The sequence below is a fragment of the Triticum aestivum genome, chromosome 2A (assembly GCF_018294505.1).
Source record: "Triticum aestivum cultivar Chinese Spring chromosome 2A, IWGSC CS RefSeq v2.1, whole genome shotgun sequence".
Taxonomy (NCBI): Eukaryota; Viridiplantae; Streptophyta; class Magnoliopsida; order Poales; family Poaceae; genus Triticum; species Triticum aestivum.
Genome location: NC_057797.1, coordinates 514,066,821 through 514,138,909, shown reverse-complemented (window position 1 = coordinate 514,138,909; position 72,089 = coordinate 514,066,821). Strand labels below are relative to the sequence as shown.

The 72,089-nt window shown below is 44.2% G+C and overlaps 1 protein-coding gene across 1 annotated transcript; it reads right to left on the bottom strand.

Annotated features, from left to right (window-relative positions):
- Positions 1-39,665: 39,665 nt before the first annotated feature.
- LOC123189165 (photosystem I subunit O) lies at positions 39,666-40,771 on the bottom strand. The gene is made up of 4 exons (XM_044601511.1): positions 40,527-40,771; positions 40,362-40,446; positions 40,092-40,271; positions 39,666-39,977 (listed from the first exon to the last, which is right to left on the bottom strand). The coding sequence occupies exons 1-4, from the start codon at positions 40,600-40,602 to the stop codon at positions 39,881-39,883; spliced, it is 438 nt and encodes a 145-aa protein (XP_044457446.1). The 5' UTR covers positions 40,603-40,771; the 3' UTR covers positions 39,666-39,880.
- Positions 40,772-72,089: the final 31,318 nt, after the last annotated feature.

Here is a 72,089-nt window from a genome sequence, read left to right as displayed (position 1 = left end):
TCCTCATGTGGGTGTAATTGCCGTGAAGCATAGGCAATTACCTGACGATCTTGCATGAGTATGCAACCTAGTCCTTGTCGCGAGGCGTCGCAATAGATAATAAAGTCCTTGGAGAAATCTGGTGGTACCAGTACGGGAGCAGATGTCAGGCGTCTTTTCAGTTCCTGAAAACTGAACTCGCACTGTGGAGTCCACTCGAACTTTTATCTTTCTTGAGGAGTTCAGTTAGAGGTTTAGCAACCTTGGAGAAATTCTCGACGAAGCGGCGGCAATAGCTCGCTAAGCCAAGGAAGCTCCGAACTTGCTTAACCGTCTCAGGTGGAGTCCAATCAAGGACGGCTTGAACTCGCTCGGGATTGACAGCAATACCCTTGCCAGAGATTACATGGCCTAGATAGGTCACTTCTGGCAACCAAAATTCACACTTGGAGAATTTGGCGTAAAGGCGATGCTCTCGAAGTTTCATCAACACCAGCCTTAGATGTTCGGCATGTTCCTCTTCATTCTTGGAGTAGATGAGTATGTCATCGAGGTATACTACGACAAATTTGTCCAAGTACTCCATGAAAACCGAGTTCATTAACCGAGAGAAGGTAGCTGGGGCATTGGTTAAACCGAAGGACATGACGGTGTACTCGTATTGGCCATAACGAGTAACAAAGGCCGTTTTGGGAATGTCCCCGTTTCTGATTTTGATTTGATGGTAGCCCAACCTCAAATCCATCTTGGAAAAAACTGAGGATCCAGCGAGCTGATCATACAGATCATTGATCCTGGGAAGAGGGTATTTGTTCTTGATGGTGACCAGGTTGACAGGGCGGTAGTCCACAACCATTCGATCCGTTCCATCCTTCTTCTTGACGAAGAGGACGGGACAAGCCCAAGGAGAGGAACTAGGACGGATGAAACCCTTTTTCAAGGACTCATCGAGTTGGTTCTTAAGCTCGGCTAGTTCTAAGGGTGCCATCTTGTAGGGTCTTCTAGAAATTGGAACGGTTCCTGGAACAAGGTCTATCACAAACTCAACATCTCTGTCAGGTGGAACACCTGGCAGTTCTTCTGGAAAGACATCCGGAAAGTCTCGGACTACCGGAACATCCTCAAGGTCTGGAAGGGGGTTGGCATTTAAGGAGTAAAGCTGGCGCTTGGCCACTCGAGTTAAGACATTGACTGTCTTGCCCGATGGGTGAGTAAGTTGAACGGTTCTAGTGGCACAATCAATCTTAGCGTAATGGGCTGACATCCAGTCCATACCCAAGATGATGTTTATGTCCGAGGACTTGAGAGCTATTAAGGATGCAAGGAAGACAAGTCTATCAACAAGAATTTCGTTCCCATGGCTTACTCTAGAGGTTTGCCATTTGGAACCCGGAGTTTGAATTACCATGGAAGTGGGCATGTCACAGAATGTCGTGTTATGCAATCGAGCATAGTTCTCGGATATGAATGAATGAGATGCTCCAGTATCGAAAAGAACAGATGCCGGATGGCAGTTAACGAGGAGCGTACCAAGGACGACGTTGGGATCCTCATGAGCCTCCTCGGCTGAAACATAGTTGACATGGCCACGTGCAGTGGTGGCCGGCTTGGCGTAGAATGTTTTTCCCGCGGGCTTACCACGGCCAACAGACTTCCCAGTTTGATTGGGGTTGTTGTTCAGGGGACACTCTCGGCTATAGTGACCCGGCTCTCCACACTTAAAGCATGTCACCACATTGGGGCGTGGAGCAGCATTAGCAGCGGGGCCTCCATAGGGCTTGGGCGGTGCAAATTGCTGGTTGGGACGTGGCGCCTCAAAGGATGGCCTCGGAATGAACCTGGGTGGCAGTGCCGTGCTTGGAATCCACACCCGGCGCTTCTGAGTTCCAGAGCCGGATGAAGAGCCAAAATCACGGGAGTGCTTGCGTGAAGCGTCATAATCAGTCTGGCCTGTCTCAGCACTGATGGCTTTGTTGACCAACTTCTGAAAGGAGGTGCACTCGTGCAGACGAAGATCGCGGCGGAGCTCAGGGCTAAGTCCCTTGCGGAACCTTGCTTGCTTCTTAGCGTCAGTAGACACCTCTTCGGGAGCATAGCGTGCCAGATTTCCGAATTCACGACTATAAGCATCCACAGTCAGTCTTCCCTGGGTGAAGTTGCAGAACTCCTCCCTCTTGCGATCCATGAGACCTTCCGGAATGTGATGCTCGCGGAAAGCCTCACTGAATTCAGCCCAAGTAGTGATTTGGCCGACCGGGCGCATAGCTTCGAAGTTTTCCCACCAAAAGCTAGCAGGGCCTTCGAGATGATAGGCAGCATAGGTAACCTTGTCGGCTTCGGCTACGTTGGCAGAACGTAGCTTGTGAGTGATGCTGCGAAGCCAGTCATCCGCGTCGAGGGGTTCGACGGAATGGTTAAACTTTGGTGGGTACAGCTTGATAAAGTCATTGATTGACACCAAGTCATTTCGTGGGTGACGTGCAGTGTTCTGCTCAATCCGCTCCAGCAGGCGGTTAGTCTCACGCTTGTTTCTTTCCGCCTCCAGCATCACTTCGGCCAGAGAAGGCGGGTGAGGCAGATTTTCACCCCTAGCTGCACTGGCTTCCCCCTGCTCCGAGGCAGCAGGGTTGCTGCGGGTGTTGACCATCCTAGGAGAAAACAAGACAATGGTTTAGATAAGGATGGCTCAAACTTAGCAAGGAAGTGCAGTATGTAATGGATAACTCGGAATGCAGAGATGTTCATCCGTATGTCATGGTAATATAAAACTGCCATATATATACCAACGGTCATACACATCATACATAGTTTAGTACAAGCCCAGGCTACAGTACAACTATGATGAAAGACGTTACATCTCATCGGAGGCATTCCAAGCTCCTATACATTATTTGTCTACACCTCCGGAATTGATTACACACAAAGTCATATTCCACAAATCACGCAGGACAGTGGAGATACAACTACTACAATACTAGTGGTACCACTACTAACTCAGACAGCTCCGTAGTAGTTCTCATAGAAGTCACCTCCATAGCCTGGAAGTTCAACGTGACCATCCGGGAACAGACGGTCCTGAGGAGCCTGTGGACCATAGAGGCTAGGATGAGGTCTTGGACCAACAAACGGTGGCCTGCGGGGACCACGGGGTGGGGTGATGCCTCCCACATCACGCCAATCCACCATGTCTGGCAGGGCTGATCTCACAGGATACAGATCCCTTGTATCCATATATCCAGCTTGCACCGCAGGTGCAAACCGAGTCAATGTGGCCCAATGATCAGCACGGGTATTGAAAAGCTCCAGCCTCAAGGCCCGATTCTCTCGGTCCTTATCTTCGAGCAACTCGGCAGTGGTACGAGTTAATGAGTCCTCCTGAGTGGAGTCAGCATAGATAGCCTGAAGATACCCTTGCGCTCCCGGAAGTGAAGCTGGCATGTAACGGAAGTCGGTGTTCCGAAGCAGGCCAGTCCGGACTCGCAAGATGGTCATCATGGAATAGGCAGCATCCTGCACAGCCATCTCAACAGTAACCCCAAGTCCATAGGAACAGTGAAGGGGCTCGGTAGATCCAGGATAAGAAGGAAATATCCTGACGGTGCAGAGATATTGGCTTTGATTAAAGTCGCGGAACTGCTCTTCGACGGTGTATTCGGGATACCAACGGTAGCCCGTCTCGATCATTACCCGGACTAACATAGCAGTATGACCGGGCACGTCGAGGCACCGGGTCAGGCGAACCACTTGGTTTTGAACACGGTTGGCCATCTGAAAGCACAACCACAATGTAAAGACATCAGAATTTCTAGGGAAAATCGGACAGCATAACAGCTGTAAATGCTCAGAAAAAGATTTGAGACATCCACAACAGTTCGCAATACCACTCAACAACATCATATCAAGGTTCTGATCCAATTAGCAACATACTAAGAATAGTAGAAACTGAACTGGGACTGGTAACAACAATCCTATAAGCTACTACGGATTAGTAACACGTGAACCTGATAGAAGAAGAGAGCCTAGTCCTTAACCCATGTTGAATGAGAAGAGAATGACTCAGATCAGAGGCATAGGGTAAAGGAGTAAAAGAGCCTTACGTTCCCTCCCACAATCAATTCCCCTACATATAACTAAAGCATTTCTAGACTTGACATCGACCAGTTTGGCTCAACGAACCTACAGGCAGTCCGGCTCTGATGCCAACATTGTCAGGACCCCGATTCCAAGTCACATCGATCTAGCCGGTAACACCTCATATCACTTTGCGGCCTCACGCACGGTATCCCACGGGTGTCGCCTTACCATGGCCGGGACCGTTTGCGCCTTTTGGCTCACGTATATGATAGTGTCCCTAGTATCCATATGATAGAGAACCCGGGCCGACATGGCTAGTCGTGAACCCAAAGCGGCACAGACCTATGGAGACAGGCATACATGAATCACATCGAACATGTCGGTCATCAGCGAGTGATTCCGGGCTGTAGCACTGGGCTAACAGGACTCCGGGGAACCCGGGCTGTAGCAGGCTAGGCAGGACTCCGGAAGTCACTGCGTGACATTCCCCGAAGGGACAGACATAGGAACGAAGTGAAACACATGCCGGCCAGTCAAGTGTCCTGAACAGTAGTGCTGGGCTAGCAGGACTCCGGTGAACCGGGCTGTAGCGGACTACTATGGCTCGAGGAACACTAGACTACATTTCCCCATAAGAAAGGCTGCCAAGGATAAACAACTAGATTGTCGGATCCCACTCATACCAAGCATTTCAATCATACACACAATATGCCCGATATGAGTACATACAACATGGCATCACAACAAAACTCTACAACTCAAGTACTTTATTTAAAGGCTCCAGAGAGCCATACATAACATGTTCATACAGATAGGGGTCACATGACCCGACACTCAAGTCATACAAACATACAAGCACATGCGGAAGCAACTAGTCTGAGTACAGACTCTAGAAAGAAGGAAGGCTTCTCGAAGCCTGTCTATCTACATAAGGCCCTCCATGGCCAGGATCACCACCTGGGTGGCTAGTCACTCGTCGACGTCAAGGTCTACGTAGAACCCATCGGAGTGGGCGGTGTCGTCTGAAAACAGTAATTAAGCAAACATGAGTACAAAGGTACTCAGCAAGTCTTACATCAGATCCTACTATACATGCTTATCCTCAAGAAGGTGGTGGGGTTAATGCAGCAAGCCAGCTTTGACTCTTGGCTAAGCTATCCTACGGAACTCCACCAGTAAAATAGTTTTCGCACACGAGTCCACTACTCACCATCACAATACTCCACCGGGGATCCTCCCTTGTCATCCTACGAGAGGGCCATCCTCGGTACTCACGCTTATCTTGAGTCTTTTATTAGTATCCATTGACTTGTCTATGAACTGTATAGGCAACCAAGTAGTCCTTTACCGCGGACGCGGCTATTCGAATAGTTTTATACCCTACAGGGGTGTACTTCTTCATACACGCTTTCACCACTTACCGGCACTTACACGACATGTACTCGGCAACCTTCAAGCGGAAGCCCAGCGAGGGTGTCAGCCACGGCCTACCTAAACACTTAAGTCTCTAGTCCAGGTTTATCGCCTATCCAGGTTCCATCCGCAGGGAGTCCGGCCGAGGTTTCCACATACGGCCCCGAACGATGTGAACAGGGTTCCCGAGACACCAAACGGGTGACTCGGTACACCGTGCCATGGTGTATCTACCGCAACATAGCCCACCCCTAGGGTCAGCGCTACGCACGGCCGCCAACACATAACCTACAAACACCAGAAACTATTTGCAACTCCTGGACAGAGTACTAGGGTGGTTAAGAAGCCGAGAGGGTCCATTTGTTTCGGGCCCAATGTACGGTAGTAACTGCATCTTAAATCACACATACAGATCTCAGTTCTTAGGGACGGCCTCAATGAAACAACCCACCATGTACTCCTACATGGCCTCTCATCGATACCTTTACCAAAACATGTTCAACACCTCCCTCACATTACCGACATAAGCATTTCACTCTAGCCCATCACCCAGATGAACCAGACCTGACACAACTCTAAGCATAGCAGGCATAGCAAGGTAGGAATCACATACATGGCTCAATCAACTCCTACACATGCTAGTGGGTTTCATCTAGTTACTGTGACAATGACAGGTCATGCAGAGGATAAGGGTTCAACTACCATAGCACACAGCAGTTTGAATCGCGTTGTCTTAATGCAGTAAACAAGAGCAGAAGCGAGAACATGGGTTTGTATCGGAATGATCAATGGTTGCTTGCCTGATGGAGTGGTAGTGGGATACTGCCCTTCGGTTGGATACTCGTGAATATCCTCGGAGGCAGAACCTACCACGAAGAACACATCGGAACACAATCAACACATGACGATATGCAACAATATGATGCATGCTATGACATGGCAATATGGATGTGTCTTGGCCTAATGCAAGTTATAATAGAAAGGAATGAACTCATTTGAATCTAAGATTCAAATATTAGCTCATTTAAACATGGCCTTAATAGTGCATTTCCTTAAACAGCAAGGTAAACTTGTTTTGTCATGCATGAAACCATTACAGATGGATAGATTGAATTTTTCTGATCATTTTTCATATATAAATCTTTGCATTTGGAGCTATGGTTGATTTTCTATGATTTTTAGAAGTTTTAACTATTTTCTGGAATTTCCTGAATAAAGTTAAATCCAGAAAATGCATTACTGCATCAGCATTGCGTCAAGCTGACCTTAGCAGGTCAAAGGCGCCAGCCCAGGTCAAACCTGACTGGTGGGACCCTTCTGTCAGCCTCTCAGCTAATTAACAGGGTTAGATTAACACTAATTAGCTGTCAGTGGGGCGTGGGCCCACATGTCAGTGACTAATTCAATTAAAATTAATTAAGACTAATCCTAAATTAGTTAGCAGACCGGCCCCACCTGTCATAGACTCAGGGGGGGTCTACCTGGGCCCACCCAGGGGACAAACTGGGTCAAACTCGCCGGCGTTGAGCCGCCGGCGAGGCCGAGACGGCAGAGGGCTTCGGATTTGGTCCTCCGGTGACCAAATCGACGGCAGATACGTGCTACGCGTAGCTGGGGCTCGTGCGCATCTAGTGGGGCAAGTGGGAGGAGCTGGGGTGGGGCGAGCTCGCCGGAATCGAGCTCGTGGCGGCGGCCGGAGTTCGGACGGGGTGGGTTTCGATGCTACGGTGCACGGGAGGAAGAACTGGTGGTGGCTACGGGCTCCTGGTGCTGCACTGAGCACAACGGCGAGCTTGGCTTCGAGCCATTGTGGCTCTGGCCACGACGGCGCCATGGCCGACGACGGGGAGCTCTCGGGTGTGGTGGAAACGGCGGCTACAGAGGCCAAACGAGCACGGGAGCTAGGGGGAAAGGAAGAGGAGCTCACAGCGGAGTCGGAGAGGGGGTCAGCGAGCTCGAGGAGGTCCTAGCGACGGCGAATCGAACGACGGCGTCCGGTGGCCGTGGACGGGGAAGAAGAGCACCACGTCGTCTTGGGGTCGTCCGAGCTTGCGTGAGTCGACGGAGAGGTTCAAGGCGACGAGGCGGAGCGATTGAGCTCGTCGGAGGGGCGAGGGAGGGGCTCTGGTGGCAACTACGGCGATCGGCAGCGAGGGACGCGCTCGGCCGTCGCGGGAGAGAGTGAGGGAGACGAGGGGGGAAGTGCGAGAGGATGAGAGGGGACGTGGGGGTCGCGTGGCACCTCTAGGCGTCTCCGGGCGTCGGCGGAAGCAGGAGGTGGCCAGCGCGTGGCCGGCGCGCGGCGAGCACGCGCCCCTGCCTCCTGGCGCGAGGAGGACGATGACTGGCGAAGCCAGTAGGCTGGGCCGAGCCAGGTGGGCTGGCCAGCTCAGGTAAGGCCCAGGTGGGCTTCCCTCTCCCTTTTTTTTAATTTGTTTCTGTTTTTCTAATTAACTGCAACTGTTGGGCTTTATTTAAAATACTAAAACGTTTCCAAAAATCCTGAAAATAATTGTGGGCTCTGTTTAGATTATTTCCAACAGCAAACATTTATTTCCAGAATTATTTGGGCATTTAAATTATTTTATGGCATTTAAATGCCCAAATTCAAACACTTATGATTTAATTCAATGACCTTCTGTTGACCTAGAAAAATGTGCACCAATTTTGCCAGAGGTTTTAACCCAAGACAAAGAGGGTGAACTTTTTAGAAGGGCATTTCAGGTTCATTGAAAATAATTTTAGTAAACCCTAGTTGTTTCCAGGGGGGTGTTGGGGGTTTCTGCCTTCCCCATTTCAAACTTGAAAGAAATTTAAACATGATGCACACTCTAATGCTTGAACTAGCTAGGGTGTGACACTTGCGCGTGAACTATACCATGTCCAATGCTTCGTCTATTATTGTTTGGAAAGAAATTGCTATTATTACATGACCCGAAAAATACATTTTGTGCCACATCAGTAGATGCACGGACATCACAACAGGCATGCTGACTGGATAAACATTTGAACCTAGCTATTATGAAGGAAATTTTGTATTGACAACAGTTTTAGATAGCAGGAGACGCCTAGCCTGCTCTGCCTCTGCTAGCTTATTTCTGGCTTCTTCCATCTCTTCTTTGTCTTGGGTGAAGAGAGCATCTGATTGCTCTTTTCGCTTCTTTAGGAACTCAGCTACATTCTCAAGGGTTGCTGCATGCTTTCTTTCAGCCTTTACTAATGCCACGAGGACAGGAACAGCTGACGACTCCACCTGGCTTGTGTGCAATCCAGCATCATCTGGGAATTGGCACCTCATGTCTAATCCAGCATCATTAGGGAACTGGCACCTTGTGTGTAATCCAGCCTCATTTTGGAAACATGATCTCGAGGTTGACCATACTTCCCTCCTCGCAGGAACTGCATCCTGACATGAAGTTACTTCTTTTTTAGATCAATACTCAAAGCAACCCAGATCCATTTAGTAGAAGCCAGATAAACAGAACTCGGAGAAGTGAATTCAAAAGGAAAAAAACAGACTACAAGGTGAGAACACCCACTTCCTACATCAAGCTAAAAACGAAAGCATTAGGACGATTAAGACTCTTCTTATTACACATCGAAGAACACCATGCTTAAGAGAAACAGAAACTACAACATATACACATCAAAGAACACGAGGCTACACGAAAGTAATTGAAAGGGTGTTACTTACCAAAGCTCGTTTTACAGGTTCGGTGTAGCTCTCTTTAACTTGCCATGCTCCTTGAAGATGTCCTGAATATCCCGTGTTTGGTCTTCATTGCTCCTCTACATGTTCGCACTCGTGGTTTTAAAATCTCAACATGGCAAGAAAAATATAGTACTAGTAATATTCGCGCGTCTTGTGGGCAACATTAAAGCACTCGTCTGCCATGTTAGAGCATCTCCAACAGAATCGCAACGCGCGGCGCTTTAAAAATCTCAACATGCTATCTCTACTCTCTTCTCTACTGTTATATTTATTTTATATTTTATATTTAATATTTATCTCTACTTCCTTTACTGTCTACTTTTTCTCTATACTTTTTTCTTGCAATATAGGCCATCTGATTTATATCTGACAGATAGGAAGGAAACAAATGGGAATTTTGCGAAAAGATACCCATACCCCTCTCCAGATTTGCAAATAAGGCCTTCCCTCATTCATCCTTTTCTCCCACAAGATAAAGTACTCATACAAATGCATCTTGATGCGTGCAACGCATGGGCATCTTGCTAGTTCTAAAAACCTTTCCATCATTTGCCACACTACTGGTTGCAGATGAAAAACCTACCCAAGCACAACGTGATACAGGAGCGACGCACAATTACAAGCTGATATTCTGTTGGACAATGGAGGCTATAACCAATTACTTTTACAGGAAGAATAGCACCCAGGAAATTTGAAGGGTAGGTATGAAAAAATTGGAACTGCACATGTACTGCTAAGTGATTCAATACACACATTACCAATCGAGGAGGAGAACGATGGTCGCGGCGGCCTCTGTGAGTCATGGTCGGCAACGAGAGTCAGTTCATTGTCCACGACGGTGGTACTTCTGCGCTTGGCGTCGGCTTCCGGGAAGCAGATCCGAGACCGTGGAAGACGATGCCGGGGAAGAGGCTCCGTGTACGACGACGACGGTGGACCGGCTCCAGTGCGGCGTACGAGGTCGTCGATGAGGCAGATGCGCTGCGATGGACGAGTGCGCCGATGTAAAGGGGAGGAGCACGAAGGCTGCGGTGCCGTGGAGAAGTCTATTTTGCGGTGGGGATAGAAAATGGGGAGTATTCAGGTGTACTACTCTGGGTGCCGGGGTGGGGTTGGCTGGGTAGGGTGAACCTGAAGTTACGAAAACAGCCCCCTACCAAGCGTCATCCGTAGGCCTGTTCCGAAGGCTATGATGGTAACTTCCCACTGCTCGAATCAGGGTCGCGGGAGATTTTCCCGCTGACCTCAAAATTTTGTGACACTGAACTCCCCGTGTGGCGTGTTGAGTGATTCGGCTAAGCAACTAGCGAGTAGTAGTAGTAAACTCTACATATTAGGTTTGACCGAAGTCAAACTTCCTAAAGTTTGACCAAGTTTATAGAAAAATATAAACATTTACCATAACAAATATGTATGATGTGAAAGTACATTCAATAATGAATCTAATGGTATTTATTTGTTATTGTATATGTTAATATTTTTTGTTATAAGCTTTCTGAGAGTTTACAAAACTTGACTTTGACCAATGCTAATACGCGGACTTAAATAAAAACGGAGGGAGTACACATTTGTTTTCTTAGTTTGTAGTGAACTAATCATTTGTTGAAATTGTGAAATAAATATATTAGGCTATTGACTTCGAATGTAATGGTCTATACAATTCAATAGTTACAATCATTGTCGAATCCCAAGATGTATACAAGGTCTATAGTACTTCACAACATTCTCAAACTCACATAATCCCAGTCAAATGAGAATCTAAATGCATTTCATAGTTATTACTTTGTAGGATGCAACAAAAACAACCATAACTCTACATCAGCCATTATAGAAGCAACATTTTGACATATCCCAATGTGTGAATGAAACATGCAGAGAGAGCTTTTGAAGATGGAGCAGATAGGGCGGGAAAGATTGTATGTATGTGGACGAGACAGTAGGAGACAAACCTAATGAGACAGAGAGAGAGAGATAGAGAGAAAGAGAGAGGAAGAAGTTAGGTCTGTGAGAAAGATGGATACATGTAATATACATGAGATGCGTGTGCATCTGGATTCTGTATACGTGGAAGGAGAAGAGACAACATGTTTGATGAGAGAGCTGGAAAAACATGGACGAGAGGGGAAGGATCTCGTGGGTTGAGGGATTGACAATTTTGTGCGGGGGAGAGAGGGATTGGTAATTTTGTGCAAGAGAGAGGGTGGGGGCAGGAGTCAGTCAGCCGTCGTCACATCACCCTGCTTCCAAATGACCCCGCATTCTCTAGAGCGGTGTGGTCGCCGTCTTCGATCTGCTCGATGCCCTATTTGAAGATTGAGGTGTTGTGCATGTTGGGGTGCAAAGAAGCACAAGCGAGAGTGGTCGCCGTATAACCTTGGATGGGATGAATTGTGTGCTCGGGGGAGTGTGTGTGTGTGTGTGTTGTGCTGCGTGTGTCTGTGTGTGTGTGTCAGATATTGAGAGAAAACAAACCTACAGAGAGAAATGGGTATTCATGAAGATATTGTGTGGGCCTTGAGGTGGGCAGGGGCCGGGTGAGGGTGTCAAAATGTGCGCGTTGATGCATGTGTTGCATGCGACCGTGCGAGGGACGGACGAATCGAGAGAGATGGTTGTTGTGCTACGGATTCTCCTCTCTCTATCTCTCTCTCTCCCTCTCTCTCTCACACACACACACAAGTAAGGCCCTGTTTGGTTCCAAATAAGTCACCAACTTATAAGTCGAAAAGTGCAAAAAGTGACTTATTTTGCCAAGCGGACCCAACTTATAAGTCACCCCAACTTATAAGTCATAAGTTGCTCCACCCCGACTTAAAACTTACAAGTGACCCCTTTTTACGTGGGTCCCATCACCTTTACATTAAAAAACAAGGTGGGAAGGTGTGGTCAGCTGACTTATAAGTCAGATGACAACCAAACAGGCGTGACTTATAAGTCACTGATTTTAAGTCACCTGACTTATAAGTCAGGTGACTTATTGGAACCAAACAGGCGCTAAACTAGAAGACCGTTCTCTCATGTATACACAACGTATCAGCATCTGTCTATGTCTCACTCATGCATGATCATTTGCACATTCACACCTCTCTATGTATGTATCACACACACACACCGTCTCCACATTACCCTTCCGCCACAACACACATATGGACACATACACACGTTCTCTCTCAGTCACACACACACAAAATCAGTATTTAAAAAAACTAGGGCGCACCTAAAACGTCCAAATCCAAATAAACACAAACTAGAGATAAATTCAAATATATGGAAATATTGCAGCGTCAAGAACTTTCACAGGAAAAAAAAGTTGAGTAATATTCGAGGATTGTTTTCACACACAAAAAGGTTCGGTGGATGTCCTTCGAGCGCGACATGGTGACGCACCATTCGATCGACCGCGCGGCCGCGGTTCACGCGCTTGCATAGGATTACGTATCGTGGTTGTGGTACTAACTAATAAAAGCGCTGCCTAAGTCTAATGTTTACGTGTACTAGTACGGTTTTCTTTTAAGTTTGACCAACCTAATATATATAAAAATAAAGTAAGCTCCCACACGTGCACTCATCAATATGCCGCCGTCGTTGCGCATGCCGGCGCCCACCTGCTCCGGCCAACAATTTATCGCCCATCACCGCTGTGTCGCCGCCATCCCTATGCCATGAAGCCGAAGGCTCGCCCGCTCACGTCGTCTGCAGTCCCTCCTCGTGATGCTGCCGCGCTGCCAAGCACGCGAGAAGCTGGTGGAGCCGCGTCTATGCACGCAGCGTACGAAGAGGAGGGCAAGCGCGTGCTCCAGCACGCTGGCGAGGAGGAACTACCGTGTCATTGTCGTCTCCGGCCGCGCGGAGGAGGCGCGCATGGTGGCTGTCGCGGCGGAAGCCGGTCGCGCGTGCGTCGAGCCTGCAAACCGGGTGCGGACGCGGAATCTACCTTCGATACCTTGAATGCCATGTGGATCATGCAATCTGAAGGAGCAATTTGGGTCAGTCGACTCATGTGAGCCGTTTGATGCAACATGGATGGGTAGAAGGGCTTCTTCCACCTCTTCTGCCGTCTTCTTCCTTCGCTCCGTCGAACTTCTTTCACAAATCGACTGACCCAAATTATACTACTAGTACGAGCGTATTAAGTACAGTAGGAACACGAAGATACGAGCAGTAGTACCAACTGCAAGAAGAACAGTAGTAAGACATAGTACTAGTACTACTGTACATAATAAAGAGTTCAAATAACGAGAAAGAACATAAACATAGTTCTGCTGGGGCCTCAACACAACACACCCTTGAAAATAAACTAAGCAACTAGTCCGCTTGACACTGCAGTAGAACCAGCATGAGCGACGGCACTGCCACCTACTCGGAGTCCGAGTCCACGTCCTCGACTTCGTCCTCGTCCCTCTTCCTCTTCCTCTTCGCCGACGCTTCTTTGCTTGAACCGGACACTGGGCTCTGCTTCTTCATCCAACCCTTGTAGATATTTAAACAAAGGTAGGCATCCATTGCTGCGTACAGGATGTGATCTTCATCTAATGTCTTCGACTCCCATGCATGATGAAACTCGTGATGAGGTTTCTTCAGTTTAGCGTACGAAGGATCAATCATGGCTGCTGCCAGGGTCAGCATTGAAGGTTGAGAGGAGGACACCAGGCTTGCCTTCTGGAGATCGAAGGGCTGGCCTACAACGAGACCTATCCGACGCAGGACATCCCTGTCGTTCTTAAAGCCTACAGTAACGAATTTCACTCTTTTGTCCTTGAGGAAGTTCTTAAAATCCTGGCACTCAACGTCGGCATGGCATATGTGGTAGACCAAGCAAACGTTATGTACGCAAACCTGGATCACGGCGGGCTTCTTCCTCTCTTCGTCCTTTAGATCCTTCTCTCGTCCCAGGACTGTGGTGTACTCAACATCTAGCCCAGCGACCCACTCATCCGTTGAACTGTTGAACATGCGTAGGAAGCGAGCAAGCCATGCTTTCACCGTCTCGGATCCACGTGTGTAGATGACGATGAACTGATCGCCGGTGATGGCTCTAACCTGGTACTCAGCGGCGACCATGGAGATTTGGGAGGCCATGGATTTTGGAGGAGGGTTAGGAGAAGTTGAACTGTTGTACCCCGCAAAAAAAACTGGGAGCGAACTAATGTGAAAGGACGGGACGACTGGGAGCGAACTGTTGTAAGGTAGAAGACGGGGACGAGTAGGGCGTGCGAACGGCGTGGGGTTGCTGGCTTGCCCGGTGGATAAACGGCTGCAAGCCCCCAAAGAGTTCTCGAGAACTATGCGGGACCCACTAGATGTCATGTCTACTAGACCCATATCGTAGGCCTGACGGTATAGCTTCTGCCTGTTCGCACGCCATGCCGGCGCGTGGATGTAACTTCACTTAATTCCGTCAAACGTCGCGCCTCCCACGACCTTCGCCTCCCTCGCGCGGTCGCGCCCTTTGAGACTTCGACCGGCTATAAATGAGCAATTTTTTTGCCTTTTGTTTAGACAAGCAATTTTTTTTGCCTACTCCGCATGCATGATACTCCCTCTGGTCCTTTTTACTCCCGTCAACCATTTGCAAAGTGTTTGACCAAATTTATACTTTTTTTGAACACCACCTTATATTAATTAACCAGCCACACCAGTACACTCATTCGATACAATATTCACCACACAGGGCGGTACGTTATTTACAAGAATACCATCTAATCTATTGTCAAAGCTATACTTAGCGATTAAGTGTGCCACCTTATTGGCCGAACGGCTAATCTTTGACAATTGAAGATTGTTGATCAACTTCGAGATGCTCAACGCTTTCATCTTCAGGTCACGCATAGCAGACCTGTCATAGTCCCCGATGCAAGAGACGCTACCACAAAAGCGCAATCAGTCTCTAAAATTACAGGATTATGAAGAGAAATACCTATGTAGAGACCGGCAATGCAAGCCCTAAGCTCCGCTTCCTCCATGCTTTGACAGGCATCAATGAAATCCCACGACCAAATTTATACTAAAAATATCAATATCTACAATACTGATTAATGAGTATAAGAACTTTAATGAGTGTAAAAATATTGATTTGACATTGTGAATGTTGACACATTTTTCTATAAGTCTGGTGAAAGTAGAGGTACATTGACTTCAGACAAAACTTAAATGCACAATGCAGACTAGTTCCTCCGTCCAGGTGTGTGCCATGTCCTATCTTGTCATCACAACAAGGTTAGCTATTAGAGTACCACTACCTCCCTTCTAGTTTAAAGGGCTCGATTCAAAAATTTCACCTACTCTTAGCAAGATAGTAGAGGCAGTGGAATAGTTTTTGAAGTCTGCAAAAGTACTCAACTAGTGATGTCGTTCTTCACAAAAAATGTGTTTACCAATGCATGCATGAACACTAGTTACTCTAACCCCCCTCTCTTCTTTAATTCTTTGCCACATCAGCATGTTTGCTATTCCCGTGTGCATGATACCAGCTAAGATACCACCATTATGGCCAGCCTTAATCATCGCATGCAATAATTTAGTGCACCTTGAAATATGAACATGTGTGGGGCGTGTATGTTTTTAATGACTTGAGACTATACCTAGCCCGGCATGCAAGATGACTTATTATGCACCGTTCCCCATACCTGCAGGAAGCCCGTTCGTCTCCAAATATTTCCTCTCCATGTGTGGAAACAATATGCCTGCCAAACTCTCCTTCTCCCTCCGGCGGTCCCACCACTCCACCCCGTGTGAAAAAATCTGCATGCATGACTCTCCTCCCCCCACGCTCGTCCAATCCGTTGTGACCAGCAATATTTCCACCCCTTCGCTCCCCCGTAATTTACTCCAACAAATATGCCCACGTAGCTGTTACTTAACTGCAGGTGCATTGGGTCACTGACATGTGGGCCCAACAGGGGTCTAGCCCACATGTCAGTGACGCAACTGGACCTGCAGTTAAGTCAGTGCAGCTCAGTCCATATCTTACGCAGGTGTGCCATTACTCACTATAAATACTGCGCCTCCCACAACATCGCTATCTCCTCCCCCTCACGTTCATGTTCATCGTATCTCCTACACCTCCCTCTCATGCCAATCCTCCAGCGACTCCGGCATGGTGAACGGGTAGCACGTCTCGTACTTGATGTTCTCCGCCAAGGGCCAGCAGTGACCGCTGCACGCATCCGTGAGGTGATGCACCATGTCCGCCGGAGAGCCACAAAACGGCATCGGGCACTCATAGCAGTGGACGAAGGGCTCCTTATAGGCATCGACCAGGCCGTCCGGAGGGGACGTTGCGCCAGTTGAATATATGAGCAAGTTACTACGAGATTTAATCCGAATAAGCACAAAATAAATCATGAATTCTACCACATTTTCGAACAGGAAGGACAGAAACACATACGGTGCAACGGGAGCAGCACCGTTGGCGTTGAGGTTGTCGCCCATGTCCAAACACCACGTAGACACGGTCTTTGAGCATGGTTCGTAGTCGTTCCACGCTCGGGCATTGAAGTTTGTAACTATTTTAGATTAGAATATACTACTCCTCCGGTGCTAGTAGTAGAGCAGAGTCCTACTCTACTACTCTACTCAAGCAAGTTAGGGCATAGCACTGTAGGGAGTACCAGTACTGTGATCACTCAAGCAAGTTGTCTGGCATCGACATGACCCTACGCTGCTGGTATGTGTCTCGTAAGTCAAGCGGCGTGCTGTAGTCATCATCACCTGTCCACTTCCCGCAGCACATATTCGCTTCTCCATCTTTGTCCGCACATAATCTCGTCCAATCTTCCATCCCCGCTAAGGCGCCTCCCCCCTCGTCCGAAACCCAAGCACTAACAATGGCAGAACCGAGCAGCGTCCGCCGAAAGAGTGGCTGGAATTCGCTCCCCACAGAGGTAATCAAGCTCATTGTTTCGCGTGTGGACAATCTCAGTACCATGCCGCTCGCCGCGTGCTCGTCGGGGCTGTACCGTTTACTCAAAGCCCTCAGGCCGGAGCTTTTTAAGCCAGCTCCTTGCTTGCTGATGCCGCCTGATCTTCAGAAATGGCGTGTCACGCAGCATAACGATCGTAGGGTGGCGAGCATCAACCCCCTTGACTGCGATCCGATCCCCGTCAGCCTCAACTACATTAACGGTATGTACTGGGTCGGCATGAACACGTCTTGGATGGTGCTCGTCGACGGTCGCGGCAGCTGGATGCTCGTGGAGGTCTACACCCGGCGATTGATCCCCCTTCCTTCGATTAACACTGCACTGCTTTGGCACCGCGGCCCAGAATACTCGGAATCTTACAGTAGCCAACATGATACCAAGTTTGATTTGCTCAAGGTTGTAATCTGCCAAGTGCCCACAAGATCTGCGAATTATAAAGACTTCAGGCTAATTGCGTTCTTCAACCGCGGTCTCGCCTATCTGACAGGTCACTGCGGTAAGTGGATAAATCTGCACGTCCATCGCAGGATCATACATCCTCCATGGTTCTCTGATGCCATTGAACACAAGGGCTTCATTTACGCTGTCGACTCCTTCTATGGCTGGACGTATTGCTGGCCTACTCCAGTCATCGCTACAAACGGCTGTTACAGCAGTATGTTACTTTCCTATGATATCATGATGGCTTGCTTATATTACTGTCAACATTTGCTGAAAAAATATTCATGCTCATAACATGTTGTTCTTAAGATTGACTAAATCAAGAGCCCTTTTTTATTTGACTCCAACTTGATATGATGTTGTAGGCCGCCTGGTGTCCCTACCCTTCCTAATCCCAGAACCTTTCAAAGAAAAGCGGCATGGCAGTTGCAGGTGGTTCCTGGCTCGATCAGACGACGGCGAAAGATTGATGATCGTTCGCACGTACCGGACGTGTTGTTTCGCGGAATACAATCACAGTCACTGCAAGGTCTTTGAGCAGGATCCCAGCTTCTCTGGGCCTTCAGGAATTTTTGACTGGAGGCTGGTAAGTAGCCTTGGTACACGCTCTCTGTTTGTCGGACTGAATTATCCGATTAACCAGGAGATAACCGACGGCAAGGATCATGATGGCAGCGCGGTTTCGTTCATCAGGCAAAACTGTGTGTACACAGCGTACCATGCGTCTCTGCATGCACCATACCCTGATATGTGCCGCCACGCTCTGCAGCCCAAAGTAGGAGAGAGGGTCGCAAGTATCAGACTTCGACCTGCTGGCTGGAGTTTCCCCCGTCAGGCACCCATCTGGTTCAAGCCGTCAGCCAATCTCCACAGCTTAATAAATAGTAACGTCTAACTGAGCCAGTTAGTTAGATGCGTACACTTGGTGTAGTAGGATCTTTATTTAGTTTGATGCATACACTTGTTCTTTTTTGGTAGCCCTTTTGTAATGATGGCTGATGTTTGGTTTGGAAGAGAGAGCTGCGTCTTCACTCTTCTGGCCTGCTTACTGCTTCTGTTGCACCCCCAGCCCTGGTTGCTGCTGCTGCTGTTTTCAATGTACAATCAGTAGTATATTTCGTCTGTTGGTTGAATAAATGTGTTGTTAGAACGACAAACACAATGTTTTGGAAGTCGTTGCACGGTTCGATCCTTTAGTGCCCCGTACCGTACGTAGCGCATACTATTTTTCGTACGGAACACATTTTCCACTTGTTGATAACATGCAGCCCACTGATGAAGGCCCAATAGAGAAGCCCATAATTAACTGGAAGGGAGGCTCTCACATGAATCCGGCCCAGGTACATGCTCATGGTCCCCTAAACATAAATAAGTAAATAAATAAATAAATAAAGCTAAATGCTCATGCACCAGTTCTTTGGGAAAATAGGTAGCCCAGTATTTCTTTTTGAAGAATACCCAAGCTAGGCCTATTTGTTTTCTCCGAATTACTGGGCTGCAAATCTTTCAAGACGAGGAGGGATGCATTCCGGCCTGGCTTAAGAGTATGGTCAATGTCTGTTAAAAGTAATATCAAAGGGGGTTGAAAATTCCAAAAAAATTATAGCAAATGAGATATAAGTTTCTTTTTTTGTTTTTGTTCTTCACTGATACCTTATACATATTTCATTGGATTTAACATGACATAGTACTAATTTATTTTTAAATTTGTTTTAGTATGGCTATTTTGGATTAAGAATATTTTGTCCCCCAGCAAAAATTTGCGAATTTTCAAAATTTCCCACATATTTAGTTAATTTTTTAACCCTGGTACTGACCAGAAAATGGCCATCAATTCTAAAAATGGAAAACGGACTGCAATAAATTCCATATGAATTAGAAAATGAGTAAAAGTTATAAAAATAATAGCAAATGGGTTGTACATGCCACCGATTTCGAGGCTGGCTTGTTTGCGCAAGGCTTTGTCGGTGAACACACGATTCTAGCAGCAGTGACTATTGGATGTCCATCCAATGGCCGACGTGCTTCTTCAATCTCTGATCTTCCTGCTCCATCCGCCTAAACTAGTGCCGGCGGGACTGCCTGCTCCCTCCTCTTGTGGCCCGCTGTGATGTTGCGCAGGCTTCCCCGGCCCGCCCTACTCCCTCTGCTGGCTTGGCCACACGCTATCAACTGCCTCCTTATTACGCGAAAAAATGATTCCTCCCACTGACATCTGGGGCGCACCGGTTGGGAGGCTGACCCGTGGGCCTACTAAGTTGACGCGTACGCAGGGCTTGTCAACTTAGTCAGCAAACGATTCTAGCAGCAGTAACCATTGGATTTGAATCGAACGGTCCTGCTGCTTCTTCAATCGCTGCTCTTCTTGCACCAGCCGCCCAAACCAGCGCCGGGGAGACCGCCTGCTCCTGCCTCCAGTGGTCGGCTGTGCTGCCGTTGAGGCCTCATCGCCCCCTACTACTCCCACCGCTAGCCAGGCCCTGCAGCGACGACAGCCTCACACCGCAGCCGAACCAGTGAACCCTCGTACTCCTCTCCGTGTGGGCATCCACTGCCGCGTCTTCCCCGGCTCCGCGTCGTCCCCTTCCTAGGCCTCGCCGTCGTCCACCGCCTTGGTGCTCTCGGCGCGGCGTGGTCAACGTGGTCAACGACATTCCATCGGAAGAGTACTGTACGTGGAGAGGCTGACAGCTGGGTCCACGGCCACAGCCCAGTTTTTTTGTGATTTGCCAAGTAAGTCGCTTTGTCAGGCCTGTTGGGCTGCAAATCTTTCAAGACGAGGAGAGCTTTCATTCGGCTGGCCGAGAAAATGGCCCATCAGTAATGAGAAATGGGCTGTACATTTTTAAAACACATCAAACCGGCAATTAGTTTCAAATATATTTTTTTCATTTCGAGATTTTAAATTACATTAATTTTTATGCGTGGAGAATTTGTTGGATTTTATATTGATATACATTTATTTTTAAAATCAGTTTGAATGTGAGTCGAAATTTCGGGATTAAAAACAGTTCAGACCGCACCGAAATATGCAAAATTTCGTATAATTTTTTAACCGTGGCCACAATATGGGCTGTAATGCTAACAAAAAGAATATGGGCTCCAAAAAAACCTTAATAATTAGCAAATGGGCTGTAAATTATTAGAAATAATGGCAGATGGGTTGTATGCTGTTTTCCACAGATTTGAGGCTTTCCTAAAAAAAGGTTGACGCACAAGCAGTGACTGTTGGATGGCCATCCAACGGCCGTCGTGCTTCTTCAATCTCTGCTCTTCCTGCTCCAGCCGCTCAAACAAGCGCCGGCGGGACTGCCTGCTCCCTCCTCCCCGCGGCCGGCTCTGCTGCCGCGCAGGCCTCACCGCCCCACCGTACTCCCATCGCTGGCCTAGCCATCCCTCTACTCACCCACACCTGCTGTTATTCTCCGGCGACGGCAGACGAACCAGTAAACCCTCGTACAGTCGTACTCCCCTCCGCGTGGGAAACAACTGCCGAGTCTTCCCTGCCTCCGTGTCGTTCCCTTCCTAGGCCTCGCCGTCGTCCACCGCCCTGGTGCTCTCGGCGCAGCCTGGTCAACGTGGTCAACGACCGACATGCATCTGAAGTGGACTGTACGTGGAGAGGCCGACAGCTGGGTCCACGGCCGCACGCAAGGAAATGCCTCCTTATTACGCGCAAAATAATGATTCCTCCACCTGACATCAGGGACCCACCGAAAGGGCCTCTGTATTTCGCGAAAAAAATGTTACCGCCGCTGACAGCTCGGACCCACCAGCTATATCTTCGCACGCAAGGAAGTGCCTCCTTATTACGCACAAAAAAATGAATACTCCCCCTGTTAGCTGGGACCCAGTATAGTGGCAGGCTGACTTGTGGGCCTACTAAGTTGACGGGGACGGAGGGCTTTGTCAACTTAGTCAATATGCACGATTCTAGCTCCAGTGACCGTACGATGTCCATCCAACGGCCGTAGTGCTTCTTCAACCTCTGGTCTTCTTGCTCCAGCCGCCCAAACCAGCGCCGGTCGTGCCTCGTGCTCCTGCCTCCCGTGGCCGGCTGCGATGCGGCGGAGGCCTCACCGCCCCCTACTACTCCCACCGCTGGCCAGGCCATCCCTCTACTCACCCACACCCCCTGTTATTCTGCGGCGACGGCAGCCTCACACCGCAGCGAACCAGTGAACCATCGTACTCCTCTACGCGTGGGCATCCACTGCCGCGTCTTCCCCGGCTCCGCGTCGTCCCCTTCCTAGGCCTCGCCGTCGTCCACCGCCCTGGTGCTCTCGGCGCGGCGTGGTCAACGTGGTCAAGGAACGGCTTCCATCGGACGTGGACTGTACGTGGAGAGGCTGACAGCTGGGTCCACGGCCGCAGCAAGCAAGTGCCTCCTTATTATGTGCAAAATAATTATTCCTCCACCTGACAACGGGGACCCACCGGATGGGCCACCGTATTTCGCGAAAAAACATTTCCCCCTGACTGCTGGGACCCACCAGCTACACCTTCGCACGCAAGGAAGTGCGTCCGGGCAAAAAAAAACAAAATGATTCGCCCCCCTAACTGCTGGGACCCACTAGCTACATCTTCGCACACAAGGAAGTGCCTGACAGTCGGGACCCACCTGGTTGAAGCGTACGTAGCATTGTCATTCTGGTCGCGAACGTGTACGTACATACTGGTCGATATCGAGGCGCGCACGTGTCATAGTAGAGGCGCGCACGTGTCATAGTAGAGGCGCGCACATAGCATGTACACGTACGTACAACGGACAAGGTGCAAGAAAGAAAATACGGCCACGTATGTGTACATACGGGCGGGGTCTCAAACACCTACTTGCGCATACGTACGGCCAGGGCTCGTGTACATGGCTGGGTCGGAACGGAGAAATAGCGTCATCTTCGTGTTCATGGGGAGGCAACGGAATGCGTCGTGTTCATGAGGAGGTAACGGAATGCGTCGTGTTCATGGGGAGGCAACGGAATGCGTCATGTTCATTAGGAGGCAACGGAACGCGTGGGAGCCAACCGGCTGGGTTGGAACAGAATGCGTGGTCGTGTTCATCGGGAGGGCTTAGACGGAACAGGCGATGGAAACGAGGCCTGGCATACCGCACAACTGAGGAAACGGACCTCCTACGGTTGAAACGGGGGTCCTGTTGATCGGGAGGGGTGTGGCGTACCGCAAAATTGAAGGAAACGAACCTCCTACGGTCGAAACGGGGGTCCTGTTGATCGGGAGGGGTGTGGCGTACCGCAAAACGGACGAAACGGACCTCCTACGGTCGAAACGGGGGACCTGTTGATCGGGAGGGGTGTGGCGTACCGCAAATCGGGACTCCATGGGATATTGTTCATCTCCACCGTCGACCTCCTCCAGCCTCCACGGGCTCCTATTCATCCAGCCTCCACCGCGCGCTACTCCACCGTCTACTGTTCAACCACCCCTCCACCGTCTACTGTTCATCTAGATCTCCACACCACGGGGTCATGTTCAACCACCCCTCCACGGGCACCCCTCCACCGTCTATTGTTCATCCAGCCCTCCACCACACCACGGGGTCCTGTTCATCCAGAGGCAACGCCACCGCTCATTGTTCATCCAATCGATCGGCTTCAGTTAGCAGCAGTAGCGAAGGAATCGCTCAATCAGGTTCAGTTAACAGCCATCGATCGATCGCTCGGGTTCAGTAATGCGTAGCTTGCAGTGCAATCGCTCAGGTTCAGTTAGAGCCCAACGCCTCGCTCGGGTTTAGTTAGAGCCAATGCCTCGCACACATGCATGTACGTGTACGAGAGAAACATGCATCGCTTGGCCCCCGACCTCCCACCGTAACCGGGAATTCCCCGAAATTTTCCTCGCCCTTGCTTCTACCACGGTTTTTCCGTCATGGACGGCCCAAAGAATGTCATGCAGCTGCGTCTCCGGCCCGCCCAGGACGAAAAGCCCATTTTCTGTCATGATTTTTTGTCATAGAAGTAGGAGCCCACCACATCTATGATGATACCGGGTTTTGTCACAATTATCATCATAGAAGTGTCATATGTATGACAGAAAAAAAATTCGTTCGGCCCAAAAATGTCACAGATGTGTCTTTTTTTTTGTAGTGTAGGTTGAGCATCCTCATGAACATTTTCATTAACTTTATCACTAGTTTCAGGTTCATTACCAGATTGAGTTTCAGCATCAGAAATAGAAATATCATTTGGATTCTCATGTGTTTCAGTAATAGGTTCACTAGAAGCATGCAAAGTCCTATCATTTTTCTTTTTCTTCCTTTTAGAAGGACTAGGTGCATCTATATTATTTCTCTGAGAATCTTGCTCAATTCTCTTAGAATGGCCTTCAGGATACAAAGGTTCCTGAGTCATTCTACCACCTCTAGTCATAACTCTAACAGAATTATTATTATCTTTACTATTCAATTCATTGAGCAAATCATTTTGAGCTTTAAGTACTTGTTCTACTTGAGTGGTAACCATAGAAGCATGTTTACTAATAAGTTTAAGTTCACCTTTGACATTAGCCATATAATCACCCAAGTGTTCAAGCATATTTGAATTGTATTTCAATTGTCTACCAAAATAAGCATTAAAATCTTCTTGCTTAGCCATAAATTTATCAAACTCATCTATGCATGGGCTAGCAAACTTAGTAAATGGGATTTCAGCTTTATCATATCTATAGGGAGAATTTACCTTTACTACCTATGTCGGATTATCAAGACCATGAATTTCTTCAATAGGTAAGGGATTAAGATCATATGTTTCTTCAACAGGCGGTAAATTAAGACCATGTATTTCTTCAATAGGAGGTAAATTCTTAACATCTTCAGCTTTAATACCTTTTTCTTTCATAGATTTCTTTGCCTCTTGCATATCTTCAGGACTGAGAAATAGAATACCCCTCTTCTTCAGAGTTGGTTTAGGAATAGGCTTAGGAATTGGCTCCGGAGGTGTCCAATTATTTTCATTTGTCAACATATTATTCAATAGAATTTCAGATTCATCCGGTGTTCTTTCCCTGAAAACAGAACCAGCACAACTATCCAGGTAATCTCTGGAAGCATCGGTTAGTCCATTATAAAAGATATCAAGTATTTCATTTTTCTTAAGAGGATGATCAGGCAAAGCATTAAGTAATTGGAGAAGCCTTCCCCAAGCTTGTGGGAGACTCTCTTCTTCAATTTGCACAAAATTATATATATCCCTTAAAGCAGCTTGTTTCTTATGAGCAGGGAAATATTTAGTAGAGAAGTAATAAATCATATCCCGGGGACTACGCACACAACCAGGATCAAGAGAATTAAACCATATCTTAGCATCACCCTTTAATGAGAACGGAAATATTTTAAGGATATAAAAGTAACGAGTTCTCTCATCAGTAGTGAACAGGGTGGCTATATCATTTAATTTAGTAAGATGTGCCACAACAGTTTCAGATTCATAGCCATGAAAAGGATCATATTCAACCAAAGTAATTATATCAGGATCAACAGAGAATTCATAATCCTTATCAGTAACACAGATAAGTGAAGTAGCAAAAGTAGGGTCAGGTTTCATCCTAGCATTTAGAGATTGCTTATTCCATTTAGCTAATAACCTCTTAAGTTCGTATCTATCTTTGCAAGCTAAAATAGCTAAAGAAGCTTCTTTATAAAAAATAACCCTCAGGAATAACAGGCAAGTCTTCATCATCAATTTCATCAGTATTATCAGATTCAATATTTTCAATCTCTCTAGGCTAGCAAGTTGTCCATCAAGAAATTCACCAAGTGGCACAGTAGTATCAAGCATAGAAGTAGTTTCATCATAAGTATCATGTATATCACAAGTGGCATCATCAATAACATGCGACATATCAGAACGAATAGCAGAAGAAGGTTTAGGTGTCGCAAGCTTACTCAAAACAGAAGGTGAATCAAGTACAGAGCTAGATGGCAGTTCCTTACCTCCCCTCATAGTTGAGGGATAAATCTTGGTTCTTGGATCGTTCAAATTCTTCATAATGATGAGCAGATATAAATCCCAAGTGACTCAAAGAATAGAGCTATGCTCCCCGGCAACGGCGCCAGAAAATAGTCTTGATAACCCACAAGTATAGGGGATCGCAACAGTTTTTGAGGGTAGAGTATTCAACCCAAATTTATTGATTCGACACAAGGGGAGCCAAAGAATATTCTCAAGTATTAGCAGCTGAGTTGTCAATTCAACCACACCTGGAAACTTAGTATCTGCAGCAAAGTATTTAGTAGCAAAGTAATATGATAGTAGTGGCAACGGTAGCAAAAGGTAAAAGTAGTAAAAGTAATGTTTTTGGTATTTTGTAGTGATGATAGCAATAGCAATAGAAAAGTAAATAAGCGAAGAATAATATATGGAAAGCTCGTAGGAAATGGATCAGTGATGGAGAATTATGCCGGATGCGGTTCATCATGTAACAGTCATAACCTAGGGTGACACAGAACTAGCTCCAGTTCATCAATGTAATGTAGGCATGTATTCCGAATATAGTCATACGTGCTTATGGAAAAGAACTTGCATGACATCTTTTGTCCTACCCTCCCGTGGCGGCGTGGTCCTTACGGAAACTAAGGGATATTAAGGCCTCCTTTTAATAGAGTACCGGAACAAAGCATTAACACATAGTGAATACATGAACTCCTCAAAGTACGGTCATCACCGGTAAGTATCCCGATTATTGTCGCTTCGGGGTTAACGGATCAGAACACATAATAGGTGACTATAGAATTGCAAGATAGGATCAAGAACACTCATATATTGATGAAAACATAATAGGTTCAGATCTGAAATCATGGCACTCGGGCCCTAGTGACAAGCATTAAGCATAGCAAAGTCATAGCAACATCAATCTCAGAACATAGTGGATACTAGGGATCAAACCCTAACAAAACTAACTCGATTACATGATAGATCTCATCCAACCCATCACCGTCCAGCAAGCCTACAATGGAATTACTCACGCATGGCGGTGAGCATCATGAAATTGGTGATGGAGGATGGTTGATGATGCCGATGGCGATAGATTCCCCTCTCCGGAGCCCCGAACGGACTCCAGATCAGCCCTCCCGAGAGGTTTTAGGGCTTGGCGGCGCCTTCGTATCGTAAAACGTAATGAATTCTTCTCTTTGATTTTTTTCTCCCTGAAACACAATATATAGAGTTGGAGTTGGAGTCGGAGGAGCTCCAGAGGGCCCACGAGGTAGGGGCGTGCCCCCCACCAGGTGGTGGGCCCCTGGCCTTCATCTTTTGTAGGTATTTTTTATATTTTCCAAAAAGTTGCTCCGTGAAGTTTCAGGTCATTCCGAGAACGTTTGTTTCTGCACATAAATAACACCATGGTAATTCTGCTGAAAACAGCGTTAGTCCGGGTTAGTTCCATTCAAATCATGCAAGTTAGAGTCCAAAACAAGGGCAAAAGTGTTTGGAAAAGTAGATACGACAGAGACGTATCATTAAGCAACCTTGACCGAGTTTTGCAGAGATGTGAAGAAACTAATCTTGTCTTGAATTGGGAAAAGTGCCACTTTATGGTTAATGAAGGTATTGTCTTGGGGCATAAAGTTTCTGAAAGAGGTATTGAGGTTGATAAAGCCAAGGTTGATGCTATTGAAAAGATGCCATGTCCCAAGGACATCAAAGGTATAAGAATTTTCCTTGGTCATGCCGGTTTTTATAGGAGGTTCATTAAGGACTTCTCAAAAATTTCTCGGCCTCTGACTAATTTATTACAAAAAGATATACCATTTGTTTTTGATGATGATTGTGTAGAAGCATTTGAAATACTTAAGAAAGCATTGATCTCTGTACCTATTGTTCAACCACCTGATTATGCTGTAGGTGCTGTTCTAGGGAAAAGAGTTGATAATAAGTTAAATGTTATTCAATATGCTAGTAAGACTCTAGATAATGCCCAGAGAAATTATGCTACTACTGAAAAAGAATTCTTAGCAGTTGTCTTTGCTTGTGATAAGTTCAGACCTTATATTGTTGATTCTAAAGTAACTATTCACACTGATCATGCCGCTATTAAATATCTTATGGAAAAGAAAGATGTTAAACCTAGACTTATTAGATGAGTTCTCCTCCTACAAGAATTTGATTTGCATATTGTTGATAGAAAGGGAGCTGAGAACCCCGTTGCAGACAACTTGTCTAGGTTAGAAAATGTTCTTGATGACCCACTACCTATTGATGATAGATTTCCTGATGAACAATTAAATGTCATAAATGTTTCTCACACTGCTTCATGGTATGCTGATTATGCTAATTATATTGTTGCTAAATTTATACCACCTAGTTTCACATACCAGTAAAAGAAAAAGTTTTTCTATGATTTGAGGCAATACTTTTGGGATGACCCACACCTTTATAAAGAAGGAGTAGATGGTGTTATTAGGCGTTGTGTACCTGAGCATGAACAGGAATAGATCCTACGCAAGTGTCATTCCGAGGCTTATGGAGGACACCACGCTGGAGATAGAACTTCACATAAGGTATTGCAATCCAGTTTTTATTGGCCTACTCTCTTCAAGGATGCCCGTAAGTTTGTCTTATCTTGTGATGAATGTCAAAGAATTGGTAATATTAGTAGACCCCAAGAAATGCCTATGAATTATTCACTTGTTATTGAACCATTTGATGTTTGGGGCTTTGATTATATGGGACCTTTTCCTGCCTCCAATGGATACACACATATTTTAGTTGCTATTGATTACGTTACTAAGTGGGTAGAAGCTATTCCAACTAGTAGTGCTGATCATAACACCTCTATTAAGATGCTTAAAGAAGTTATTTTTCCAAGGTTTGGAGTCCCTAGATATTTAATGACTGATGGTGGTTCACATTTTATTCATGGTGCTTTCCGTAAAATGCTAGCTAAGTATGATGTTAATCATATAATTGCATCTCCTTATCACCCATAGTCTAGTGGTCAAGTAGAATTGAGCAACAGAGAACTCAAATTAATTTTGCAAAATACTGTCAATAGATCCAGAAAGAATTGGTCCAAGAAACTTGATGATGCATTATGGGCCTATAGAACTGCATATAAAAATCCTATGGGTATGCCTCCGTATAAAATGGTTTATGGAAAAGCATGTCACTTACCTCTCGAACTAGAACATAAGGCTTATTTGGCCATTAAAGAGCTCAACTATGATTTCAAACTTGCCGGTGAGAAGAGGTTATTTGACATTAGCTCACTTGATGAATGGAGAACCCAAGCCTACGAAAATGCCAAGTTGTTTAAAGAAAAAGTCAAAAGATGGCATGACAAAAGAATACAAAAGCGTAGATTATGTAGGTGATTATGTATTATTATACAACTCTCGTTTAAGATTTTTTACAGGAAAACTTCTCTCTCAATGGGAAGGTCCTTACGTTATCAAGGAGGTCTATCGTTCCGGTGCCATAAAAATCAACAACTTCGAAGGCACAAATCCGAAGGTGGTGAACGGTCAAAGAATTAAACATTATATCTCAGGTAATCCTATAAATGTTGAAACCAATGTTATTGAAACCGTAACCCCGGAGCAATACATAAGGGACACTTTTCGGAACGTTTCAGACTCCAAAAAGGAACAGGTATGTGGTACGGTAAGTAAACCGACTCCAAAACAGTTCTAATGGCAATTTTCTTCCGTTTTGGAATATTTAGAAAAATAGAAAAATAAGAAGCAGTTTGGGAAGGACACGAGGGTGGAGGGCGCGCCCTACCCCCTGGGCGCGCCCCCTACCTCGTGGGCACGTCGTGTGCTCTCCGGACTTTGTTTTCTTACACAACACGTATTTTGGTCGGTAAAAATTCATTATATAACCTCCCAAAGGTTTTGACCCCCGTATCACACAATTATCCTCTGTTTGTGTTTCGAGTTGTTGCTGATGTAGATTAGAGCAAGATGTCTTCACAAGAGTCAGTCAGGGAGAGCCGGGTGTCTCATCCGGCACCGAGATCAATGACAAACAACAATGACGACCACTTTGGGCCAGCAACGGAGGAAGAGATGGAGGCTGATTTGAAGAGGATAGATGCCATGGAGGAGGATCAAGAAGTCACTTATCGATTTCGAGCTGGATTCACAATGGGGGAACTGCAGAGCTCGGCTATCCCAAATTCGGTTATCCCTTCCAATGTTAGATTTCTTTCTTATGAAAATATGAAGAAGAGAGTCACTTGTTCTCCCGCAGCTATGCAACACCCTTGGGTGCTAGAAGCTTTGGCCGTTACAGGAAAGCTTCGAAAGGAAATAATGGACCTTAAGCAGCAAATCAATAAGCTCGAGGAGGAGAATCGTATCCTGAGGGGCATCATCGCCAAGAATATCACATCACCATCCCCGAAGAAGGAGACATAATCACATGGGTATGGGCACTCCCCTTGGCAACCGCCAAGCTTGGGGGAGTGCCCCGGTATCGTATCACCATCACTTCTATCTTTACCGTTTTCCTTAATTCGATCCTTTTGGTAATATCTTGATCTAGTAGAATAAAGTTTTAGTATGATCTAGTTGTGAGTTTTGCTTTATGATCCTTCTATGTAATCGAGTCCGTGAGCTATATATAATAAAGATTAGTGTTGAGTCAAGGGCTTGATTATTTTGCCATGATCTTGAGTGAATAAAAGAAAAGAGAAAGAAATAAAAAAGAAATAAAAGAGATCATATGGATCTTATGGAGAGTAATGAGCTCACATAGAAAAAGTATGATGAATAAAAGCTGTTGAGAGTTGACAAACATAGTTTTGGTCATCGTTGCAATTAATAGGAAGTAATAAAGAAAGAGAGGTCTTCACATATAAATATACTATCTTGGACATCTTTTATGATTGTGAGCACTCATTAAAATATGACATGCTAAAGAGTTGACGTTGGACAAGGAAGACAACGTAATGGGTTATGTTTTCTTACATATGAGATAAATAATCTTGTCATGGATCATCCAACATGATTGAGATTGCCTTTCCCCCTCATGCTAGCCAAATTCGTTGCACCAAGTAGAGATACTACTTGTGCTTCCAAACACCCTTAAACCAGTTTTGCCATGAGAGTCCACTATACCTACCTATGGATTGAGTAAGATCCTCCAAGTAAGTTTTCATCGGTGCAAGCAATAAAAATTGCTCTCTAATTATGTATGACTTATTAGTGTGGAAGAAAATAAGCTTTATATGATCGTGTGATATGGAAGAAATAAAAGCGACAGACTGCATAATAAAGGTCCATATCACAAGTGGCAATATAAAGTGACGTTCTTTCGTATTAAGATTTTGTGCATCCAACCATAAAAGCGCATGACAACCTCTTCTTCCCTCTGCGAAGGGCCTATTTTTTACTTTTATCTCCTACCTTACATAAGAGTCATGGTGATGTTCACCCTTCCTTTTTACGTTTTATCTTTTGGAAAGCACAACATGTTGGAAAGATCCTGGTATATATGGCTAATTGGATGTGAGTTTTCATGAACTATTATTGTTGACATTACCCTTGAGGTAAAATGTTGGGAGGCAAAATTATAAGCCCCTATCTTTCTCTGTGTCCGATTAAAACTCCATACCCATAAGTATTGCGTGAGTGTTAGCAATTATGAAAGCCTATATGATAGTTGAGTATGTGGACTTGCTGAAAAGCTCTTATATATTGACTCTTTCCTATGTTATGATAAATTGCAATTGCTCCAATGACTGAGATTATAGTTTGTTAGTTTTCAATGAAGTTTATGATTCATACTTGAAATTGTGATTGAATTATTACTCTAGCATAAGAGATCATATGACAAGAATTATATAAGTTGTTGTTCTAAGAATGATCATGATGCCCTCATGTCCGTATTTTATTTTTATCGACACCTCTATCTCTAAACATGTGGACATATTTTTCGATTTCGGCTTTCGCTTGAGGACAAGCGAGGTCTAAGCTTGGGGGAGTTGATATGCCATTTTGCATCATGCTTTTATATCGATATTTATTGCATTATGGGCTGTTATTACACATTATGTCACAATACTTATGCCTATTATCTCTTATTTTACAAGGTTTACATAAAGAAGGAGAATGCCGGCAGCTGGGATTCTGGGCTGGAAAAGGAGGAAATATTAGAGACCTATTCTGCACAGCTCCAAAAGTCCTGAAACTTCACGGAAGTCATTTTCAGAATATATAAAAAATACTGAGCGCAAGAAGTTCACCAGGGGGCCACACCCTGCCCACGAGGGTGGGGGGCGCGCCCTACCCCCCTGGGTGCTCCTCCTACCTCGTGGGCCCCTTGGTGGCCCTCTGATGGCCATCTTCTGCTATATGAAGTCTTTCGATGAGGAAAAAAATCAGAAGCCATCTTTTCGGACGAGACTCTACAGCCACGAGGCGGAACATTGGCGGAATCAATCTAGGTCTCTGGCGGAGCTGTTCTGCCGGGGAAACTTCCCTCTGGGAGGGGGAAATCATCGCCATCGTCATCACCAACGCTCCTCTCATCGGGAGAGGGCAATCTCCATCAACATCTTCACCAACACCATCTCCTCTCAAAACCCTAGTTCATCTCTTGTATCCAATTCTTGTCTCTAAGTCCAGGATTGGTACCTGTGGGTTGCTAGTAGTGTTGATTACTCCTTGTAGTTGATGCTAGTTTGTTTACTTGGTGGAAGATCATATGTTCAGATCCTATATGCATATTAATACCCCTCTAATTATGAACATGAATATGCTTTGTGAGTAGTTATGTTTGTTCCTGAGGACATGGGAGAAGTCTTGCTATTAGTAGTCATGTGAATTTGGTATTCGTTCAATATTTTGATGAGATGTATGTTGTATCTCCTCTAGTGGTGTTATGTGAACGTCGACTACATAACACTTCACCATTATTTGGGCCTAGAGGAAGGCATTGAGAAGTAATAAGTAGATGATGGGTTGCTAGAGTGACAGAAGCTTAAACCCTAGTTTATGCGTTGCTTCGTAAGGGGCTGATCTGGATCCACATGTTTCATGCTATGGTTAGGTTTACCTTAATACTTTTGTTGTAGTCGCGGATGCTTGCAATAGAGGTTAATCATAAGTGGGATTCTTGTCCAAGTAAGGACAACAACCAAGCACCGGTCCACCCACATACCAAATTATCAAAGTACCGAATGCGAATCATATGAATGTGATGAAAACTAGCTTGACGATATCCCCATGTGTCCTCGGGAGCGCTTTACATCATATAAGAGTTTGTCCAGGCTTGTCCTTTGCTACAAAAAGGATTGGGCCACCTTGCTGCACTTTATTTACTTTTGTTACTTGTTGCTCGTTACCAATTATCTTATCACAAAACTATCCGTTACCTATAATTTCAGTGCTTGCAGAGAATACCTTGCTGAAAACCGCTTATCATTTCCTTCTGCTCCTCGTTGGGTTCGATACTCTTACTTATCGAAAGGACTATGATATATCCCCTATACTTGTGGGTCATCAGATACCAATTCGTTAAGTGCTTAAATTTTGCGTGTGGTGTATTACCCAAACACAAACTTGTTGGAATCAAAGTTAAGAAGTTCACCATCTCAGATTTGGCGAGGGATCATGGAAGGAAGAGATACTCTCAAGTTGGGTCTTATAAAGCGTATTAACTAGTCAGGATACAAAAGTCTGGGAACAAAATTGGTTACCAATGGATTATAAGTTGAGACCAGTGTGGCGAAACCCATGGATCCCCCCCCCCACTATGGTTGATGATCTTATTGACCCGGTGAATGTTGTTTGGAATCAAAACTTGCTGGAACATCATTTTCTTTCAGATTGACAAGGAAATTATTTTGAGTATACCTTTCAGTTCAAGAAGACAAGCTGATTTTTGGACATGGCATTATGAGAAAAGTGGTGGTTTCACGGCTCGACCAGCTTACGGAATGTTAGTGAACATAAAAACACATAGAGGACTGTCTTGAACATAGATGTGGACAATCCAATGCAGAGGGAGAGAATAAGTCTTGGACTAAATTGTGGAAAGTCCAAGTGTCATCGAAAGTCAGAGTATTTGCTTGGAGGCCTGCAAAAATGTCACTGCCAACAGGGGATGTTCGTATGCACTGTAAGATGGCTAGCAACGATTTATGTACAATATGCAATGCTTCGGTGATTCTTGGAGGCATTCATTGCTTGATTGCAATATAGCAAGGGATGTTTGGGCACTAGTGGATGATGAGCTAGTTGAGCATATGATTTCAAATCAGTCACCTGATGCAAGGATATGTCCATTTTGGTTATTTGATACCCTATCTTAGAATGATCTCGCAAGAGTGTTGGTTACCATGTGGTCGATTTGGTGGGCAAGGAGAAGAGCAATTCATGACAATGTGCTCCAGAATCCTTTATCCACCATTTGCTTCATGAACAAATATTTAGAAGAGTTAGATATATCGAACAAATGTGTACAGATCTGCTCTGCTGCACCAAAACTGGGAGATGGGAAAGCTAAGATGAAGTGGATTTCCCCTGGTGATTTTAGGTATAAGATAAATGTTGATGGGGTCTGTCTAGGGACAGCCGCCGGGGTGAGGCTGCTACTATTTGTCGGGACGTCAATGGAGCCTTCCTGGGTGTTTTTGCTGTTTTCATTGAAGGGCTCATCAATCCTGCTAATCTTGAGGTTGTTGCATGAAATGAGGCACTTGATTTAGCTGTTGATCTCAATGTCAGTTCCATCAAAGTGGCCTCTGATTCCCTTGAGGTGATTTCCAACCTAATAAGTAAGGCCTCATGTGATTATGCTACAATCCTAAGAGATATTTATCGACGTCCACTATGGACATTAGCTTGGCGCAGAGGGATTGTTATGCAGCGGTGGCGGTCCACATCGCATGTAGCTGCTTGGATTGCGGAAAAGTGGTGGCAACAACACATGTGTGGTGTTCATGGTGGTGCTATTTGAGCACCCGGTCTCGAGCTCTGAGGTGAAAGCCTAGGTCTAATGCCTGGCAATTGCGATGTTTTTACGTCGTTACCTTGTTGAAGGCATTGCTCAGATATGCTCTGGCTGATTCTTCAGGATGAAAATCTAGATTCTGGCCTTGAATGGTTTGATCCATCGACGGAGGCACTTAAGCGTCACTCCCTTTCTGAAGGCGTTGTTGTTGAAGAACCTCGTCCTCCGTGTGGTGTCATGAGATAGTTGGTACGAATATGGTCATTTTTATAGTTTGTTGATTAATGGATCCGATCACTTCTTTTTTTTCATTGCCTACGCATAGCTTTGGTCTTGTATGACTTTGCTATTTCCTGGCATGTTTTTGGTGTGTGTGCGTAGTGTTGGTTGTGTGTATCTTAATTATGTAGAGGCCGGGTGTATACTCACTGTGTTTGTATTCTCTTGATGCTTCATTTTGAGTCAACAAAATCCATCCTTTTATCGAAAAAGCTTTTAAGGAGGTGTCTTTTGTTAATGAGGGAAGACAAGCCAATACTGAAGCTCATAAATTAGTAAAGGCGGCTGTTTCCTTAGGTGTTGGCCGACATGTTTGGCTAGGTACTACTCCTGATATTACTTGTATCCCATGGAGCATCTTAAATGAATAAAAGGCCATGTTCTACTAAAAAAGTTGTTTCCATGGTCCACTTTGCTTCAATGCACATAGTAGTTTGATCAACAATACATGCTTCGAAAATGGCAAAAAATGGTTTAAAAAATTAATTACTAGCTTTATAAGTCTAGGGCAAAAATTGGTGGTAATATTTCTTTTAAAATATTTATCCAATTTAAAAAGTGTTCATTATACTTATAAAACTGACACGTAATTTGGAAAAATCATACATTTTTAAAAATAATATATATTTCCAAAATAAATGATAAATATTTTTCATATATAGGATGCACATTTTTAAGTACAACCTAACATTTTTTAATACGCTATGAAGATTTTAGTAATATTTTTTTTAATACACGATGAATATTTTTGAAGTGCATGTTAATTTTTTTAAAATACACTATGCACATTTTAATACATAATGAGCACTTTTTATTACCAATGAATATATTTAATACAAAATAAAAATTTATTAATGCATGATAACATTTTGGAATAAATTATGAACATTTTTTAATACACACAGAACATATTATAATACATGTTGAACTTTTCTTCACTACACGCCTACCATTTGTTAATATACGATAAACATTTTTGAAACACATGATGGATGTTTTCTAAATACATGGCAAGCATTTTCTAATACACTGTACTTTTTAGAAACACAAGAGGATTAAAAAAATAAACAAGAAGAAGAAAAAAGAAAACAACAATAGAAAATTTAAAAAGAAAAAAATAAAAGAAAGAAATAAACGGGATAAAAAGGTCACATGAAATAAATGTGCATGTATCAGTTAAAAATGATCATGTATTTGTGAAAAAATGTTTATATCTTTTGAATATGAAAGAAATGAAAACACACAAAAAAGAAACAAAAGAACAAAAAAAGGCAACAAAAGATAGGGAAAGGGAAAATAAAGAAACATGAAAATGGACAAAAAAAATAATGTAGATTGAAGAGGAAAAATAGAAGATACAAAACCAGACAAAAAAAACTTGGCTACCAAACACCAAATAAAGAATCAAACAAGAACAACTGAGTTTACTCTAAGACCATTCCATCCATCAAGTGGTATTGTGCTGGCCCACTTCCAGAACAAATATAGGCGGAGTGATGCTTTATCTCACGATAGGCGAGATATAGCATTCCTAAGAGGAGACAAGCTAACTAGGAAGATTATCGATTAGCTAGAAGTGCCATTCCTCTCCCAAAAGGGAGGCATGTCTCGTATGTATGCCCGCGAGATAGACGTTGGCAGCCCTTCCCTAATTATACGAAGGGTTGGTTTCCCGTAAAAGACCTCAACCCTCACAAAAACAAGCCAACCACGGTTTTATGCAGAAAAGATTAAAAAAACTCCACCACGATTGAGCGAAGTGGGCCATGGCCTAATTGTGTGCAATTAAGACGGGTGTCTTCTCGCCTCGCTTTAATCCTTCAATTAATCAAGGGTGTGTGGTATATGCATACACTTTTCAATGGTAAGGCATGTGTGTTTGTGGCGAGGTGATGCCATCCACCAACCACGCATGGTTTAAACTAGCGCATCACTATATCATGTTTTGGCCAATGTATAATTTGATATGTTTTATCAATTGCTCACAAACAATGCCTTTAATGTTAATTTGGGTGAATATACACATGCAGTGGCGAAGCTTAGCATAGACCAATAGGGGCCATGCCCACCCCTAATTTGTGCATTTATTGAAGAGCATGCAAGATTTTAGGCGTAACTAGTGTCTCAACTAGAGATTAGCCCCTCCGTCCCTACTAATTTGCCCCCCTTCAAGTCATGGTCACCTCTTAAATGTTGCTCAAGCTTTGCCGTTGTAAACATGCATCAGACTATGAGAGCTTCTTCATTTGGTTGTCATCTTGGGTAGCATGTACATCACAATGGCTAATCCATCCAAATGTGCCCAAACTGACGGAAATTTCCCACCAGGGTTTAGAATGGCAGTCTATATCATAGAGAAGTGACACTACAAAACATGCTAGAGATGTTGAGCCATACCTCGAACAACACCTTCTTCCACAAACGTCATCTCCTCTTTAACCAATCAGTTGCGCACTAAGTGGTTCATGTCCACCCATCAAAATGCCCACATATTGCTCTCAGGATAGCTAATGTTAATCTCTTGGGAACCTTTTCCAGTAAGTGCATTTGAAGGATGAGGGCCATTGTGTGTGGTCCAGGTCACATGCCATCATATTAGGGTTTGATCCATGTAGCGGCTTGCGGTTAAGTAAACTGCACTGCCAAGTTTAGGGAATCGATTTAACCATTTTAAATGGACTCACTAGCAATTTGAAAGACTCGTCATGCATTGTTCATGGATTAATGATTGACCTATTGTCCTTTCTTGTATCGGTTGTAGGGGTGTTTGATTAGGCATTTACTTTGGCTTTGTGATTTTGGATACTAGACCCAAAAAACATATTTATGTGTTAAAAGCCAAAGTTAAGCATTACCAAAAAAACCAAGAGTCGTGGCCTTCAAAGTTCTAATGTTAGCCACTTAAACTTCTTAATTGGAATTCTGGGTCCGGTAGGTGATTTTCGTGGTTTCATGTATGCAAGTGATATGTCGGCATATTTCATTTATTTCTTACATTTCCAGCGACTGATTCTGACTCTATAGGTGGTGGAGACCATGATGTACATTTTGGGTGTTTAGTTATGGTTCAAATTTTTTACTTTTTGTATCCAGTTGCAAACTGCAGTGTCATCAAGATTGTGTGGCGGTGCAAGAGAAATGGGTCTCTCAACTCTCATTTTTAACAAATGCACAAACCTTATTAAAATGAAATGACAATTACATCATTTATGGAAGGGTACAACTTTATTCAGGGGTTCCTCAAACCAATAAAAAGTCAAAAAAAATCTAGCTAGCTTAGCAAGCTCACGAGCAACTTTATTTTCTTCTCTATTATAATGTTCTAACATAGAGATAGGAAAATCACAAGCAAAATGGTAACAATTGTCGAAAACTATTGTCGCCATAGCCGAAATGTCCTCCATTCTTCATAGTGTCAATGACCTCCAGATTATCATAATTAATAATGGGTCAGTTGCATCCCACCCTTTGCACAAGGGAGAGATTGAATCTGAGCACCAAAACTTCAGTCGCCAGGACATCTGCACACCAGTAGATTTTTTAGTTCCCCTGAGCAATGATATTTCACTTACAATCCCTAGAGATCAGCCCAACCGTACCCCTAAGCAAGTCTTGATAAAAAAAACATCGACATTAAGTTTAACAAACCCACATGGGGCGGATCCAACCCTCTCTTTTAAGGGTAGCATTTGAAGAGGAAGCGAAACATAGTTTGTCATTAGAGCATGAATCCACATAGTAATATGATAAGCATCTGGAACTATCTCTTCATGAACCAATTTACGCCTTACCCACCACAAATACCAGGCGGGAATGGCGATCATCTCACGAACATTCTGAAGACCCATAAGAGACAAATCCTGATTTTTCAAATGGGTGTCTCGACTCTATCTGCCTCCGTGAAGTGATTTGTCCAACACGGTCTTAATGGTGTAGAAAAACAGATGCCCAAGGGGCAACTAGCAACACACCATAGATTCGATTAGTTATTGCAAGAGTCTTCTCTTTTTTGCTGGGGTTGAAAGAGTCTCAATGGTGGAGCATGGTGAATTTCTTTTCCTTTGTCTGGATCAGTGAAAATTTGATCACATTGTTGTGTTCCGTCAAAAAAGGCACGGTGAGCAATCTTCCAATCATTCAAAAAATAGTCAAACGAAAATATTTTGTGTTATGTGTCAAGTTTGTTTTACAGTTCCGAATCAATATCTTTAAATCTATGAAGAAAAATGTCTTTTAAAGAAAAAGTTTAGAGTTGTGGCTAATTGGCCGTCATAATCAAACATACATGCAATGGAGCACCTCGCTTTCCTCCACAAGCAACTTCTCCTAGGACGAGGGTTCCCCTCCTCCCGCCACCGCCGCCGCTGACCTGCATTGTCTCTAGTGGCCTTACAGCCATGGATGCGGGATGGATCCTGGCCTTTCCTGGTGAGAGGACTCCTACTTCATTTTATGTGTTTTTTGAGCTTTTTTAGGGTTCGTGTCCGACTCGGGAAGGTAAGGTAGCGACGGCTCTCTGAAGAAGGAATAAGGTTCTCCCTGCTTAGCCTCCGTCTTGACGATGCGTCTAGCGTTGTCGGAGGGCGTGTTGAGGTGTGTCTCCGGATGATCTTGCAGGATTTGGTTGATGTTTTTCTTTGGTGGAACTGTTTGGATCCTTCCAGTCTACACTTCTCTTTATCGTCGCGGTTGTTGTTCAAGTGCGCTGATCCTTTAGAATTTTAGCACGACGACCTCGTGATTGTCTATTACAATAAAGTTTGCCCGACTCCGATGAGAGAGAGGCGATGATGACGCCGCATGTTTGGCTTGCTCCCATGCTTTTAGTCGTCATATGGACATGAATGTAATTTGTATTATTTGTGTCCTTTGTATTGCCATGATGTTTGATGAATAGATTGAAAGTTTTTTCGCAAAAAGTACATGCCATGGTGACAAATTGAATTTTTTTTTGTTGTTGTTGAACTCAGTTTTGTGCTTAGCATGGAAGAGGTAATTAACAAACAGGAATCACACGGCTTGCGAAGCCAGACGCATGCACAAAACCAAAAGGCATGACAGATTTTACATTGAACACGCATGCGCAGAAGCAGCCCTTGAGCAGCCTAAGGACGACGCACATGCATGAACCAAAGCTAGTTAATTCACTACTTCTGGAAGTAGTCCTCGGTCCTGCCCTTGAACCCGATCTGGCCGAAGGTGAGCGCGATGAACAGACCCAGGTGCCACGTCACCAACCACAGCCTGCAGTGTCAATTATATTTAACCAGAATCAAACCCCAAGTTGAAACACAAGCATATATACTGCTGGTGACTAGTGCGTGTGTGTGATGACGAGTGGTTTGGGTTTATCCTGACCAGAACTGCGACTGGAGAGCCGGGGGCGAGGGGAAGTGGGCGAGCTCCTCGCCGATGCTGGAGAAGAAGAGCCCCGTCAGGCTGTTGCCGTTGATCAGCGGGATGCTCGACGGCGCCAGCCACCCGATCAGCCCGAACCCGATCACGTTCAGGTCCCTCCGCAGCCAGTCCCGCGGGAACCTGATCGCCCAGCAACGCGAAACAAACAATCCGTCAGTGACACGGCAACTCACACGCCGATGTATGTGTAAAACAGAGTCGTCTTTTTACGTCATGCAGGTGATCCTGCCGTTCCTCTCCAGGTTCCTTGTCATCAGCGGGTTCCTCGCCGACACCCGGCCGCCACTCGTGAAGCCTACGCACGTACGTACACAGATCCAACATTTCAACACACACAACATAAATGTCAAATAAGAGGTCGACTATGGCACGTACTGGTAGAGAAGGCTGGCCGGCGGGCGAGCGCGGCGCCGGCGAGGCCGGAGACGGTGGAGGAGGCGGCGGCGGCCATGTCTAAGCTGGTGTGCTGCGATGCGAATGGTCGTACGTCTCCGTGTGGAGCACCGGCCGGCTAGCTCTTATTTCCTGGTGGGTGCTGCCTGCTACGGGCACGGATGGAGACGCGCGGTGGCGAGAGCAAACGAGAGGGGGAGATTGTTGTGGGGCCATTCCTGATGTGGATCACTTGCGGTGGATGGAATAGATTTGTTGCCGTAGGAGCGGCCTATGGGGATGCTCCACTTGGATATGTGTGGATAAGGCCTGGTATATCGATGGTGACCTTTATCCTAGCTACACTCGGAGCTTCGCCTGTTTCCAGTAGTGAGGTGCTGAAATCACAAATTCATCTTTCGCTTTAGCAATTGATCTACATATGTGGTGGTGGCTGCACACATTTGTGAGTGATTGTGTAGCTCAAAAAAGGCCTACCCAATGTAATTCAATCTTTTAAACGATGAACTCACTTTACTATTAATCTTTTTGAAAGAAAAAAATTACTTTATTAATTCAATGAAGTTAGTACAAGGACGAAGAGAGCACGGGTGAAGAAACTTCAAGACTGAATTATTGTATCATGTCTAGCAAATTTTCCGAATTGACATAGATAGCCTACCTACAAATAAAAGGCTCACATGAATGCACCACATCTCTACTTCTTCTTGGTCGGTGAGCGCTTCGGTCAAAGGATGGTGGAACGATAACCTTCAGATTCGTCTCAGCTCGCCCAAAGCCCTTGCCTCATTAATGATGCTCATCTCATGGGAGATTTGGTCCGAGCGCAACGCGAGAGTCTTTCGCAACGTTGCAGTCCCTTCGGTGGTAATCATTAACAAGATCAAGCAAGAGGTGTCGCTTTGGGCTTTGGCAGGTGCCAAGCACTTGGGTATTGTAATGCCGCGAGAGTAATCTTTTACCTTTTGCCGCTTGCGGCTTTGTCTGAAACCTTCTTCTTAATCAATGAAATGGCAAATCTTTTGCCTCGTTTCAAAAAATAAATAAAGGAACTGATTCTAGCTTTTTCTCTCTACGCCGTGGCTGTTGGGGAAATGCCCTTTGATTCTCGAGTGTATACACCGTATGGGAAAAACATTAACGGAAAAGTCAAAAAATTCTGCAACATTTTTTGGAATAAACTTGTCTTTCTTTTGCACTAGTTAAATTTTTGCGAAGGAAAAATCCCGATTGACTTCAAGGAATTCTTTTTTTTGCTACAAGGTACTATTCACACCTATTTGGCCTTAATTTTTTTCTTCTGTAGTCAACAGGGGTTTCACTCTGCAGAAATATTTTTACAAGTACAATAAAAGGTCAACTTTATTTAAAAAAAGATCAGATTTTTTTTACCTTTTTAATTACTATTTCCTCCTTGAACTAAAACTGTGACAAGTATTTTGAAACGGATGGAGTAAATTTTCTTATGTTATACGCGGAAATGTATTGAAGATCGATTTGAAAAAAAACTAAGCTGCTGGAAGGGTAAGCTTATGTTATACGAAGGTCGGCTGATACTGATAAACTCAGTACTCACGAGTATGCTGATGTTTCTTTTGTCTTTCTTTGAAGTGCCTGTAGGGGTACGGTCGTACGGAAAAGGTTGGACTTCTATCGATCACGATTCTTTTGGCATAGCGACGAAATAAAGAGAAAGTATATGCTTACCAAATGGGGTATTATTTGTGGGCTGAAGGATTAGGGTGGTCTCGAAATTGAGAATTTAGAGGTAAAGAACAGAAGTCTGCTCAGTAAATGGCTGTGCAGGCTCTTTGTTAGGACCGAAGGTACGTGGGTACAAATTTTGTGTAATAAGTACTTGCAATCTAAGACCTTGGCCTAGTTTACCGTTAGACCTAATGACTCACCTTTCTAGAAGGGGCTAATGAGAACGAAAGCAGCTTTCTTCCATAGAACTCAATTCATCATTGGAAACGGTAATTCAATTAGATTCTGTGAGGATACCTAGTTAGGGAGACACCTTTAGCCACACAATATATGTCTCTGTATAATTTTGTCCAACGCAAGGACTCTTATGTTGCTACAATACTATAGTCCAACCCTTTAAACATTCAATTCTGAAGATCTTTGGTAGGAGACCGATGGGTAGCATGGTTGCATCTGGTGAGAAGGTTGATGGATGTTCACCTCTCTGATGAGCCTGCTAGTGTTGGGGAACGTTGCATGGAAAATAAAAAAAATCTACGCACGCGCAAGATCTATCCATGGAGATGCATAGCAACGAGAGGGGGAGAGCATCTACATACCCTTGTAGATCTCTAAGCGAAAGCGTTTATCAACGTGGTTGATGTAGTCGTACTCTTCGCATCCAATCACGATCCAACCAATCTAGTGCCGAACGGACGACACCTCCGAGTTTAGCACACGTGCGGCTCGATGGCGTCTCCTCCTTCTTGATCCAGCAAGCGGGAGAGGATAAGTAGATGGGATCACAACCAACACGACGGCGTGGTGGTGATGGTGGTGGTGGACCACTGACAGCGCTTCGCTAAGCGTCGCCAGGACGAGGCGGTGGAACTACGGAGTAATGGGAGAGAGAGAGAGAAAGGCGCCAAGGGCTTGGTGTGTCCTCTTGGGGCACCCCTCCCCTCTATATATAGGTGGAGGGGCATGGGAAATAGCCCCTCCAAGCCCTAGGGTGCAACTAAGAGCATCTCCAATAGATGATGTATATTTTGGTGCTCCAAACCGGCGATGGTCCAAATTTGGAGCACCAAAAAGTGCTTTTTACATCTTCGAAAAAGGCTCAACTCCAACAGATGGTCCAAATGGAGATGGAAATAAAAGAGCAACTCTAATAGATGGTCCAAAACGAAGATTAAAATGACCAACTACTAATTCATCTCAACATAGTTCAAACATGAAATTCAACATAGTTTCATACACAAATTCAACTACTACTTATTCTAACTACTAGATGAAACTATTCCTCGTCGTTGGAGCTACAGAATTGCTCCCAGAACTCGTCCTTGGTCGGGTCATCGCACCCTCGTCCTCCTCCTCGAAGTGACCCCAGTCCTCATCCGACGACTCGATAGGGATCACAGTCGAGGGGCCAGCCTCGTCCTCCTTCTTCACCCCCTTCTTTTTCGCCTCGACGTCGTGCTTCCACTAGTGCTCCAGCTCGGCCTGGACGTACTGCGGATGCTCTCACGCAAACCGATCCATCATCACCTCGTCGCTCTCGCCGGGAGCGACGACAACTGCCGGTCTCTTCTTCGCCTTCTTCGCCGGCATCTCCTCCATCCCGTTGCCCTGCGGCACGAGCCATTCCGCCACCTGCTGGGACTCGACCTCCGGGAAGTTGAAGTCCGTCTTCGGCCGTCTGGCACGCTACACCGCCACGTCGTAGGCACACGCGGCCTCATTGGCGGTGGGATACGTGCCGAGCCACCAACTCCACCCGACGTAGGAGAACTCCACTCCGAAGTTCCCGGAGAGCTTCATCCTTACACCGAAGAAACTGGACTTTCCCTTTGGCGTCTTCTTTTGGCGACATCGATGAGCGGGCGGTGGCCGAGCGGGGAGCGAGTCAGAGCTGCGGCCGAGCGGGGAGCGGGGCGGCGGCGTGTGGAGCGGGACGGAGGCGGACGGAGCGGGACGACGGCGTGCGGTGCGGGCGGAGGAGGACGGAGTGGGACGGTGGCGTGCGACGCGGGGCGGAGGTGGACGACATGGGGCGGCGGACGAACCAGAGGCGAAGGAGGCCGGAGAGGAGGCGGGCAGAGCGGGGCCGGGCAGAGGCCGACGGAGCGGGGCCGGATGGATGACTGACCAGAGGCGGAGGCGGTCGGAGAGAAGGCGGACGGGGTTGGGGCGGGGTGGAGGCGGCCAGAGTGGAGGCGGACACGATGGGGCGGCGCGACGGCAGGCAGTGGCCCAGGCGGGGTGGAATCGGTGTCGGGGGGCTGGATCTACGGCGGGCCGGCGGCCGAGAGGGGAGCTGCGGCGGGCGGTCACGGGCGGGTAGTCACGTGGCGGAAGGAGAATGATATGGTGGTTGGTCATTTGGCGGGCGACCGCGGTTTTACATCAGTTGTATCTCGTGATGTAAATTTGCATCACGAAGTTTTCAATTTTACATCTTCGGAAGGCGGTGATCCAATTTTTTTTACATATGGACCGTCTGTTGGAGCAGCGCTTTTTGCTCTCGAAGCTCCAAAAGTTAGTTATTTTTACATATGGACCGTCTATTGGAGACGCTCTGTAATGTCCCGAGACCGATGTGCCAGGTGTCCTCTAGTTTAGTCGCTGCGTTGCCATGTCATTTGCTTGCGTGTTGCATTTCATCAAGTCATCATTTGCTTATCATCTTCATGTTTTTCAAAACTTGCATTCGTCCGGGTTCTCCGAGTTCTCTCCGTTGTTCGTTCTGAGCCCAACCACACTTGCACGCGTCCGCGACATGTCCGAGATAGTATTTTATAAGTGGCCGGAAAATGTTCTCGGATTGGGTTGAGAGTTGGCGTGTGGTCTAGTTTTGGTGTAGGTAGACCGCCTGCCAAGTTTCATCGCAATCGGAGTTCGTTTGACGCCCCAACGTTTTCGGTCTCCGGAAACAGTCGCCGGCCTCTCTCTCTCTTCTCTTCTCTCAGCTCGAGCCCTTCTGCACAGTCCACTACCTACCGCCAGGCCCTACCTAATCTCTCTCGTCAGTCCGTGGACCTCCTCCCGCGCGCGTCCGAAATCTGTCCCGGACCCGACTCGGACAGTCGTTACCGTTGGATCCGGATCATCCCCAAACATCTACAAAACATCACCGTTTTATCATTTGGATTTCCTAACCCATTTATTCTCGACCGTCGAATTTCAATCAGATGATCCAAACTCCCCTCTTTCCCTATATATAGACTCCCTAGTCTAATTTAGGACCTAACCCTAAATTTTAGGCCTCATGTCCCATCCACCCATCGCCGCCGCCGCCACTACACCAAATTCCCCTTGGGATCTCCCCTGCCAGTTCCCCCCCAACCAGCCTCCACCTTCCCCTCGATCCATTCCACGCCCGAGATCCTCCATCCACCCGCACGCAACCAGCATCTACCTCCTCTCGCAGAGGCACTCACCTCGACCCCGAGCGGATCAAGCCAGCCGTCCCCGCCGGCGATGGGCAACACCAGACCAGCAGGACTGGGCCTTCCTCTCCCTTCTCCCCTCTTTTTTTCCTCGTGCTCCCCGGCTCTCTCTCACGATCTCCCTCTCTCTCTGTTTTTCATCAGCTGCAGCTCGCCATCGCCTTGGTCAACTCTCACCGGAGCTCAGTCGACGCCCCGTTGGCCGGATCCGGCCCGGAAACAAGCAGATCCTTTCATCCTCGACGAGCTCCGCCTCCCGTTCCCGTCGCTCCACCGTGCGCCAAGTTCCCTGTCATCGTGCCCTGCTTCTGCATCCTCCCGCTCGTCTCTGTGCGCGCTGAAAACGAGTGAGCCGCCGCCTGCGTGACCCGCTGCTTCGAGGACGAGGACGCCCAGTGACTAGCGCCCAAGTCGACTCCCTTGCATCGCCTGTTGCTGCGCCAAGTCCACCGGCAAGCCGCCGTGCCAAGTCCGCCTACAAGCCGCTGCCGCGGAGCCTCTGCATCAGCCGCTACATCGCCTCTGCATCGAGCGCCGCTCGACCCCGCCTTGCCCGCTGCTTCTGCTGCTTCCTGCAATGCCAAGCCGCCTCCCTTCCCTCGAGTCCGTCCAGATCCGCTAAGTTCCGCCGTTCGCCGTGGCCGTGGAGCTCGTCGGCGTCGTCCTCGTGCCGTCCCAGCCTCGTCGCCGTTTGCCTCCTCGCGTGGCCTCCTTTGTTCGCACGCACGAGGCCAGCGCCTCTCCCAGGCCCAGCTTAAGCCTGCCGTCTCGCCCGAACTGGGCCTTGGCCCATGGTGAGAAGCCCCCCCCCCCAGCAGCGTCCCTTTTGTATTTTTTTTCCAGTTGGCCCAGACTTGCACCAGTTTCAGCCCGTGGATGTTTTTTTCAGTCTCTGTGAATTTAGCTAATTTCCAGGGAATTGCAGTTTTACAGTTTGGACCCTATACTTCATGCATTTAATAACTTCACAACCGTGCATCGGATTAAAACAAACTTAATATGAAACTTGCTTAGATTTTCATCTAGTTTCATAATATGTCATTTTCACCCATGTTTAAAATGCTTAAAATGATGTTTGTTTAAATTTGCTCCTATGTCATGCTAAAATGCTTTATTTCATAACTAAATAACCGTAGCTCGGTTTTAAATAATCTTTATATGTAAATGGGGTAGAAAAATGCCTAGTTTAACATGGTGGCTTCACTTTGCATGCTTAACAACTCTAAAATTATGTTTAGGGTAGAACAGCACCAAACCTAATATATGCATATGGGGATTTATCGGAATTGTTGTTCGTTGCTTCCGGCCTCATTTAAACTTGCCTAGATAGGTAGTTTTCATTTGCTTCATCCTCTTGACATGCTAGCAACATTTAATCTTGTTGGGTACATAACCGAGAGAGAACTAAATAATGGATGTGGTGTTCCGTCAATATGCAACCCGTTGCATATTGAGCTCCACTTAATTTGTAGTTTTGGTTGTTGCACTTTGCCATGCCCTCTTTAAACCGGACATGCATCATACTTCTTTGTGCATCATGCCATGTCTATGTGGTGGTTGTTTACTATGTTGTGTGCTTCTTTTCGGTGTGCTTCTTCGGGTTGGTTCCGATAACGTCGCGTTTGTGAGGAATCGTTCGTCTACGTCCGTTTGTCTTCTTCATGGACTCGTTCTTCTTCCTTGCGGGATTTCAGGCAAGATGATCATACCCTCGAAATCACTTCTATCTTTGCTTGCTCTTTCGCTATGCCTATGCTACGATGCCTACCACTTGCTTATCATGCCTCCCATATTGTTGAACCAAGCCTCTAACCCACCTTGTCCTAGCAAACCATTGTTTGGCTATGTTACCGCGTTGCTCAGCCCCTCTTATAGCCTTGTTAGTTGCAGGTGAAGATTGAAGTTTGTTCCCTGTTGGAACATGGAGATGTTGTTCCTTGTTGGAACATGTTTACTTGTTGGGATATCACTATATATCTTATTTAATTAATGCATCTATATACTTGGTAAAGGGTGGAAGGCTCGGCCTTATGCCTGGTGTTTTGTTCCACTCTTGCATCCCTAGTTTCCGTCATATCGTTGTCATGTTCCCGGATTTTTCGTTCCTTACGCGGTTGGGTAATAATGGGAACCCCTTGATTGTTCGCCCTGAATAAAACTCCTCCAGTAATGCCCAACATTGGTTTTACCATTCGCCACCTAGCCTTTTCTTTTCCCTTGGGGGTCGCGCGCCCAAGGGTCATCATTATTTTAAACCCCCGGGCCAGTGCTCCTCTGAGTGTTGGTCCAACCTGTCAGCCGCCGGTGGCCACCAGGGGCAACTCTGGGCTGGCCTACCGGAAGTTAAGACAATCCGGTGTGCGTTGAGAAAGAGATATGTGCAGCTCCTATTGGGATTTGTCGGCACATTCGGGCGGTGTTGCTGGTTTAGTTTTACCTTGTCGAAATGTCTTGTAACCGGGATTCCGAGTCTGATCGGGTCTTCCCGCTAGAAGGAATATCCTTCGTTGACCGTGAGAGCTTGTGATGGGCTAAGTTGGGACACCCCTGCAGGGATTTGAACTTTCGAAAGCCGTGCCCGCGGTTATGGGCAGATGGGAATTTGTTAATGTCCGGTTGTAGAAAACCTGAAGTTGACCTTAATTAAAATGCATCAACCGCGTGTGTAACCGTGATGGTCTCTTTCCGGCGGAGTCCGGGAAGTGAACACGGTGTTGGAGTTTTGCTTGACGTAGGTTGTTTTAGGATCACTTCTTGATCATACTTTCTCGAACGTGCTTTGCCTTCTCTTCTCGCTCTCATTTGCGTATGTTAGCCACCATATATGCTAGTCGCTTGCTGCAGCTCCACCTCATACCTTTTACCTTACCCATAAGCTTAAATAGTCTTGATCGCGAGGGTGTGAGATTGCTGAGTCCCCGTGACTCACAGATACTTCCAAAACCAGCTTGCAGGTGCTGATGAGCCCTTGCAGATGACGCAACCAAGCTCAGGAGGAGCTCGGTGAAGATCTTGTCCTTTGTGTTGTTTCGTTCTAGTTGATCAGTAGTGGAGCCCAGTTGGGGTCGATCGGGGACCTTTGTCACATTTGGCGTTCTTCTTTTATTTTGGCTCCGTAGTCGGGCCCTGATTGTATTTGGATGTTGTAATGCTTTATTCATGTAATTGTGTGAAGTGGCGGTTGTAAGCCAACTATGTATCTCTTTCCCTTATGTATTACATGGGTTGTGTGAAGATTACCTCACTTGCGACATTGCTTTCAATGCGGTTATGCCTCTAAGTCGTGCTTCGACACGTGGGAGATATAGCCGCATCGAGGGCGTTACACGCTCAAAGGGGGAGAGGACTTGGACTCCAAGTCCAATCCTATTTCTACTAGGACTCCTTCCTTTTTTGCCTTCCCTAGCCACATGGGATTTTGAGGACTTGGTGCGCCTAGTCCAATAAGGCCAAGGCGCCTCCCCATAGCCCCTGCTAGCCCTTGGGTCGTGGTGGACCCACTTGTGGACTTCCGGACCCCTCCGGAATCCTCCGGAACCTTTTGGAAGCTTCCCAGTACAATACCGAAAAACTGCACCTTTTTCCGGAACCCAAAATATGACTTCCTATATATAAATATTTACCTCTCAACCATTCCGAGACTCCTCGTGACGTCCGGGATCTCATCCTCGACTCTGAACAACATTTGGTTACCACTCATCGAATATCCCAATACTACTCTAGCGTCAACGAATGTTAAGCGTGCGACCCTGCGGGTTCGGGAATGTAGTCATGACCGAGACACCTCTCCGGTCAATAGCCTATAGCGGGACCTGGATGCCCATATTGATTCCTACTTATTCCACGAAGATCTTTTATCAGTTGAACCTTTATGACAACATACGTAATTCCCTTTGTCTGTCGGTATGTTACTTGCCCAAGATTCGATCGTTGATATCTTCATACCTAGTTCAATCTTGTTACCAGTAAGTCTCTTTACTCGTTCCATAATACATCATCTTGTAACTAACTCCTTAGTCATTTTTCTTGCAAGCTTCTTGTGATGATGTATTATGGAGAGGGCCCAGAGATACCTCTCCGTTACATAGAGTGACAAATCCCAATCTCGATTCACGCCAACTCAATAGACACCTTCGGAGATACCTGTAGAGCATCTTTATGATCACCTAGTTATGTTGTGACGTTTGATAGCACATAAGGTATTCCTCCGGTATCTGGGAGTTCCATGATCTCATGGTCGAAGAAACATGTATTTGACATTAAGAAAGTAGTAGCAATAAACTGAAGGATCATATGCTATGCTAACGGTTGGGTCTTGTATATCACATCATTCTCCTAATGATGTGATCCCGTTATCAAGTGACAACTCATGTCAATGGTTAGGAAACCTTAACCATCTTTGATCAACGACCTAGTCTAGTAGAGGCTCACTAGGTACACGGTATTTGTTTATGTATCCACACATGTATTTAAGTTTCCGGTCAATACAATTCTAGCATGAATAATAAACCTTTATCATGATTTAGGAAATATAATAATAACCATTTTAGTATTGCCTCTAGGGCATATTTCCATCAGTCTCCCACTTGCACTAGAGTCAATAATCTAGTTCACATCGCCATGTGATTAACACCCATAGTTCACATTGCCATGTGACTAACACCCAAAGAGTTTACTAGAGTCAATAATCTAGCTCACATCACCATGTGATTAACACCCAAAGAGTAATAAGGTGTGATCATGTTTTGCCTGTGAGAGAGGTTTAATCAATGGGTCTGCTACATTCAGATTAGTATGTATTCTACAAATTTATATGTCTACAATGCTCTGCATGTTGCTACTCTAGCTAATTGCTCCCACGTTCAATACGTATCCAGAATGAGACTCATAGTCATCTGAATTGGTGTCAAAGCTTGCATCGACGTAACCTTTTACGACGAACTCTTTATCAACTGCATAACCGATAAACATTTCCTTAGTCCTATAAGGATAATTTTGCCCGTTGTCCAGTGATCCACTCCTGGATTACTGTTGTACCCCCTTGCCGAACGCATGGCAAGGCACACATCAGGTCTGGTACACAGCATGGCATACATAATAGAACCTATGGCTGAGGCATAGGGAATGACTTTCATTCTGTCTCTATCTTCTGTCGTGGTCGGGCTTTGAGTCTGACTCAATTTCACACCTTGCAACACAGGAAAGAACCCTTTCTTTGACTGGTCCATTTTGAACTTCTCCAAAACTTTGTCAAGGTATGTGCTTTGTGAAAGTCCTATTAAGTGTCTTGATCTATCCCTATAGATCTTGATGCCCAATATATAAGCAGCTTCACCGAGGTCTTTCATTGAAAAATTCTTATTCAAGTATCCTTTTATGCTATCCAGAAATTCTATATCATTTCCAATCAGCAATATGCCATCTACATATAATATCAGAAATGCTACAGAGCTCCCACTCACCTTTTTCTAAATACAGGCTTCTCCATAAGTCTGTATAAAACCATATGCTTTGAACACATCATCAAAACATATATTCCAACTCCGAGATGCTTGCACCAGTCCATAGATGGATCACTGGAGCTTGCACACTTTATTAGCACCTTTAGGATCGCCAAAACCTTCTGGTTGCATCATATACAACTCTTCTTTAAGAAACCCGTTAAGGAATGCAGTTTTGACATCCATTCGCCAGATTTCATAATCATAAAATGCGGCAATTGTTAACATGATTCAGACAGACTTAAGCATTGCTACGGGTGAGAAAGTCTCATCGTAGTCAACCCCTTGAACTTGTCGAAAACCTTTTGCGACAAGTCAAGATTTATAGACAGTGACATTACCATCAGCAGTTGTCTTCTTCTTGAAGATCCATTTATTCTCAATGGCCTGCCGATCATCGGGCAAGTCTACCAAAGTCCATACTTTGTTCTCATACATGGACCCTATCTCAGATTTCACGGCCTCAAGCCATTTATCGAAATCTAGGGTCATCATAGCTTCTTCATAGTTCATAGGTTCACCGTGGTCTAATAACATGACTTCCAGGACAAGATTACCGTACCACTCTGGTGCAGAACGTGTTCTGGTCGACCTACAAGGTCCAGTAGTAACTAGATCCAAAGTTTCGTGATCATCATCATTAGCTTCCTCTCTAGTTGGTGTAGGCATCACAGGAACATTTTCTCTGATTTGATACTTTCCAATTCGAGAGAAGGTACAATTACCCCATCGAGTTCTACTTTCCTCCCACTCACTTCTTTCAGGAGAAACTCCTTCTGTAGAAAGGACCCATTCTTGGCAACAAAGATCTTGCCTTCGGATCTGTGGTAAAAGGTGTACCCAATAGTTTCTTTGGGTATCCTATGAAGGCGCACTTCTCCGATTTGGGTTCGAGCTTATCAGGCTGAAGCCTTTTGACATAAGTGTCGCATCTCCAACCTTTAAGAAACGACAACTTAGATTTCTTGCCAAACCACAGTTCATACGGTGTCGTCTCAACGGATTTAGATGGTTCCCTATTTAACGTGAATGCGATTGTCTCTAATGCATAATCCCAAAATGATAAAGGTAAATCGGTAAGAGACATCATAGATCACTCCATATCTAATAAAGTATAGTTACGACGTTCAAACACACCATTACGCTGTGGTGTTCCAGGTGGCGTGAGTTGTGAAACAATTCCACATTGTTTTAAATGAAGGCCAAACTCGTAACTCAAATATTCACCCCCATGACCAGATCATAGAAATTTTATTTTTTGTTACGATGATTCTCTACTTCACTCTAAAATTCTTTTGAACTTTTCAAATGTTTCATATTTGTGTTTCATTAAGTAGATATACCCATACCTACTCAAATCATCTATAAAGGTTAGAAAATAATGATGCTCGTCGCGTGCCTCAACACTCATTAGACCGCATACATTGGTAGGTATTATTTCCATTTTGTCGAGGGTTCTTGTGGCGTAGAAGGGCAGAAGCAAATGGTGGTAACGGCGCGGTTGCATGGGACATGGTGTGCACACCCAAATGGGCAGGTGGCTTGGGGCTGCCCAATCTTAGATGGATGAATGTGGACATGCAGGCTCGCTGGCCGTGGTTAAAAATAATTGATGGGACAAGGCCGTGGAGTGAATTCAGGATCAAGGTTGCCGAGGAAGCAACCTTGTTGTGTAAAGCAGCCATGAGGTCTATAGCGCATTCTGGTCGGACAACATTCCTTTGGGAGGACCGATGGCTGGATGGGCGAAGAGTCCAGGAGATTGCACCTAGAGTGTATGAGTTGATTGCACCACCGACACGAGGAAGGAGGTCAGTTTGCGAAGCTATGGAGAATGGGTCTTGGGCAGCGGACCTTGGCCCCAACCTTGGACCGGATACGTTGCATGAGTTCTTTGCACTTTGGCAAGACGTTTCTGCTTGGGAAGCCAATGAGGATTTGTCGGATGAAATTGCCTGGTCATGGGAGGCGAAGGGACACTTCTCGGTCCGATCGGCTTATGCGGCTACATTTTGCGGAAGGGAGGTCATCCCTACGGCAGATCTAACATGGAAGTCGCGTTCCCCCATGCAGTGCAGATTCTTTACTTGGCTAGCAGTGAAGGACCGATGCTAGACTTCGGATCGCCTAACATGTAGGGGTCTACCTCACCAGGATGCGTGCCCGTTCTGTGATCAAGATGAGGAAACGATCAATCACATAATGCTTACGTGTGTCTTCGCTCGGACTGCTTGGGCGGCCATCTGTGGCTCGCTGGGCAAACCAGAATGGACACCCTCACCTAATGATGTGTTGGCTGACTGGGCCATTGACAAGAAGGGAGTAAACAATGTGGGCACAAAAGATCTACGCACCATTTTCGCGCTTGTTTGGTGGGAGTTGTGGAAGCACCGGAATGCAATTTTTTTATGAAGCTCGGCCATCTATCGTTCAGCTGTTGCAAAGAGTGAGAGAGGAGGGTGTAATCTGGTCCTCTGCGGGTCTACTAAAAGGGAATGTAACTCCCTTCTTTAGTAGGGTAGAGAGGTGGGTGAGTGGTGAGGATTAGCATGTAATAGAAATCATATAACAAACGGTGGAGGCACTCTTTGCCTTTCTTCTTTAATATATGATATGCACACTCGTGCATATTCGAGAAAAAACGAGTGGAAACCTACTATTAAAATTAAGATTAAAGATCATGAATGCTATGCTTTATGTGATTTAGCTGCTAGTGTTTCCATGATTCCAAAAACTTTGTGTGATGTGCTAGGTTTCGGTGAATTTCATGATTGTTCTTTAAATTTGCATCTTGCAGATTCCACCATTAAGAAACCTATGGGAAGAATTAATGATGTTCTTATTGTTGCAAATAGGAATTATGTGCCCGTAGATTTTATTTTGCTTGATATAGATTGCAATCCTACTTGTCCTATTATTCTTGGTAGACCTTTCCTTAGAACAATTGGTGCAATTATTGATATGAAAGAAGGAAATATTAGATTCCAATTTCCATTAAGGGAAGGCATGGAACACTTTCTTAGGAAGAAAATTAAATTACCTTATGAATCTATTATGAGAGTCACTTATGGATTGCATACCAAAGATGACAATACCTAGATCTATTCTTGTTTTTATGCCTAGCTAGGGGCGTTAAACGAGAGCGCTTGTTGGGAGACAACCCAATTTTATTTTTGTTACTTGCTTTTTGTTCCAGTTTAGTAATAAATAAATCATCTATCCTCTGTTATGATTGTGTTTTTATGCTTTAATTAGTGTTTGTGCCAAGTAAAGTCTTTAGGATCTTCTTGGATGATTGTTGTTTGATCCTGCTGAAAAAAACAGAAAGTATGCACTCACAAGAATAATTTTTGTTTTTTTTACCTGAGAGCGATAAAATACTGATTCCAACTGCAGTAGATAAATATACAAATTATTTAGGTCTTCCTAATTTGGTAGAATTTGTGGAGTTACAGAAGTATTCATAACCTACAGATTACTACAGACTGTTCTGTTTTTGACAAATTCTGTTTTGTGTGTGTTGTTTGCTTATTTTGATGAATCTATGGCTAGTATCGGGGGTATGAACCATAGAGAAGTTGGAATACAGTAGGTTTAAGACCAATATAAATAAATAATGAGTTCATTACATTACCTTAAGGTGGTGATTTGTTTTCTTATACTAACGGAGCTCATGAGATTTTCTGTTGAGTTTTGTGTTGTGAAGTTTTCAAGTTTTTGGGTAAAGATTTGATGGACTTTGGAACAAGGAGTGGAAAGAGCCTAAGCTTGGGGATGCCCAAGGCACCTCAAGGTAAAATCCAAGGACAGACAAAAGCCTAAGCTTGGGGATGCCCCGGAAGGCATCCCCTCTTTCGTCTTCGTCTATCGGTAACTTTACTTGAGGCTATATTTTTATTCACCACATGATATGTGTTTTGCTTGGAGCATCTTGTATGATTTGAGTCTTTCCTTTTTAATTTACCACAATCATCCTTGCTGTACACACCTTTTGGGAGAGACACGCATGAATCGGAATTTATTAGAATACTCTATGTGCTTCACTTATATCTTTTGAGCTAAATAATTTTGCTCTAGTGCTTCACTTATATTATTTTTTAGAGCACAGTGGTGGTTTTATTTTGTAGAAATTATTGATCTCTCGTGCTTCACTTATATTATTTTGAGAGTCTTTTAGAACAGCATGGTAATTTGCTTTGGCTATAAAACTAGTCCTAATATGATAGGCATTCAAGATGGGTATGATAAAAACTTTCATATAGAGTGCATTGAATACTATGATTCTTGATAGATGTTTTGAGATATAAAGGTGGTAATGTTAGAGTCATGCTAGTTGGGCAATTGTGAAATTGAGAAATACTTGCGTTAAAGTTGGCAAGTCCCGTAGCATGCACGTATGGTAAACATTGTGTGACAAATTTACAGCATGGGGTGTTCTTGGAGTGCTTTCCTTATGAGTGGCGGTCGGGGACGAGCGATGGTATTTTCCTACCAATCTATCCCTCTAGGGGCATGCGTAGTAGTACTTTGCTTTGAGGGATAATAAAGTTTTGCAATAAGTATATGAGTTCTTTATGACTAATGTGAGTCCATGGATCATACGCACTCTTCCACAATTTGCTAGCCTCTACGGTACTGTGCATTGCCCTTTCTCACCTCGAGAGTTGGTGCAAACTTCGCCGGTGCATCCAAACCCCATGATACGATACGCTCTATCACACATAAGACTCCTTATATCTTCCTCAAAACAGCCACCATACCTACCTATTAGGGCATTTCCATAGCCATTCTGAGATATATTGCCATGCAACTTTCCACCGTTCTGTTTATTATGACACGCTCCGTCATTGTCATATTGCTTTGCATGATCATGTAGTTGACATCATATTTTTGGCAAAGCCACTTTCATAATTCTTTCATACATGTCGCTCTTGATTCATCACATATCCCTGTACACCGCCGGAGGCATTCACATAGAGTCATATTTTTGTTCTAGTATCGAGTTATAACATTGAGTTATGAGTGAGTAAATAAAAGTGTGATGATCATCATTACTAGAGCATTGTCCCATGTGAGGAAAGTGAAATAAAAAAAGAGGCCAAAGAATCCCAAACAACAACAAAAAATGAGAGAAAAAGAGAGAAGGGACAATGTTACTATCCTTTTTCCACACTTGTGCTTCAAAATAGCACCATGATCTTCATGATAAAGAGAATTACATTGAAAATTATGTTAGGGAGCATTCCACATCAAAAATTCTGTTTTTCTATCATTTACCTACTCGACGATGAGCAGGAATTAAGCTTGGGGATGCTTGATATGTCTCCAACGTATCTATAATTTTTGATTGTTCCATGCTATTATATTATCTGTTTTGGATGTTTAATGGGCTTTATTATACCTTTTTATATTATTTTTGGGAGTAACCTATTAACCGAAATCCTAGTGCAAATTGTTGTTTTTTTTGCCTATTTCAGTGTTTCGCAGAAAAGGGATATCAAACGGAACGAAACCTTCGCGAGGATCGTTTTTGGAACAAACGCAATCCAGGAGACTTGGAGTGGACGTCAACAAAACAGCGAGGAAGCCACGAGGCAGGAGGGCGCGCCCAGGGGGGCCAGGCATGCCCCCCACCCTCGTGGGCCCCTTGCAGCTCCACCAACCTACTTCTTTCGCCTATATATACTCTTATACCCTGAAACCTTTGGAGAGAGCCACGAAACACCTTTTCCACCGCCGCAACCTTCTGTCCCCATGAGATCCCATCTTGGGGCCTTCTCCGACGATCTACCGGAGGGGGATTCGATCACGGAGGGCTTCTACATCAACACCATAGCCTCTCCGAGATGTGTGAGTAGTTTACCACAGACCCTCGGGTCCATAGTTATTAGCTAGATGGCTTCTTCTCTCTCTTTGGATCTCAATACAAAGTTCTCCTCGATCTTCTTAGAGATCTATTCGATGTAACTCTTTTTGTGGTGTGTTTGCCGAGGTCCGATGAATTGTGGGTTTATGAACTTGATTATCTATGAATATTATTTGATTCTTCTTTGAATTCTTATATGCATGATTTGATATCTTTGCAAGTCTCTTCGAATTATCAGTTTAGTTTGGCCTACTAGATTGATCTTTCTTGCAATGGGAGAAGTGCTTAGCTTTGGGTTCAATCTTGCGGTGCTCGATCCCAGTGACAGAAAGGGAAACGACATGTATTGTATTGTTGCCATTGAGGATAAAAAGATGGGGGTTATATCATATTGCTTGAGTTTATCCCTCTACATCATGTCATCTTGCCTAATGCGTTACTCTGTTCTTATTAACTTAATACTCTAGATGCATGCTGGATAGCGGTCAATGTGTGGAGTAATAGTAGTAGATGCAGAATCATTTCGGTCTACTTGACACGGACGTGATGCCTATATTCATGATCATTGCCTTAGATATCATCATAACTATGCGCTTTTCTATCAATTGCTCGGCAGTAATTTGTTCACCCACCGTAATACATGCTATCTCGAGAGAAGCCACTAGTGAAACCTATGGCCCCCGGGTCTACTTTACACCATATAAGTTTTCAATCTATAATTCTAGTTTACTATCTATTTTGCAATCTTTATTTTCCAATCTATACCACCAAAATACCAAAAATATTTATCTTACTATCTCTCTTAGATCTCACTTTCGTAAGTGACCGTGAAGGGATTGACAACCCCTTTATCGCATTGGTTGCGAGGTTCTTGTTTGTTTGTGCAGGTATTAGGTGACTTGCGTGTAGTGTCCTACTGGATTGATACCTTGGTTCTCAAAAACTGAGGGAAATACTTACACTACTTTGCTGCATCACCCTTTCCTCTTCAAGGGAAAACCAACGCATGCTCAAGAGGTAGCAGTCATCTTGCCCATGAGGCATGGTTCACAAGTATCAAATGATTCATAATCAAGTGATTCCAAAAGTCCATCCGCATGGAGTTTCTTCATGCGCTTTACACCAATATGACCTAAACGGCAGTTGAGGGAGTCCTGGACTATGGGGTCCTCGGGCATCCGACCTGTTATCTATGGACCAGACTGATGGGCTGTGAAGACATGAAGGCCGAAGACTGCACCGTGTCCAGATTGGACTCTACTTGGCGTGGAAGGCAAGCTTGGCGACTGAAGATTCCTTCTCATGGAACTGACTCCATGTAAACCCTAGATCCCCTCGGTGTCTATATAAACCGAAGGGGATAGTCCGGAAAGGACATCACATATACTCATTACCATACCCACATAGGCTAGACTTCTAGGGTTTAGCCATTACGATCTCGTGGTAGATCCACTCTTATAACACTCATATTCATCAATATCAATCAAGCAGGACGTAGGGTTTTACCTCCATAGAGAGGGCCCGAACCTGGGTAAACATTGTGTCCCCCGTCTCCTGTTACCATCGATCCTAGACGCACAGTTCAGGACCCCCTACCCAAGATCCGTCGGTTTTGACACTGACAACAGTGCCACAAGTATGTTGCACTATCATTATCAACTTTGCATCTTTTGGCATCAATATTATGAACATGTATATCATTACGATTGAGATTCAATAAAACATTTACATTAGGTGTATGAGCATAGAAAGTTTTATTCATGTAAACATAACAACAATTATTCTCTGACTTAGATGAATAACCGTATTTGCAATAAACAGGATCTAATCATGTTCATGCTCAACACACACACACACACACCAAATAACATTTATTTAGGCTCATCACTAATCTCGAAGGTAGAGGGGGTGTGCGATGGTGATCATATCAATCTTGGAAACACTTCCAACACACATCGTCACCTCACCCTTAACGAGTCTCCGTTCATTTTGCAACTCCTGTTTCGAGTTTCTAATATTAGCAATTGAACCGGTATCAAATATCCAGGAGCTACTATGAGCATCAGTAAAGGTACAAATCAATAACATGTATATCAAATATACCGTTGTTTACTTTGCCATCCTTCTTATCTGCCAAGTATTTGGGGCAGATCTGCTTCCAGTGACCATTTCCTTTCCAGTAGAAGCACTTAGTTTCAGGCTTGGGTCTAGCTTTGGGCTTTTTCACGAGAGTGGAAACTTCCTTTCCATTCCTTTTGAAGTTCCCTTTCTTTCCCTTGCCCTTTTTCTTGAAACTAGTGGTCTTATTAACGATCAACAATTGATGCTCTTTCTTGATTTCTACCTCGCCCGATTTCAGCATTGTGAATAGCTGATAGATCCATTTTGCATCATACTTTTATATTGATATTTATTGCATTATGGGATGTTATTACACATTATTGTACAATACTTATGACTTTTCTCTCTTGTTTTACAAGGTTTACATGAAGAGGGAGAATAGGCAGCTAGAATTCTGGACCGAAAAGGGTGCAAATCTGAGAGACCTATTTTGCACAAATCCAAAAGTCCTGAAAATTTACGGAGAATTATTTTGGAATATATAAAAATATTGGGCGAAGGAAATACCAGAGGGGACCCACCAGGAGGCCACAAGCCCGGGGGCATGCCCTACCCCCCGGGCGCTCCCCTATGGCTTGTGGGCCCCCTGGCAGGCCTTTGGTACCCATCTTCTTCTATATGATGTATTTGACCTGGAAAAAGCATAAGGAAGCTTTGGGGACGAAGCGCCGCCGTCTCAACATGGAACTTGGGAAGAAGCAATCTAGGGCTTCGGCAAAGCTGTTCTGCCGGGGAAACTTCCCTCCCGGAGGGGGAAATCAAAGTCGTCATCATCACCAACGATCCTCTCATCGAGAGGGGGTCAATCTCCATCAACATCTTCACTAGCACCATCTCCTCTCAAACCCTAGTTCATCTCTTGTATCTGATCTTTGTCTCAAAACCTCAAATTGGTACCTGTGGGTTGCTAGTAGTGTTGATTACTCCTTGTAGTTGATGCTAGTTGGTTTATTCGGTGGAAGATGGTATGTTCAGATCCTTAATGATATTCAATACCCCTCTGATTATGAACATGAATATGCTTTGTGAGTAGTTACGTTTGTTCCTGAGGACATGGGAGAAGTCTTGTTACAAGTAATCATGTGAATTTGGTATTCGTTCGATATTTTGATGAGATGTATGTTGTCTTTCCTCTAGTGGTGTTATGTGAATGTTGACTACATGAAACTTCACCATGATTTGGGCTTAGGGGAAGGCATTGGGAAGTAATAAGTAGATGATGGGTTGTTAGACTGACAGAAGCTTAAACTCTAGTTTATGTGTTGCTTCGTAAGGGGCTGATTTGGATCCACATGTTTCATGATATGGTTAGATTTATCTTAATTCTTCTTTCATATCTGCAGATGCTTGCGAGAGGACTAAATCATAAGTGGGAGGCTTGTCCAAGTAAGGGCAGCACCCAAGCACTGATCCACCCACATATCAAATTATCAAAGTAACGGACGCGAATCATATGAGCATGATGAAAACTAGTTTGACAATAATTCCCATGTGTCCTCGGGAGCGCTTTGCCTTATATAAGAGTTTGTCCAGGCTTGTCCTTTGCTACAAAAAGGACTGGGCCACCTTGCTGCACCTTAGTTATACATGTTACTTGTTACCCGTTATGAATTATCTTATCACACAACTATTTGTGGCCGATAAATTCAGTGCTTACAGAGAATACCTTGTTGAAAACCGCTTATCATTTCCTTCTGCTCCTCGTTGGGTTCAACACTCTACTTATCGAAAGGACTATGATAGATTCCTGATAACCCACAAGTATAGGGGATCGCAACAGTTTTTGAGGGTAGAATATTCAACCCAAATTTATTAATTCGACAAAAGGGGAGCCAAAGAATATTCTTAAGTATTAGCAGCTGAGTTGTCAATTCAACCACACCTGAAAGACTTAATATGTGCAGCAAAGTATTTAGTAGAAAAGTAGTATGGAAGTAGCGGTAACAATGGAAAAACTAACAATAGTAGTTTTGTAGCAATCGTAAGAGTGGCAACGGAAAAGTAACTTAGCAAAGATCAATATGAAATGAGCTCGTAGGAAATGGATCAATGATGGATAATTATGTCAGATGGCATCCATCATGCAACAGTTATAACATAGGGTGACACAGAACTAGCTCCAATTCATCAATATAATGTAGGCATGTATTCCAAATATAGTCATACGTGCTTATGGAAAAGAACTTGGATGACATCTTTTGTCCTACCCTCCCGTGGCAGTGGGGTCCTATTGGAAACTAAGGGATATTAAGGCCTCCTTTTAATAGAGTACCAAACCAAAGCATTAGCACTTAGTGAATACATGAACTCCTCAGACTACGCTCATCACCGGGAAGTGTCCCGACTATTGTCACTCTGGGGTTGCCGGATCATAACACATAGTAGGTGACTATAACTTGCAATACCAGATCAAGAACACAAATATATTCATGAAAACATAATAGGTTCAGATCTGAAATCATGGCACTCGGGCCCTAGTGACAAGCATTAGGCATAGCAAAGTCATAACAACATCAATCTTAGAACATAGCGGATACTAGGGATCAAAGCCTAACAAAACTAACTCGATTACATGCTAAATCTCATCCAACCCATCACGGGCCAACAAGCCTACGAGGAGATTACTCACGCACGGCGGTGAGCATCATGAAATTGGTGATGGAGGATAGTTGATGATGACGATGGCGACGGATTCCCCTCTCCGCAGCCCAAAACGGACTCCAGAGCTGCCCTCCCGAGGAAGAACAGGGCTTGGCGGCGGCTCTGTATCGTAAAACATGATGAATCCTTCTCTCTATTTTTTTCTCCCCAAACGTGAATATTTGGAGTTGGAGTTGAGGTCGGTGGAGATCCAGGGGGCCACAAGGACGGAGGGTGCGCCCCCACCCTTGTGGCCAGGGTGTGGGCCCCCTTCACTTGACTCTTTCGCCAATATCTTTTATTAATTCCAAAAATCATCTCCGTGAATTTTCAGGTCATTCCAAGAACTTTTATCTCTGCACAAAAATAACACCATGGCAATTCTACTAAAAACAACGTCAGTCCGGGTTAGTTCCATTCAAATCATGCAAGTTAGAGTCCAAAACAAGGGCAAAAGAGTTTGGAAAAGTAGATACGATGGAGACGTATCAACTCCCCCAAGCTTAACCCATTGCTTGTCCTCAAGCAATTCAGTTGACAAACTGAAAGTGATAAAGAAAAACTTTTGCAAACTCTGTTTGATCTTGTTGTTGCAAATATGTAAAGCCATCATTCAAGTTTTCAGCAAATATTATGAACTAACCATATTCACAATAACATTTAGGTCTCATATGTACTCATATCAATGGCATAATCAACTAGCAAGCAATAATAATAAATCTCGGATGACAACACCTTTTCAAAACAATCATGATATGATATAACAAGATGGTATCTCGCTAGCCCTTTCTGAGACCGCAAAACATAAATGCAGATCACCCCTAAAGATCAAGGGCTGACTAGACATTGTAATTCATGGTAAAAGAGATCCAGTCACTATCATATTCAATATAAATTAATAACAACGCATACAAATGATAGTGGTGCTCTCTAACTGGTGCTTTTTATAAGAGGATGATGACTCAGCAGTAAAAGTAAATAGATAGGCCCTTCGCAGAGGGAGGCAAGGATTTACAGAGGTGCCAGAGCTCGAGTTTTGAAAGAGAGATAAATAATATTTTGAGCGGTATGATTTCATTGTCAACATAACAACTAAGAGATCTCAGTATCTTCCATGCTACATACATTATAGGCGGTTCCCAAACAAAATGGTAAAGTTTATACTCCCCCACCACCAACAAGCACATTCCATGGCTGGTCCGAAACAATGGGTACCGTCCAACTAACAATAGTCCTGGGGGAGTTTTTTTGCAATTATTTTGATTTGATTTGAGCCTGGGCATCCTGGTTACTGGCCATTTTCTCGTGAATGATGAGTGGAGTCCACTCATCGTGAGAATAACCCACCTAGCATGGAAGATATGGACAACTCTAGTTAGTACATGAGAGATTCGAGCATACAAAACAGATTATCATTTGAAGGTTTAGAGTTTGGCACATGCAAATTTACTTGGAACGGTGGGTAAATACCACATATAGGAAGGTATGGTGAACTCATATGGAACAACTTTGGGGTTTATGGAATTGGATGCACAAGCAGTATTCCCGCTTGGTACAAGTGAAGGCTCGAAAAAGATTAGGGAGTGACCAACTAGAGAGCGACAACAGTCATAAACATGCATTGAGATTAACCAACATTGAGTGCAAGCACGAGTAGGATATAGATCACCATGAACATAAATACCATGGAGGCTATGTTGATTTTGTTTCAACTAGATGTGTGAACATGTGCCAAGTCAAGCCACTCAAATCATTCAAAGGAGGATACCATACTATCATACTACATCACAAGCATTTTAATTGCATGTTGGCACGCAAGGTAAACCATTATAAGCTCCTAGCTAATTAAGCATGGCATGAGTAACTATAATCTCTAATTTTCATTGCAAACATGTTTCATTCATAATAGGCTGAATCAAGAACGATGAACTAATCATATTTACAAAAAGAAGATAGGTCGAGTTCATACCAGCTTTTCCCCATCTCAATCATTTCATCACATATCGTCATTATTGGCTTTCACTTGGATGACCGAATGGTGTGGATAATAATAATAGTGCACGTGCATTGGACTAAGCTAGAATCTGCAAACATTTCTTCAAAGGAGAAGACAAGGTAATATGGTTTCTCTGTTAGATCAACAATAATTCATATGAAGCCACTCAACATTTTCATCGTGGTCTTCTCCTCTCGACCCCCAAAGAAAAGAAAAGCATTTCAAAGAAACACACTGAAATATTTTTGGAGTTTTTGTTTTTTTTAAGAAGGTAAAACAAGAACGAGAAAATTTATTTACACGGGAAAGCTCCCAACAAGCAAAAGAAGAACGAGATTTTTTGGGGTTTTTCTTTTAATATTACAACTAAGCATGCATAAAAAGTAAACTAACTACAACTAATTTTTTTAGTTTTTCTTAAGTTTTTTCAAACACACAAGAAGAAAGCAAGAAAAAGAAATAAACTAACATGGATAATACAATGAAAAAGTATGAACACCGACAACTAAAATGAGTGTGTGAAGAATGTAATGTCAGTGAGAAATACGTACTCCCCCAAGCTCAGGCTTTTGGCCTAAGTTGGTCTATGCCCATGGATCAAAGTAGCCCTCTCCGGTATACTGAGGAGGATCTTGGGGATTCCACTGGTTAGCGAGCTCTTGTGGATGCCACTGATAAATAGACTCCTGATATGGATCAGGTGATGGCTCTGGCTTATGAGGTAGGGATCGTGTCCCCTCCTAGTATGCATGAATGTCTGTGGGCAAAATGAAGTACCTGCCTGAATGAATATCGAACAAAGTAGGTGCAGGCAAGGTAATAATTTGAATAGAATTCTCGCTAAATATCAAGTTATAAATGAGTCTCTTTTCCTCATCATGGCGAATAAACTTATGTGCTACCATGTTTTCATAATCTAAATATATAGTGGGTAGTAGTTTCTCCTCTTTCTCATAATGTCTAATGGGTATCTCAAAGTGTCTAGCAAGGCAGGAGGCGAAGATACCTCTGAAAACAGGACCCTTTGTACGGTTTAAACTCAACCGTTTAGCAACCATAACGCTTAAACTTAAACTTCTATCACGAAGTAAAGCATGGCGCAAAATAGCAAGGCTAGGAGCACTAAGGCCTCCACTCTCCCCATGACCAATTAAACATCTCCCAGCAAATAATGAATAGTAGCACAAAACAGGAAAAATGTAAAGTAGCCACTCTCGCTTCCGAAACCCTTCTCCTTTCCCCTACGGTGACTTCATTGATAAAATCTTCCACATCACTAGGACGTGGTTCCTCGATGCTACCCTCATAAGGTAATTTACAAACCTCACAAAAGTCATACATCGTCATTTCCTTGTACTCGTCATATAAATAAAAGTCTACCATGGGTGGTGATCTCCTAGCATGAAAATGAAAATTTTGCACGAAAGTATTAGTGAGTAGGAGATACTAATCACATTGGTCAAGGAGGAAGTCGGTGAAGCCTGCATTCTCGGCCAAATAATAGAAATCATCATAAATTCTGGCCGCCTGTAAGAATGCATCACATTGCCATTCACACGGCCGAATCTCCGCGGCACGAGGAAGATTATACTTGGGTTTCTCTTTCTCCTCATTTTCTTTTTCCTTCGAACCTCGGCTCGAGGAGCCTCTCAACTATCTCCTCATCATTTTCTTCCTTGAAGAACAATCACCCAAAGCAGTTTTGTGAATGGAGCTTTGAGCAAGGAGATCGAAAATGGCAGCAAAATGAGCAGGAACACGAGTTTGAGCTATGGAGTGGGTTTTTCTGGAGGAAGACGAACTGGATGGGTGCTAGAATGAGTGGAGAGGGGCACATGGGGCCCACAAGGACAGGGGCGCCCCCTCCACCCTTGTGGCCCACTGGTGAGGCCCCCTAGTGTGTCTTCAGTGCCACAAATTCTAAAATATTCTATAAAAAATTGTACTAAATTTTCAGGGCATAAGGAGAACTTTTATTTTTGGGACATTTTTTATTTCATGGATAATTCAGAAAACAAACAGAAAATACTATTTTTTCTTTATTTAATCTAAATAACAGAAAGTATAAGATAGGTACACAGAGTTTTGCCTTCTAAATTCATCCATCTCATGCTCATCAAAAGGAATCAATTAACAAGGTTGATGAAGTCTTATTAACAAACTTCTTCCGAATGACATGAAACCGTAGAACTTTCGAATAACACTAGGTTACCTCAATGGGGATATACATGTCCCAACAATAAGAATATCATTTTTCTTTTTGACAGTAGGGAGAGGAAATTCAAAACCTCCAATAGTAATCGTTGAACTTTTTCCGATAGAATTGATACTATGAACTTGAGATTGTTTCTTCAGAAAGTGTACCGTATGCTCGTTACCATTAACATGAAAAGTGACATTGCCTTTGTTGCAATCAATAACAGCCCCTGCAGTATTTAAAAAGGGTCTACCAAGGATAATTGACATACTGTTGTCCTCGCGAATATCAAGAATAACAAAGTCTGTTAAGATAGTAATATTTGCAACCACAACAGGCACATCCTCACAAATACCGATGGGTATAGCAGTTGATTTATCAGCCATTTTGCAAAGAAATTTCAGTAGGTGTCAACTTATTCAATTCAAGTCTATGATACAAAGAGAAAGGCATAAACTAACATCGGCTCCAAGATCACATAAAGCAGTTTTGACATAGTTTGTTTTAATGGAGCATGGTATAGTTGGTACTCCAGGATTTCCAAGTTTCTTTGGTATTCCACCCTTAAAAGTATAATTAGCAAGCATGGTGAAAATTTCAGCTTCCGGTATCTTTCTTTTATTTGTAACAATATCTTTTATATACTTGGCATAAGGAGGCATTCTAAGCATATCAATCAAACGCATACGTAAAAAGATAGGTCTAATCATTTCAGCAAAGCGCTCAAAATCCTCATCATCCTTTTTCTTAGATGGCTTAGGATGAAAGGCCATGGGTTTCTAAACCCATGGTTCTCTTTCTTTACCATGCTTCCTAGCAACAAAGTCTCTTTTATCATAACGTTGATTCTTTGATTGTGGGTTATCAACATCAACAGTAGGTTCAATCTCTACATCATTATCATTACTAGGTTGAGCATCAACATGAACATCATCATTAACATTATCACTAGGTTCATGTTCATTACCAGATTGTGTCTCAGCATCAGAAATAGAAATATCATTGGGATTCTCAGGTGTGGCTATAGCAGGTTCACTAACATGCAAAGTCCTACCAGTTTTCTTCTTGTTTTTAGTACGAGGACTAGGTGCATCAGTATTAGTTCTTTGAGAATTTTGCTCGACTCTCTTAGGATGGCCCTCGGGATATAAAGGTTCCTGGGTCATTTTACCACCTCTATTCATAACCCTAATAGCATTATCATTATTCCTACTATTCAACTCATTGAGCAAATCATAATGTGCCTTAAGTACTTGTTCTACTTGAGTTATAACCATGGAAGCATGTTTACTAATAAGCTTAAGATCACTAGTAGTTCTACTCATATAATCGCCCAAGTGGTCAAGCATGTAAGCATTACACTTCAATTGTCTACTAACATAAGCATTGAAGTTTTCTTGTTTAACAATAAAATTGTCAAACTCATCCAAGCATTGACTAGCAGACTTATTATGAGGAATATCACCTTCATCAAATCTACGGAGAGAGTTTACCTCTACTACCTGTGTTGGGTTATCAAGACCATTTATTTCTTCAATAGGCGGTAAATTCTTATCATCTTCAGCTTTAATACACTTTTCTTTCATAGATTTCTTTGCCTCTTGCATATCTTCATACTGAGAAATAGAATACCCCTTTTCTTTGGAGTTGGCTTTGGAGTTGGTTCAGGAAGTGTCCAATCATTATCATTACTCAATATATTATTCAATAGCAGTTCAGCCTGCTCAACAGTTCTTTCCTTGAAAACACAACCAGCAGAACTATCCAGGTGGTCTCTGGAAGCATCAGTTACTCCATTATTAAAGATATCAAGTATTTCATTTTTCTTAAGAGGATGATTAGGCAAAGCATTAAGTAATTGGAGAAGCCTTCCCCAAGCTTGTGGGAGACGCTCTTCTTCAATTTGCACAAAGTAAATATTTCCCGTAAGGCAGCTTGTTTCTGATGAGTAGGGAAATATTTTGAGAGAAGTAATAAATCATATCCTAGTGACTATTCACATAACCAGTAGCAAGAAAATTAAACCATAACTTAGCATCACCCTTTAACGAGAAAGAAACAATTTGAGAATATAGTAATAGTGAATTTTTTCCTCATGAGCAAATAGGGTGGCTATATCATTCAACTTAGTAAGATGTGCCACAACAGTTTCAGAATCATAACCATAGAAAGGATCAGATTCAACCAAAGTAATTAACTCAGGATTGACAGAGAATTCATAATCCTTATCAGTAACAAAGACAGGTGAAGTAGCAAAATTAGGATCATATTTCATTCTAGCATTCAAGGATTTTTCTTTCAGCTTAGCTAATAGTTTCTTAAGATCCTTCCTATCATTGCAAGCAAAGAAGTCTCTAGCAGTTTATTCATCCATAATATAACCCTCAGGTACAACAGGCAATTAATATCTAGGGGGAGAATCATAATCTTCAGTTTCAGTAATTTCATTCTCTCTAACCCTAGCAAGTTGTTCATCAATAAATTCACCTAGTGGCACAGAATTATCAAGCAAAGAAGTAGTTTCATCATAAGCATCATGCATAGCAGAAGTGGCATCATCAATAAGATGCGACGTATCAGAATCAATAGCAGGTGTAGGTGTCACAAGTTTACTCAAAACAGAAGGAGAATCAAGTGCAGAGCTAGATGACGGTTCCTTACCTCCCCTCGTAGTTGAGGGAAAAATCTTGGTTCTTTGATCTTTCAAATTCCTCATAGTGATCAACAAATATAAATCCCAAGTGACTCAGAGAATAGAGCTATGCTCCCCGATAACGGCGCCAGAAAAAGGTCTTGATAACCCACAAGTATAGGGGATTGCAATAGTTTTCAAGGGTAGAGTATTCAACCCAAATTTATTGATTCAACACAAGGGGAGCCAAAAATATTCTCAATTATTAGCAGTTGAGCTATCAATTCAACCACACCTGAAAGACTTAATATCTGTAGCAAAGTAGTATGGAAGTAGCGGTAACAATGGCAAAAGTAACAATAGTAGTTCCGTAGCAATCGTAAGAGTGGCAAAGGAAAAGTAACTTAGCAAAGATCAATATGAAATGAGCTCATAGGCAATGGATCAATGATGGATAATTATGTTGGATGGCATTCATCATCCAACATTTATAACATAGGGTGACACAAAACTAGCTCCAATTCATCAATGTAGGCATGTATTCCGAATATAGTCATACGTGCTTATGGAAAAGAACTTGCATGACATCTTTTGTCCTACCCTCCCGTGGCAGCGGGGTCCTATTGGAAACTAAGGGATATTAAGGCCTCCTTTTAATAGAGTACCAGACCAAATCATTAGCACTTAGTGAATACATGAACTCCTCAGACTACGTTCATCACCGGGAAGTGTCTCGACTATTGTCACTCTGGGATTGCCGGATCATAACACGTAGTAGGTGACTATAACTTGCAATATTGGATCGAGAACACAAATATATTCATGAAAACATAATAGGTTTAGAAAATCATCGCACTCAGGCCCTAGTGACAAGCATTAGGCATAGCAACATCAATCTTAGAACATAGTGGATACTAGGGATCAAACCCTAACAAAACTAACTCCATTACATGGTAAATCTCATCCAACCCATCACGGTCCAGCAAGCCTACGATGATATTACTCGCGCACGGCGGTGAGCATCATGAAATTGGTGATGGAGGACGGTTGATGATGATGATGGTGACAGATTCCCCTCTCCGGAGCACAAAATGGACTCTAGATCTACCCTCCTGAGGAAGAACGGGGCTTGGCGGCGGCTCCATATCGTAAAACGCGATGAATCCTTCTCTCTGATTTTTTTGCTCCCCAAACGTGAATATATGGAGTTGGAGTTGAGGTCGGTGGAGGTCCAGGGGGCCCACAAGGACGGAGGGCACGCCCAGGGGGGGTGGGTGCCGCCACCCTTGTGGCCAGGGTGTGGCCCCCTACACTTGATTCTTTCACCAATATTTTTTATTAATTCCAAAGATCATCTCCGTGAATTTTCAGGTCATTCCGACAACTTTTATTTCTACACAAAAATAACACCATGGCAATTGTGCTGAAAACAGCGTCAGTCTGGGTTAGTTCCATTCAAATCATGCAAGTTAGATTCTAAAACAAGGGCAATAGAGTTTGGAAAAGTAGATACAATGGAGACATATCAATCCCCTATACTTGTGGGTCATCAATAGATCAGAAATTGTTTTAGTCACTCCTTGCATATTATTGCTCATCACGAAGCTCTAGTAGCTTGCTGATAGTGACTGGAGAACTCTGTCAATACTATCTTATCTGGAAGACTAACTCCCACTTGATTCAAGCAATTGTAGTACCCAGACATTCTGAGCACATGCTCACTGGCTGAGCTATTCTGCTCCATCTTCTAGGCAAAGTACTTGTCAGAGTCTCATACCTCTCAACACGGGCATGAGCCTGAAATACCAATTTCAGCTCTTGGAACATCTCATATGTTCCATGGTGTCCAAAATATCTTTGGAGCCCCAATTCTAAGCTGCAAAGCATGGCACACTAAACTATCAAGTAATCATCAGATCGAGCTTGTCAAACGTTCATAGCGTCTGTATCAACTCCTGCAGTAGGTCTGTCACTTAGCGGTGCATCAAGGACATAATTTTTCTGTGCAACAATAAGGATAATCCTTAGATCACGGACCCCGTCCGCATTATTGTTACCATCATCTTTCAACTTAGTTTTCTCTTGGAACATATCAAAAAATACAAAGGAACGGTAACATGAGCCATCGTTCTATAACATAGATATGCAAATACTATCAAGACTAAGTTCATAATAAATTAAGTTCAATTAATCAAATTACTAATGAACTCCCACTTAAATTAGCATCCATCAAGTTATCTAAGTGATACATGATCCAAATCAACTAACCCATGTCCGATCATCACGTGAGATGGTGTAGTCATCAATGGTGAACATCTCTATGTTGGTCATATCTACTATATGACTCACGTTCGACCTTTTGGTCTCCCATGCTTCGAGACCATGTCTGTACATGCTAGGCTCGTCAAGTTTAACCCAAGTATTCTGCTTGTGCAAAAATTGGCTTACACCCGTTGTATGTGAACATAGCGTCTATCACACCCGATCATCATGAGGTGCTTCGAAACGACGAACTTTAGCAACGATGCATACTCGGGAGAACAATTTTATCTTGAAATTAAGTGAAGGGATCATCTTATAATGCTACCGTCGTTCTAAGAAAAATAAGATGCATAAAGGATAAACATCACATGCAATCAAAATATGTGACATGATATGGCCATCATCACCTTGTGCTTTTGATCTCCATCTCCAAAGCATTGTCATGATCTCCATCGTCACACCTTGATCTCCATCGTTGCGTCGGGGTTGTCTCGCCAACTATTGCTACTACCACTATTGCTAACGCATAGCGATAAAGTAAAGCTATTACACGGCGCTTGCATTTCATACAATAATTAAGAGACAACCCTAAGGCTCTTGTCGGTTGTCGATCTTAGAAAACATGATCATCTCATACAACAATGTATATCACATAACGTCTTGACCATATCACATCACAACATGCCCTGCAAAAACAAGTTAGACGTCCTCTATTTCGTTGTTGCAAGTTTCACGTGGCTGCTATGGGCAACTGAACCATTCTTACCTACACAAAGCCACAACGGTGATTATCAAGTTTGCTGTTTTAACCTTCTTCAAGGACCGGCCATAGTCAAATTCGATTCAACTAAAGTAGGAGAAACAGACACCCGCCACCCACCTTTATGCAAAACAAGTTGCATGTCAGTCCGTGGAACCGGTCTCATATGCGTGAACATGTAAGGTTGGTCTGGGCCGCTTCATCCCACAATACTGCTGAATCAAAATAAGACGTTGATGGTAAGCAGTATGACCATCACCGCCGACAACTCCTTTGTGTTCTACTCGTGCATATCATCTATGCATAGACCTAGCTCGGATGCCACTGTTGTTGGGGAACGTTGCATGGAAAACAAAAAAATTCTTCGCACACACAAGATCTATCCATGGACATGCATAGCAACGAGAGTGGGGAGCATCTACATACCCTTGTAGA

What these genes read in the sequence shown, in the direction of transcription:
- LOC123189165 (XM_044601511.1), bottom strand. Translation starts at nt 40,602, where the DNA reads ATGGCCGCCGCCGCCTCCTCCACCGTCTCCGGCCTCGCCGGCGCCGCG. An exon ending in CCGGCCAGCCTTCTCTACCA is followed by an intron (nt 40,447 to 40,526) that starts GTACGTGCCATA and finishes GTACGTGCGTAG; the next exon opens with GCTTCACGAGTGGCGGCCGG. An exon ending in GCTCTCCAGTCGCAGTTCTG is followed by an intron (nt 39,978 to 40,091) that starts GTCAGGATAAAC and finishes TTGACACTGCAG; the next exon opens with GCTGTGGTTGGTGACGTGGC.